At 39.6% G+C, this 72,089-nt stretch overlaps 2 protein-coding genes, 1 long non-coding RNA gene and 1 pseudogene across 6 annotated transcripts in view; all 4 read right to left on the bottom strand.

Moving 5' to 3' along the window:
- PAIP2 (poly(A) binding protein interacting protein 2) overlaps positions 1 to 11,148 on the bottom strand; it is a 17,035-nt gene extending 5,887 nt beyond the window's left edge. The window contains exon 1 of one of the 2 annotated variants that reach the window (XM_080919723.1): positions 11,018 to 11,148. The gene's annotated coding sequence lies outside the window, so the exon portion shown is untranslated. Of the gene's footprint in view, positions 1 to 10,934 lie in introns of both variants that reach the window. The other variant, XM_080919724.1, reaches the window with a different exon arrangement.
- A 5,732-nt stretch (positions 11,149 to 16,880) lies between these two features.
- On the bottom strand, positions 16,881 to 43,043 carry MATR3 (matrin 3). 2 transcript variants are annotated; one of them, XM_080919742.1, is made up of 15 exons: positions 42,909 to 43,043; positions 34,137 to 35,221; positions 29,479 to 29,540; positions 28,631 to 28,672; positions 28,215 to 28,327; positions 27,907 to 27,959; positions 26,644 to 26,769; positions 26,225 to 26,350; positions 25,872 to 26,039; positions 24,995 to 25,126; positions 24,039 to 24,082; positions 23,060 to 23,429; positions 20,482 to 20,698; positions 19,907 to 20,028; positions 16,881 to 17,339 (listed from the first exon to the last, which is right to left on the bottom strand). In XM_080919742.1, exons 2-15 carry the CDS (start codon positions 35,046 to 35,048, stop codon positions 17,289 to 17,291), a joined length of 2,538 nt encoding a protein of 845 aa, XP_080775868.1. In that variant the 5' UTR covers positions 35,049 to 35,221; positions 42,909 to 43,043; the 3' UTR covers positions 16,881 to 17,288. The 2 variants fall into 2 exon arrangements, with proteins under 2 accessions (XP_080775868.1, XP_080775869.1); XM_080919743.1 differs by lacking the exon at positions 42,909 to 43,043 and adding an exon at positions 42,661 to 42,689.
- Positions 43,044 to 46,638: 3,595 nt separating this feature from the next.
- Positions 46,639 to 50,479, bottom strand: LOC308423151. Its single transcript, XR_013975093.1, has 5 exons — positions 50,405 to 50,479; positions 49,387 to 49,419; positions 48,424 to 48,497; positions 47,696 to 47,758; positions 46,639 to 46,934 (listed from the first exon to the last, which is right to left on the bottom strand). It is a non-coding gene; the product is annotated as an uncharacterized lncRNA (long non-coding RNA).
- Positions 50,480 to 69,440: 18,961 nt separating this feature from the next.
- Positions 69,441 to 69,855, bottom strand: LOC308423664 (large ribosomal subunit protein eL27-like; annotated as a pseudogene). Its single transcript has one exon. The product of its transcript is annotated as a large ribosomal subunit protein eL27-like (transcript).
- Positions 69,856 to 72,089: the final 2,234 nt, after the last annotated feature.

Below are 72,089 nucleotides of genomic sequence, written 5' to 3'. Positions count from 1 at the left end.
CAGAGTGGGTTGTTTTCCATTTAGTTGAGAAGTATTACTGTACAACATACTTCAGGCCAAAAAAGCTCATGGAATCTTGATGACTCTTATGTTTTTCTGACTGTCCTGGCTGTCCTCTGACCTCCACTCGAACACTGTGATGTATACTGTGATACATCCTAGAAAGTAATCATTAAGTTTACTGTCAACACAATGTACTCTCTCAATTAGAGTTTGACAAATATATTAGCTGTCTGACTTTAGTTGAGACTATAGATGGTATTATGTGCACTATAATTAGTGTCAACTATAATATTTAATACCTAAGCAAGCTTACTAACATGTATTAATTATTAAGGCTTAATGTATGTTAGTAGCTCCTTTATTCCAAAGACAATAGTCATTTGCTTTTATTTAATAGTTTCTCACAATCTATTCACCAGCAAATAACTTAATGTAACATAATTGTCTATAAAAATTAGGCTTAACACTTGAAATATAAGTAAAATATATCCAGTAAAGAAAAAAAATTATGCTAGCCAGGTTGGTGGTACAAGTATTTAATTCCAGCACTCTAAATCAAGAGTCAGGAGGATTTGAATATGAGGCTGAAAATTAAAACATGTAATTTTAGATTCTTTACTATTTTACTAGTTAATTTGAAATTGCAAAAAAAGGTGCCAGATGGCGGTGGCAAATGGCATAGGCCTTTAATCCTAGCACTTGGGAGGCAGAGCTAGGTGAATTTCAGAGTTAGAGGCCAGCCTGATCTACAGAGTGTTTCAGAACAGTCAGGGATACACAGAGAAACCCTGTCTGGTGGTGGTGCTGGTTGGGGAAGACAACCCAATTTAAAAATGGGCAAAGAAACTCAGCTGATGTCTTTAATGAAAACAATTATGTTAGGGGCTTAATAATTCAAAGGGCATGGGACACAGTCTGATAATGCTGTGGGCTTTCTTGTAGGTACAGATTAGGTTTGCTGTAAGTTTACCAAATCAAGAGTTCAGCACAGTGGCACATACCTTTACTCCTAGCTCTCAGGAGATAGAGGCAGGTGGATTTCTGTGACTTGGAGGCCAGTTTGGTCTATACAGCAGCTCCAGGCTACTCAGGGAGGCACAGTAAGACTCAAGAAAAAAAAAAAAAAAAAAAAAAAACTACAAGTATTTACTTCCATATACCAAAAGATTATGTAAAGAGATGCTGGGGATCTACGGCAACCTTATGAAATATACTGTTCACTGAATAGAAAGTACAAAGACATCTACATTTGAAAAAAAATACGAGAAACATGCTTGGATTAAAAAAAAAAAGTACACATGACTGTCATAAAAATATCCCATGAATGAAAGCAAAATTAAAAAGAATCAAGATCTTGAAGCTGCAACAAAGACTTCCAAGATGAGAACATGTCACATAGACACGGTGTCACACACTTACGATCAATCCCAGCACTGGAGAATTTAGGAAGATCAAAATTTCAAAATCATTCCCAGCAACATAGGGAATTTGAGGCCTGGGCCACATGGGATGCTGTCTTAAACCCTTGTGGGCTAAGTGGGAAGACTCAATGATTGAGCACTAAGAGGGAGTAGCATTCAGGTGGTGGCACACACCTTTAATATGAGCACTTGGAAGGCAGAGCCTGGTGGATCTCTGAGCATACCATTGCTACCCTCAAACACACCAGAAGTGGGTATCAGATCCCATTACAGATGGTTGTGAGCCACCATGTGGTTGCTGGGAACTGAGCTCATCTGGAAGAGCAGCCAGTGCTCTTAACTGCTGAGCCAGCTCTCCAGCCCCAGGTATGGAATCTTATGAGAATTCTGAGTGCTTGTGAACATACTCCAAGAAAATAAGAGTCTATGATCTCAAGTTTCTTTAAAACATGGAATGTTCTTGGAAAATATTTTCATGCTCTGCCCAGGTGTAGGGTAGTAAATCTACTTGAGATTATTCATTATTGTTTATTGCTGTTATTCAATTAAATGTTTAAACTATCCTTTATACGCTTCTGGAAAAACACTTAAGCACTGTGTGGCTTGTTCTTGTGTTTGCATACAGCTAGAACTCATGAGAACTTTACTCAGGTGAGCCTTCTCAACCCTCAAAGGTTTTGAGCCTGTCTGGTGCTCCAAATAAAGTTGGTTATTGCATGAGTTTAGTTGGCCTCTATTATTGGCTCCACCCTCCCAGACCACACCACTCTAGAGTGGTGACATACATAAAGCAGGTACAGTACTGCACGCTTCAAATCCTGGAGAGAAAGAGCCCAAGTAAAGCAGCAGCTTGGGTGAGCCTGGACTACTGAGGAAGACATTTCTCAAAACTAACAAGATAATAATTTCTACACTTGGGAAAGCTTAGTCAAGGGGTTACTCTAAGTTCAAAGTCAGCCCGGGCTACATAGCAAGTGCCAGATCAACCATAGTTATACAGCAAAAATCTGACTAAAATAAACAAAATCCCAAAAGCAAACCAAAAAACTAGCCAGGTGCTTGTTATGAGAGCACAAGGACTCTCCAGTCCCAGCACCCAAATAAAAAGCTGAACGTGATGGCATATGCAGTCATGCCAGCACTGAGGTGGTGAATCCCTGGGGGCTTGTCAGCTAGTCTAGGCTAGTCAGAAAACCCCACATTCTGATAAAATCTTGTTTAAAAACAAAAACCAGGGCAGGGTTGGCCATATGGCTCAGTGGCTAAGAGCACTGGAAGAGTCTTTTTAGTTTGAGCACTCACAGGGCAACTCACAACCACAACTCCAGTCCCAAAGGTCCAGATGCCCTCTTCTGAATTCCTGGACACTGCACACATAATAGTGTCACAGGCATACTTACACAGGCAGAATACCACCTACACATAAGACATACAAACATAAAAAATTTTTAAAATACCAACAAAATATAGGGTTCTAGGGTGGCCCATACCTTTAAACCCAGCACCCAAGAGGTAGAGGCAGGCAGGCCTCTGTAAGCTCTAGCCCAGCCTGGTTTACAGAATGAGTTCCCAGGACATTGAGGACCACAAAGAAAAATCTTATCTTGAATTCCCCCAAACAAAAGAGAACGACAACAACAAAATACAAAGTAAGTTAGTTCTAGAACAGCCAGAGCTACATTAAGAAACCCTGTCTGGAAACAAAATTTAAGGGTAAAAAGAAAAGGGCATTTGAGTGTCTGGTAAGAGTAAAAAGGGTAAGAGTGACAGGTAATAGGTTTCTTTTGTGAAGTATTAAAATTGCTCTAAATTGTTTTTGCTCCTGAACCCCTAATCCTTCCTGTCCCTACTTCTTAAGGGACACACATGCCTACATAGATACTCTGTACATAGACCAGGCTGGCTTTCAGAGATCCACTGCCTCTGCCTTTCAAGTAGTGGGGATTAAAGGAGCTTGCAACCACCACCCAGTTTTTTCTTCTTTTTAAAACTTTTTGATGACTGATGTTTCCATCCTAATCAACATTTAATTTTCTTACCTTTTTAGATTCCATTAAATATTCCCCCCATGATGTTTCTCAGTTATCTTTCCTGTGGGTTAAACTATTTTCCTTTTATTTGTGTTAGAGATTACACCCAGGGAATCTGAATCCAAACCAGGTAAATTCTGTACTACTAAGCATGTACTCAGTTCTTTTGTTGTTAGGAATCAAGAAATGAGTCTCTTTATATAACCTAGATTATCCATCATCTCATGATCCTCCTGCCTCAGCCTCCAGAATAATGTTATAGGCCTTTGTTACCACAACCAGATAGCATATATTATGTTTTCTTGTATTTTCATTAGGTGTAAGTGTACGTGCAGGTACCTACAAAGAAGAGTGCACTGCACCACCTGGACCTGGAGTTCATGGGAACTGAGTCACCTGATGAATGCTGAAAACTAAATCGGGGTGGCCACAAGAGCTGTATATCCTCTTAACTGCAGTCATCTCTCCAGACCCTTAATTTTGTTTTTTTAAACTTTTTTTTCATTCTCTGTGAAATTCACATCATGCACCCCAATCTACTCATCTCCATATCCGTTCTCTGCTGTGGCAACCTCCCCCTCAAAACAACACAGAGAAAACAAATCACCTTGTAGAAGCTGTAGTGTGTCACATAGTATATATACCTGTTTGTCTACTTGCAAATGTCCACAGTAACCAGTCAGTAGTCTGGTGTGAGGCATAGTATATATACCTGTTTGTCTACTTGCAAATGTCCACAGTAACCAGTCAGTGGACTGGTGTGAGGCATAGTATATATACCTGTTTGTCTACTTGCAAATGTCCACAGTAACCAGTCAGTGGTCTGGTGTGAGGCCTCAGGCTTCTGCTACACTACCAATACTGGAATCTTCACAGGGACTACTATATCTTGTTGCTCTGTGGAAATCCTGCAGCTTTGGATTTGCAGGACTAGCCCAGCAGTTCAGATGGGGTAGATGTAATCCCCTAATTCAAAGCCCTGGATCTGGGCCTGGTTGTTAGCTGAGTTGGTCAGCCCACCAGCTCTCCAGCACTGGCCCAGATAGTTAATCCAATGGTTCAGTTGGCAAGAGGCAGGACTACCTTTCCCACCTGGCCAAGGTGGAGAAAGGTTTGGGGTGGGGTTATAGACTGCACCTCAGGGCAGACCAGTGGCAGGGCTAGTTCTCCCAAATGTCCCAGTATGTATCTTTGAAACAGACTTTTGACTACTTAACAGTTCATATCACCACCTTTATTTTACTAGGTTCAATGTTCACCATTTATTTTTCTTTATGTGTAGTACTAGGGAATGAAACTGGAAACTCATTTATTCTAGGTAAGCACTCTTCCATTGATCTACAACCCTTGCTAGCTCTTTTAGAGCCTGTGGAAGTCAGAAAAGGTTTCAGATCCCTTGGAATTGGAGACAGGATAGTTGGAAGCCATCATGTAGCTGCTGGGAACCAAACTTAGGTCCTCTGCAAGACCAATAAGTGCTCTCAACCACAAGTCATCTATTTTCAGGCCTTTAAGTCTAGGCCTGTGAACTAGAGCTCCCTCACCCCAGCTTCATAGTAACTGGTATTACAAGCTTCACCATGCTTAACATTCATCCTTGTTTCTTATATTACCTTAATTTAATACATTTGAATTTTACTATTAATTTAATTTACACGAGTTTACTGCCATTCACATCTCATAGAAAAGGAAATGGGTCACACACACACACACCTCTGATATTTGTATATGTTGTTCTATTTATATGTAGGCTCAGAGAACCACAGTAAACTACACTTGCTGCATGCCTCTTTGAAGACATAATCCTGACAGCACATATAACTTTGGAGCAAGGGAAGAGCAGCACTTTCTACAGAAGATGCCTGGATCATTACTGCCAACAGCAATCAGGATCCATTCCCAGTCCACAGGAAGCTGGACTTCAAAAAAAGATGATGCAGGGCTTCTAGAAGGTAGATTTTTAAAAATTTTCTTTTCATATGTGTGTGTGTGTATCTCTGCACCATATACATGTGTGGCACCTGCAGAAGAGGGAATTGGATCTCTTGAAACTAAAGTTATAAATAGTTGTGAGTCATGATGTGGTTCTAGGAATCACACCTGGGCACTCTGGAAGTGCAGCCAGTGCTCTTACCAGAGAGTTCTCTCTCCAGCTCCCTGTTCTAACTTAAATTTTAAGGTTTTTTTTTTTTTTTTTCTAAATTTTTAGTATTTCTTTTCCCCTAAAGATTGCCTGGACTTACACAATTCCAAGCAACTGCATGTTCAAAAATGTTGGTTGTATTCAATATTTAAGTAGGAACTTTAGTCCGAGCCAAAATTACAGATTTTTATGTTTCTAGTCAATAATATACATTGATTTATTTTGGGCTTCACTGTTACAGGAAATTAATTTTTTTCTCTTGTGAATACTGTACAGTCAGGCATAGTAAATACCTCATGTCTGTAATCTCAGCTACTCAAGAGCCTGAGGCAGGAAGATCAGATATAGCAAGAGTTCAAGGCTAGTCTGCATAAGATTAAAGAGCTATCAAGATAAATTTTGAAATTTTATTAAAAAAAAAAAAAGAAAAGAAAGAAAAAGAAAAAAGGAGGGCCACTGGGTTGGGAATACAGCACAGTGTTAGAGTGTTTATTTGCAGGACCACAAAACAAATGTAACCAACCCCTCCAAAACGGGTGGGGGCTTACTAGGGATTTAGAGAACTTATTCCCATGTTATATGAGGTAGGGGAAGAGAAGACGACTGTTTTAAAACTTAGACTTACAACTTTTTATAAAGACTTTTATTTATTTTATGTATATGAGTACACTGTCACTCTCTTGAGACAAACCAGAGGAGGGCATAGGATCCCATTACAGATGGTTGTGACCCACCATATAGTTGCTGGGAATTGAACTCAGGAGGACCTCTGGAAGAGTAGATAGTACTCTTAACCACTGAGCCATCTCTCCAGCCCCAGATTTACAAATGTTACTAGACTTTCATTATTTTTTTTTCAATTAATACTGCTTAGAAGCCAGCCAACCACTTCAATTTAGCTCATTATCACAATTACGAACTCTTTGCTCCTACCTGAAATTCCTCACACATTGTTTTCCAGCAGTGTCCTTTTATAGTACTATTAAGACTTAAAATATGATTTTAGTGTCTTTCTCCACTACTTTCATCTCTTAAGAATTGTCATTAAAATTCAAATACAATTATCTTCTGTTTCTTTCATTAATTTGCCTTGAAAGGCAATAATTTTCCTTCTGTGACTCCTTAGCCTTAGGTGCACTCTATGTTACCCCTCGGACATGCACTCTTTATTAGTCTACTAGTCTCTTCAGGTGTTAAATAAAAAATATTCTACCAGGCACAGTGATGCCTATTCCTAATTCTAGCACTCAAGGGGTTGAGGTAGAAAAACCCAGAATTTGAGGCCATCCCAGACTATATATTAAGTTCTAGGCCAGACTGGGATATGCAATAAGACCTTGTCTCAAAAATAAAACAAAATTCACAGGAGAAAAACATTTTCATTACTACTTTCCACACAGAAGTTTTGGGGATGCATTAAATTTCTGTCATAATATTTGACACAAGATAATTACAAGAGCATCCTAAGAGTCAAATATAGTGAAGCATACCTGTAACCTTAGCACTTTGGGGAGACTGAAATGGGAGAATCTGGAATTTAAAAGGTTGGGAGGTGGGGCTGGAGAGATGGCTCATAAGTTAAAAGCACCGGCTGCTTTTCCAGGTCCTGAGTTCAATTCCTAGCACCCACAACCATCTGTAATGGGCCACAATGAAGACAACATAGTCATGAGGAAGATAAAATATACATAGACATAAAATATAATCTTTAAAAGGTCATGTATACATAGTATATACTATGTATATAGCAAAGGGGGTGGAAGTAGCAAGCAAGGAGTAGGCAGACATGTTAGATGGAGCATGCCTTTGATCCTAGTGTTCAAAAGGCAGATCCAGGCTAGCCAAGGTTATATAATAAGCCTGGGTCAAAAGATTAAGACAACAAACCTGTTTCATCATTATCAGTCTGCTTTATTCTTATTAGCTGTGTAATAAGTTATTTGATCTGAGTCTCACCTTCCTCTCATGTAAAATGGGTAATAATTTAAGCACCCAGGGCTGAAGAGCTGGTTCAGCAGCTGAGAACACTTGTATAGTTTCAGTCCCTAGCATCCACATGGTAGCTTACAACTATCACCTGTGGTTCCAGGATCCTACTCTACCCTCTGATCTCCATCTTGCACGCACGTGCACACACATACACAATCTAAAGTCTTTAAAAAAAAGATTATTTGATTTTTTATGCGTGTGTGTTTTCCCTATAGGCATTTATGTACATCACATGTGCGCTCAGTGCCTGAGGAAGTTAGAAGAAGCAACACATACTTTGGAACTGAAGTTACAAATGGTTGTGAGCCACTATAATGATGCTGGGAACAGAATCTAAGCAACTTACTCTTTACAGCTGAGCCACAGCTTCAGCTCGTTCCCCCCCACCCCCCCCAACAGAATCTTGTAAGTCATGAGCAGTCTTGAACTCCTGATGCTTCTGCTTCTACCTCCCGAGTGCTGGGATTACAGCAATGCAGCACTGGTGTTCACAACTCAGACAGGTTCTCACAATGTTTCCCTGGCTCATCTGTAACTTGCTATGTTTGGTCTTAAACTCACAGAACCCACCTGCTTCTGCCTCCTGTATATTTACTTACCTTTTTTTTTTTTTTTTTTGAGATGGTTTCTAACTTGAGGTAATTCTCCTCCTCAATTTCCTAAGTGTTGGGATTATTAACCTGATCTAATCAAACTCAGTTAACCATTGAGAACAATTAAGCTTCTAAAGGAAGGTACAAGTTAAAAATCAGATCTTAGGGGGCTGGAGAGATGGCTCAGCGGTTAAGAGCACTTGACTGCTCTTCCAGAGGTCCTGAGTTCAATTCCCAGCAACCACATGGTGGCTCACAGCCATCTGTAATGGGATCTGATGCCCTCTTCTGGTGTTTCTGAGGACAGCTACAGTGGTGTACTCACATGTAAGAATAAATAAAAGTTGGTTTAAAAAAAAAATCAGATCTTATACCAATAGGAGTGAAACAATTACAGAAAAATCCTAATCAAAGGCTAGGGCACACCCTATTAAGTCCTAGCTACTCAGGAAGCAGAGAGGTAGGCAGAGAGGTAGGCAGTCTGGTCAACTTATCAAGACTTTGCCTCAAAGGGCTGGAGATGTTAGTTGTTGCACTACAACAAAACAAAATTTAAAACCTTAATGTTGCTGCAGGGATGGCTCAGCGGTTAAGAGCACTGACTGCTCTTCCAGAGGTCCTGAGTTCAATTCCCAGCAACTATATGGTGGCTCATAACCATCTATAACGACATCTGGTGCCCTCTTCCGGAGTGCCTGAAGACAGCTCAGTGTATTCATATACATAAAACAAATACATAAAACTTAAAAAAAAAAAAAACCCTAATGTTAATAACACTAATCTCTAATGTTATAAAGGCGATTTAGTAAAAGGATGGCTCACCATTCTCCATTTTAATCAAAAGATCAACTATATCAGAAATACCAATCTATGCAACCAGGTATTAAAATTCAGACTTAATTCAAACCCTTCAGGCAGCTGACCATGTAAAATAATACCAATTAAAGTAATTTTAATTATAATTTTTTTTATCCTTTAGTTGAGCCTGCCATATTTCAAGTGCCCAACACCCCCCACCCCAGGATCTCACTATGTAGCTATAGTTGGCCTTGAACTCAGATCTGCCTTTGCCTCTTTAGCATTGGAACCAAGGTGTTTGCCACATTAGACCCTATATCAGCAACAAAAGTGCTGAGTTTTACAGAATCCAGCCACCACACATAGTTTAATTAATATCTATAAAAGTACTTAGAACAATGCCTAACATTGCTAAATAACATACACTTGCCAAATAATCTGTCAAGCTGTTTTCTCAACTTTAAAATAGGTAAGAAAACACCTGTTCCAATTCACACAATGCTATGTGAAAATACTTTATAAATTACAAAAAGAAGTGAAAGTCCAAAAAGTTTTTAAATACTCCTTTTAATCTTCCACAATACCCATGAAAATTGCTAACAGTGGACAGTGTATAATTTGTCCACTAAAATGAAGGCAATACTACCTACGGTTATAAAGTGGCAAACCTGAATAAGATTTATTGTTTACTGGAGGGAAAACCTGGTATAAACTTACTCTGTCGCAAAGAGGACAGAAATTACCTACCTCAGTTTGAGTTCTCAAGGACCAATATGCACAGCCTTTAACCATTATAGTGAATCGCCATTCCCCCCATCCCCTAAAGAAACAAATAGGGTATAATGTTTTTGAAAGTTACCTATTTTTGCGACACATATTTGTGAGAATGGCTTTGTTTAAGGTCACTAACACAAAGAGACTGTTCTCAATATCACAAACCAGAGTCACAGAACAAGAACTGTATCTCATTAAAGTCCTGGCATAGACTTTTCTAGTTGAAACAACCTACCTCTGTAATTTCAGACGCTACTTAGTGAACCAAAACCTATCAACTGCTAAGAAACGTGTGAATAACGTGCTACCTTGATACAATAAACTCTCAGCCAGCACACGCAAAATGAACGTTCACTATATGAGTCAAAGGCTGTCAGCAAACTGAAAACCAAATCTTTTAGTACATACTAGAAAATTACCGCAGGCTGCGGCAACGCGTTTTTAAAAATTAACCTCACCCTACTATCCTACTCTTTTCTTTCACTGAGGTAGTAGTGGTGGTGAATATGCATATATTAACGAAAGGTAAACAAACCAGTATCCAATCGTAAAATAAAATGGGCCTTTTAAATTTATCTAGCTAATGCCTTGTGTATTCCCAGCGCCCCCAAACAACGGCCCTATCTGAAGGACGTGATAAAGCTCAAAATAAAGGGGTGGGGATGGTGAAGAAATGAAAGAGGTTGAAAAAGATACAAGCTGTTCGACCGTTACAGAGTGCTCCCCCGGGACACTGCCAGCCTGCCAGTCCTTCTCCCCCAACCCCAGCTTCGGCAGAAACGCGCAGGCGCAGCAGTAGGGTTGCGCGTGGCGACGCGCAGGCGCATAGTAGGTAGAAACAATGAGCTTTGTTGCCCAAGTGGCAAGGGGAGGCGAGGGGGGGGGGGGGAAGCGGGGCGTAGGGAAAATAGTACCCAACAGGATTTAAAAAAAAAAAAAAAAAAAAAGACTGACTGAGGAACGCAAGAAAGTGCTATCCCGACAACACTCGCGCGCCACAAAAGACCCGGATAGAGGGCTGAATGCAATCGAAATCATAACAAAATGAGAAAAATGAGCGATGGCCATTTCGGAGATAAATGTAGCCTGCCCCAGCTCATCCCTCTAACTCGGCAGAAATGGGCCAGGAACAACGGAGGTCAAACCCAGCTTGAAGGCCCACAGCCTAGGCGGCCCTTTTTACCCCCTTCGGCCTTCTCCGAGCGCTGCCTCTTGACCGCTGGGGCGCCACGCCCTCACAACAGTCCGTCTGACGGGACCCCTCACCCAGTGCACGGCAGCGGGGACGGTAGCCAACGAATCCTGTCGGCCTCCGCGGATCTCCACAGGCAGCGCCGCTCCCCCGCTCGACGTGCGCTTTGCCCGCCGCCTCCCTTCTCCAGTCCAAACAAACACCCCTGCCCGGAAGTGACTTCACTTCCGTCACCGCCGGCCCCGCCCACCCATTCTGTCTTTGCTCCCCAGCTAGGCCACTAGAGGGCGTCAGAGAGAACACGATTCCAAGTCTGTGTTGTGCTCTTCTTTAGGTGGTTTGCAAAACCTACCTCAGCTTTTCTAGTACTGTTGAACTCTCTGAGGCACGCGTGGTTCCTCATTTGTCAGCCCCATCAGACTGATGTGATTCTGTGAATATGGGGAGCTGGGAACTAAGGTATGTATGTATTTGTGGCCTCAAGTACATACACTAAAATGATCATCCAAATGACTCTACACATACACAAGAACTATGCACTGTCATTGAGATCCTGACATAAAATCCAGTCCCAGTACACCAAAGCAGGAGAAAACACAAACTTAGCCATACACACCATTGTAAACCAACCAACCCACCCAACCCCAAACCCTTTAAGCTTATAACCACCCTTTAGAATAGGAACCCATGTTCTTAAGACGTGTCTAGTAACACTAAATAAATACGTGTGGAAAACTATCTGGGTATACTTTTAAGGACATATGAACCCCATTAAATATCTTTCTTCTGATGTAAGAAATATGAACTTAGAAATAAAACTATATTGGGGACTGGAGAGATGGCTCAACAGTTAGGATCACTGACTGCTCTTCCTGAGGTCCTGAATTCAATTCTCAGCAGCTACATGGTAGCTCACTACCATCTGTCTATTAACAGACACAAAGATTTTTAAAAAAAATTTTTGGAAAAAAAAAATCACGTTTGTATTCTTGGAAACCAAAATCTTCTTTTGCTTGTGCAAAGCTAGTTGCAAAGTCTTAATACCAATGAAATGCCCTTTTGTCTTCACTGCCCTTCAGATAGCATTTTTATCCTAGGCCCATCAGGGTGTGCGTCACTCCTTCCCATTTACTTCTAGCCACTTTAAAGTCCCACAGAAATCAACGAGTCATCTAGTTCAACTAGCTCACCTATATTTACAGAACTGCATACTAAACTGTTAACCTCTCATCAAACCACTAAGCTTAAGTCCCACAACTATAGCTTGTAAGGGAAATTTGTCTGTTGCTGCTGAGCAGGCATATAGTTTTGAGAGGAATGAAACTATTATGATTTATCCAAAGGATGCTGATAGACATAGTAATGGTGTGCAACTGTAACCTTGACCCTCACGAAACATGTTCTTGGCTCATAACCACCATATAAAAATGTTTTGGTTTCTGATTCTACCTTTGACTTGTTCCTTGGACCTTGTTCCTCTCCAATACTCTGGTTTTGAGGCTTAAGCCAAGAAGCGCTTGGTAGGAAGGTAGGTGGCTTACAAGATTTCAAGTAATTGTGATCATGTCCAGATATTTGATATTGAATGCATGCATCAACATTTTCAAGTCACTCAAGTGGTGGGTTATTCTGTAGAATTTTTTTTTCCTAAGAGTTTTACATATGGATTTTTACATAGTTTGAATAACAGATTTGAATAGCATAAATAATGACTAATGATATGTGCAATATTGTAAAGATGAAACAGTTGACTTCTCCGGTTTGGCTTGGCTTTCTACAGCTCAGGTGACTGAAGATGAGTTAGAAGCCTATGAGCACCAGCAAATTAGGAGTTACATTTGATTTCATAGGCCATTACATTAGTAAGTATTTGAACTGCAATCTGTTTCACAGGTTCACATGGCATCACAATACAATTTAGGTGGCTTTTCAACAGGTTTCCTAGTACTGAGGACTCAACACACTAGGCAAGAATATTAAGGCATCCCTATACCTCCAGCCTGGAATGCATATCTAAAATAAGAGGTCAATTCATAATTTAGTATGCAGTCAAATCTAATTTAGAGTATGGGTGGTAGTGGTACAGGCTGTCAATCCCAGCACTCCAGAGGCAGAGGTAGGTAGTTCAACAGACACATTTATAGAGCAAGTTGCAGGCCAGACCTACAAAATTCCGCCTTGGGAAAAACAACAACAACAACAAAAAAACCCAACAACAACAACAAAAAACAAAAACCCAATGTTTTCTTTTCTCACTGTGATGTTGAAATGAAATTGCTTCTTCTGTGACTTGAGATATTTGAGTAGTTTGGACTACAAAGTGTCACCTCATTTCTGATTTAATCCTGGCAGAGTTGAGTGAACAAACAGGCCTTACTTTTCAACCCCTAACACAACAAAAAACCCCCCAACCCCCCTCCCCAAAAAACCCGCCTAAAACAGAAATCAATCAACTCACACAGTAGGAACCCTCTGCTTCTGGAACATCTTTAGCCTTGTAAAGAATTAGTTAAGTAGCTCAGTGGTACTGCACTTACCCAGAGTGTACAATACAAAATCCTGGGTCAGATCTCCCACACTACAGTGATTAAACTCAGCTAGACACCTTAAGAGACGTGTCCATCTATGATAGATCCTAAATGAAAGGCATGTTGTTCAAGCCAGCCACCAGCCTAGAACCCCTTATCCGCCTCCAAATGTGAAGTTTCTGTTTAGCTCTGGCTGTCCAGCACTGGACTGAAAGAATGCACCACTACATCCATCTTGTCTGTACATTTAACTTCTAAAACTTTACTGTGAAAAATGCTAAACAATTAAACACAGCTCAATTTTCTCACTTGTTTGTCACAGCACCATAAAAAGTAACGTTGAAAATATAGCTCAGTGGTTGGGCCTTTATTCAGTTCTCTCAAGCCCTTTGATTAAATCTCTAGCATTACAACTACAAAGCACTCATGGAGAGATGGCTCAGTGGTTAAGAGCACTGACTGCTCTTCCAGAGGTCCTGAGTTCAATTCCCAGCAACCACATGGTGGCTCACAACCATCTGTTATCTATCATGGGATGCAATCCCTCTTCTGGTGGGTTTGAAGGGAGTGACAGTGTGCACTCATAAACATTCAATAAATAAATCTTTAATAAAAAAAAAAAGAAAGAAAAAAATGGAAAGAAACCTCTTCCTTCAAGATAATGAATAATCTTAGAGGAAGCCTGGTAGTCATGCATGCCTTTAATCCCAGTACTTGGGAGGCAGAAAGAGGCCTCTGCATTGGAAGTCGGCCTGGTCTACAAAGTAAGTTACAGCTACATAGTGAGGAACTCCTTGGAAAAAGCAAGTAAGTAAATGAATAAAATAAATCTTAAGAGAGCCATTAATACTCACTCAGTGGTTGAATACACTTGCCATATGAGTTTGATGTGGGGAACAAACAGGAGTTCCCTGAAATAATTCCAGAAAGTTTACTTCTGATCTACACAAAGGTACATGTATCCATAGTCCCATACAAGATTAAAAAAAAAAAAAAGTGTCATTAGCATATGCTATAGCCAGAAATTCCTCTTACCCACCAAACCATCTACACTGCTTAGGATGGGTTTAAACGGAAGCTCAACTTTGTGTACTCAAGTACCAGAGTTGGCTGAACTATTTGCACAAAATTTAATTCTGGGATAAACAATTAACGAAAATGTCAATGGGAACAACACTGTGAGAACTGAATAAAAAAGGATTGTAGAATAAACTCAGGGAATATCTTAAAACCTTCACATTTGTAAAATAGTTAAGACTAAAGGCTGAAATAGCAGGAACTATGTTCAACTTTACAACAGGTATGTATAAAAACAAACAATTCTGTTATAGGTTTGCCATAAACTAGATTTGGAGGAAGCAGACACTTGACCAGGTATACAGAAGTTTAAATAGTAGCAAAACAGTGTCTGCAATCCAGAATGAACCCAAACTCCTTCTGTTGCCAGAGGATGACCTTAACTTCTCATCTTGCTTGCACTTTCTGAGTTCTGGGGCTTAGTGAGTGCTAAGACATACATTGTCAATACAAAATGAGCTGCATTTACAGGCATCTCAAATTTCAAAAAGGCATTTATAATCATCAAAAACTATCGCCAAGTTGGGTAGTGGTAGACATGCCTTTAATGCCAGCACTGGGGTGGATCTCTGAGGTCCATGCCAGTCTGGTCTAGAGCTCACCCCAGGACAGTCAAGGTTATACAGAAAAACCTGTTTCAAACAATCTAAAAAATAGTGTTACAGATTCCTTCCAAACAGCTTATTTACAAAACCAAAGTAGACATTATCAAAACCACCACCAAAACAAAGTGGACAAGATTTCTTTCTTTTTGGTTGTTTGGCTTTCCAACAAAGGATTTCTCTGTGTAAGAGCCCTGGCAGTCCTGGAACTCTGTCACATACACCCACCCACGCGCCTCTTACTCCCAAGTGAAGGGATTAAAGTCCTATACTACCATCACCAGGATAAAACCTGCTAAACTGTTCCAAGTATTTCCCCAAGCTACTAAATCCATACAATAGGCCATACAACATAAGCTATCAATGCTGAAGCATATTGACTTTCCACTTGAAGGTTCACAATGCTTTCTTTTTACCCATTTGTTTGCTTTTGCAACAAGGTTTTGTAATGTGCCTTCAGTGGCCTGGAGGACATCCAACTCAAAGGCAAACCTGCCCCTGCCTCACAAGTGCTGGGAATAAGAGTATGCCACTGAATGCCTGGCCCTACCCACAGTTTATTCTAGTTGCTGTTAGATTAAAAAAAAAAAAAAGTAAGTAATTAGTAACAGCTAAAATTAAACAGAAGATTGGCAAGGATTTTTTGTGCATGTTACTAAAATTTTATCCAACAATATATTTGAAATATAATTTTAATGCAACTAGGCTGGAGAGTTTGAAAGACAATTACTATTTGTCAATGATCTAAATTAAAACTGTTCTTGGGTTTTCAGGTTATTCAACATATCAGAAATTCCTTCCCGATTATGAATCAGTGACAGACTAATTTTTCCAATGCTATTTTCAATTCTATTGTTAAAGGCACAGATGTCTCTGATTTTCAATTTCTGCAGTTTCTCTATCCTCAGTATTTAAAACTATAAGGTTAAAAAAAAATCTCATTTAAAATTATGTAACAAGAACAAGAAATCCATCAGCACTAAACCAAAATCTTTAGTAGTTTTTAGAACACTAATATAGATGTAGGAATAATTTGTTAAAGCATGCATAAAAATTTAACAGTGAATAAAGTCACAACGGACAAGTACTTTGGTTAACATTCCAAACATGTTTAACCAATCAAACAACATGGCCTAGGTTTGTTTGTATTTTATTGGTATTCACTTCAGTAACTTGAATCCACAGATATAAGCAGTATATAACCAGAGAGTTACAAGTAAACACAGATTATACATGCAAATTTCTGCTCACAAAGGTCACATGTGCAGGTACACGAATTAGAAGCGTGCGTCTAGAATTATGGCCAAACTTTTTAAAATGCAGAAATGTAAAATTACATCTTGAAAATATAGATGGTTTACACACTTCAAAAATCAAATGTTGCTTATACCAGAGATGTTTGACAGCTACAGGATTCAAGTGACAAGCAATAGGTTCTCAAGAAATTAATACTGGTCAAAGAGAACAGGAATATTTTTACATTTCACTGAAATAACATTGACTACTAGAATACAAAACCTAGCAGGAACTCAAGAGAAAAAAAATTACAAGTCTAAAGCCAATTACTTAATATTTCTTATCATCTAAACAGCATGACATTAAAAGAAAACTGCACCTGCATTTAAATTGCCAATTTCACATGAATGAAGTTCTCTAAAAATGCAATGCAACTGAAACAGCTTTCAAAGTCAAATGAAAAGTCTGCAAGGCTCAGATTAAAATGTGGAATGTTTCAGATGAAAAGTAATAAAAAATACAATTGGTTTTGTTCTTTATTGAATGGAATCAAAAGTTGACATTTCTTTGAAGCCTCAAACTACTAAACTTCAATTTTCTGAATGGTTCTGTTCTCTTTCTCTTAGTGGTGCAAGTTGTCTTCCATAGCTTACTTACAACAGTCAATCTCTAGAAGTACTTCTGTCTGTTGTCACTCTGATGAAACAAAACTTTTTCATTAACTTAACCGTATGTGTACTTTTTGCTATAACACTTAAACACATGAACAGACATCTATTATTTTCCACTAAAACAAAAGAGTACAGTAGTTTTCTAACTATCAGTATTGTATTTAAAAAAGGTTAACATTTAAAGTCAAAGAACCATTGTTTTCTTTGAAATAATTAAGCTTCTTGTACATCTTAAGTTTCCTTCTTCTGCCTCCGTTCTTCTGCCAATTTATTCAGAAATTTCTGAGGGGGAAAAAAATTACAGGGTCTAAGTAATTTAAGAAACACCTAGTATATGTACTAATTATAAAATAAAATATTCAGTTCAAGATTAGGGACTTAATGCTAACACTCTAAAATTTTATGAACAAGATAATCCGAACATAAAAAACTAAACTGGCTCAAGACACAATAATAAAGAAAAAAATGGGCATATGTGGAAAATGGATATTTCAATGTGCAATTAACCCTAACTTTTAGAAATGAGAATTTAAAGATAAAGAAATAGCTAGATTAGATCTTTGCTGTTAACAATTTCACTGACCTAAAAGAGCCATAGACAATAGGTGAAAGACCATGGCTATGCTCTAATATGATTTTGTTTACAACAAAGGTGACTGACCACCTATAATCTCTAATGCATAATTTCTAGACACAGGTCTATTAAGACTCTAAGGGAATGCAAAAGATATTTAAAAAGGATTTGTTTCCTTATTTATGGTTAAAATATATCAATATTGGTCATTGCAGATTGCGAGGGTTAAAAGCCATTATATCCTTAAAAAGAAAATGAAAACAAACAAACAATAAAACAGAAGGAAAATACCTCACAAAACATCTAGTTAAATCAGTCAAGTATCAACCTGAGCAACATAAACTGTCTAGTGATTTTTTAAAAATGCAGCTGATTCATCACTGTCTCTAAATACAGAAGGAAATACTTAGTCATAAAGTATACCCTTTTAGGTAATACTGGTTTTGACCCCAAATATGAATGAAGCCATATCCATTCCAATGTAAATGGTTCTTAGTACTAAAAATAACCATTCTTTCCATAATGGCAGGAGACATAGATTACAAAAAGATACATTTGAAAACAACAAAAAAATGATATAACAAAGGACAAATTATTCATTAAGATACAGGACTACTATTATCCACTAGTTTTAACAGAAAACGTGCTGAGATAGTAGAGTGCTATACAGACTGAATTTCTCTTGTTTGAAACACTTGGGAGACCAGAAGTGTTAGGGAATTCAGATTTGGATGAAAACCCATGAAACCTAGTCAAAAGGTAATGATTACACCTCTTTTTCTGTTTTTCTTTTATGTTCTTCAAAGCTAGGACCTTACACATGCTACCAAAAACTCTGCCACTGAACTGTATCTTTATCTCCTATAGGTAATGTTATTTAAGGATGTGATTATCTTGAATCTTCCTTGACTGTATGCAACCTCATTCCACTAATGCAGGGTCACTCGATCAAACCCAAATCTTGCTGATAAAGCTGGTTTCACTAGCCAGCCTCCTCCATTTTCACCTTTGACAGCTAAAATTACAATCTATCCACTACCCCACCATGTATTAATTGAGTTCTGGGGAGCAGTCTTCTTGCTTTCATAGCAAGCAGTTTAACAACTGAGCCACCTCCCTTGTCCTACAAATATAGCTTCACACAATATTTTTTAAAATGTGTCAACATTCGGATGTCAATTTATTTATGCTAAGCTAGAAGTAATATTGTGTTGGAGTATTTTCTTTAAAAAAAAAAAAAAAAAAAAAAGTGTGTGAGTACACTGTCCACTCTCTATACAATCCAAAAGAGGGCACTGGATCTCACTACAAATGGTTAAAAACCACCATGTGGTGCTCTTAAACACTGAGTCATCTCTCCAGCCCCTAATCTGACTGGCAGATTAGGAATAATCAACAGGTGGCAATTATACATTATAAAAAACAAAGTATGAAAAACTTAATAGAATTTTCTTGGTTTTTGTTGGGTTTTAATCATTTATGGTATGATGCAGAGATAAACAATCTGTTGGTTATATAAGTGAGAGCACCATTAGTAAGTAACATTGGAATAGTAATCTTTAAATTGTAGCTCATAATTGTAATCCCAGTACTCTAGAAGGCTAAGACAGAAGAATCTCAAAGTCTAAGCTAATTTGACTTAGAAAGGGAGATCTAGTCTGTAAAATGAATAAATAGAACAGGGACTCTGTACTCTACAAACTGAAATTTTTTTAGCTGCTCTATTTATTTCTTTTTTTGAGACAAGGTTTCTGTGTTAATTCTGGCTGTCTTGGAATTCAATCTATAGATCAGGAGGCTGGTCTTGAATTCAAAGAGATTGGCCTGAGTGATGGAATTAAGGGCATGCACTACAATCACCAGGCCTAATTGTTCTACTTCATGTTCAGACTTTTAGGATCTTTGAAATTTGAGGAAAACTTGGATAAACTATAATCCAAAAAAAAAAAAAAAAAAAAAAAAAAAAAAGTTAGAAACTATTCTTTCTTCCCAATTTGCCATATAGCTAAAAGATGGCTATGATCTCCTCACTATCATCTCCCAAGTCTAAGAATTATGGGTGTATAACACTAAATCTTACTTAATCATTTGAGTGAAAAGAGGCTCAAGTTTGTAGACCCCATTAAACTCCTTAAAGCCCAGGCAATTATGGAAAAATGACTTTGAGATAAAGCATTATGCTGGGTTTAGAGACATACACACATTATATCTCACTTATTTCTATAACGTATATCATTTGTTATTTTCACAAGTCTCCTCTTATATTCAGCCTTACCTTTAATTTCTGATAATGAGGAAGGCTGCTGCAATGAGTATTCTTTGCAACTTCTTCATTTGTATAAAAGAGTGAACACAGCTTACAGTAAAACCCTGTTTTAGGTATCACATAGTCTATACCTAGAAACACAAACATACATTCTTACAAATTAAGTAAACTTAAATTTTAGTCTCAAATCTTTTTTTCCTATCAATATAATTTGAATCAGAAAACATATGTGAAGCCCAGTATGGCCTAAGCTAAAAACACCAACACATCACTTTTTACTTAACTGATGATCAAGAAAGATCCCACCTAACTATAGTTTTAAAATGAAAGACAACAAACACAAAACAAAAAGCAATGTGTAATTTTAGAAATCATCATGAGGAGAAAACACAGTGGGAATGGTAACATAATACAAAATTAGGAGACACAAGATAGAGAAATATAGAGCAGTATTAGAGTAAATTAATCCACCAGGGAGTATAACTTTATACACTATCAGAGCTTATATAAGATCAATTTTTAAGCCTTATTTTAATAAATTTGTTGAAAAAAGAGAAGGGGAAGAAGAAATCTTTAAAACTCACCAACAGGAACATTAGGCTGATATGGTCCAATTCTATACTCATCTGGAATTGTATAGTCCTCCTTGTTCTCATCATTTTGGCCATCTGCATTTTCACTTGTGTCTTTGTCATCAGCATTCTCAGCAGATTCAGCACCCGGTTCTGTACTTTCCTCATTTTTAATCCCATTTTCCAGTGCAGCTTCATTTTCTTGATCAAGTTCCTCGATCTTGTCCACCTTAATTTCAAACAAACCATCATCGTTTGTATCATAAGATTTAAATGTCACGCCCGCACACAAAATTTCTAAAGTTGGGAATCTTCCTCATCACCGACCTCACCTATAATGACAAACCTTCCACACTCCCTGGGAAATGCTATTGTTAAGATAAATTTACTCTGCCACAAAAATCCCTTCAATTTGTTTTATTTGAAGGGTAAAGGATAGTATCTTTCTTCCTCAAGACAGGCTTGAATGCAGATTACAGATGGTGCACTTACCTAGAATGTATAAAACTTCAGCACCATAAATCTTTAATAATTATTTAAGGAGATAATTTTTCTGCTAGATTCACTAAATGTCTTAAAAAAAAAAAAACTGAGGTTTTTTTTTTTTTTTTTAAAGGAAGGAAACAGGTTCACTGAGCATACTTTAAGGAACAGCAAGATGGCCAGTTATAAAAGTACCAATTATGGCCAATTTTGCTTGTTATAAAATTAAAGAAAAAGGTTTACCGTTGTTGCTCAGTGATCAAGTGTTTCTTTTAACGAACTGCTTTTAGAGAACCCTCTAGAGAAACAAATACAACCAAGCTTCATCAACACCCATACTTCAAATAAAAAGACTGACTTGTCTAAGAAAACAAACAAACATAAAAGAATACTTATACCTGGGCAGGAGATGGTTCAGTGGTTAAATGCTAACTGCTCCTCCAGAGAACCTAGGTTAAATTCCCATGACCCACATCATAACATCAAAACTGTAACTCTAGTTTCCAGAGTATCTGACACACTCACACAAATATGCATGCAGTCAAAACATAAATGCACAAAAATTAAAAATAAATCATTAAAAAATTAACAAAAATGTTAAAATTTCATTTCACAGAGGGTATGGCAAAACCTGCTCAAGAATTGTCATGCTCAAGGTTCTATACACACAGCACCATTAAATAAATTCTCATTAAAAAAAGAAGAGGGCTGGAGAGATGGCTCAGTGGTTAAGAGCACTGACTGCTCTACCAGAGGTCCTGAGTTCAAATCCCAGCAACCACATGATGGCTCACAACCATCTGTAATGAGACCTAATGCCCTCTTCTTGTGTGTCTGAAGACAGCTACAGTGTACTTATATATACTAAATAAAAAATTAAAAAAAAAAAAAAAAAAGAAGAAACTACACTGTTTCCAAACATGGCTTCTCTGTAAAACTGAGACCTGGCCCTCCTGAGATCCAACTGCCTCCTGCTGCCATGTACTGGAATTAAAGACTACATTTTAATAAGTTGATGTGTGCAATAATATTAAAGTTAGACAACAATCTTGGTTGACATTCATTAGATACCAGCTACCTTTTATTTTTGGGAGAAATAGGTTTCACGTATCCTGTGGTGACCTCAAGTTCCCTAGATAATTTAAGATGACCTTGAATTTGTGATTCTGCTTCTCTGTCCCTGAGTGATGAGACTTATAGGTGTGAGCCACTATGTACAGTTTTATATGAATACAAAGCAAACCCTCTGCCACTAATATAATTACATTTTCTAATGTAATTTCCTTAAGTCATTAAAATATCTAACCTTGCAAGGTAAGTAAGTAGTGGTGCACACTTTTAATCCCAGAGCTCTGGAGGCAAAGGCAGGTGATCACAGCAAGTTCAAGGTCAGCAGGGCTATACAAAAACACACACACACACACACACACACACACACACAATCTTAAAAGAACAACAATAACAATAAAAACCACAAAATGACATAAAACCTTTTCAGGGAAAAAATATTGAAGAAAACCTTAGTAATACATTTGGTTTTGTTTTTCAGTGTTTTCCACCACCACTATACTGCTTGCAGAGTCATCTCTCCACCCATTAAAAACATTTTTTTCATTTAAAATATTATTGATCTGTTTTTCTGGCTGTCTTGGATTCAGAGATCTGGTTGCTTCTGTGTACCTCCAGGAAATTCATGTACTACCACATCTGGTGCTCAAAAACTTGAATTATCTTTGTAGTTGTCTGGGTCTTACTACACTGAACTTCAAACTTCTGAGTGTATACCTCCACAAGTTCTGAGGCTACATGGTCATGCCAGTATGGCTAACATCTTCTCGAAAACAAACATCAGAATTTAATACATATACTACAATATAAAATAAAAGCTTATGTAGTTCAAAATCTTTCTTGTACTTTAACAAGCTACACGTTTTCTTTATAAGCTGACATTTTTTTGCATCTACAAAGCAGTTTCCTCTTTATTTAAATGCTTGTATCTTGAACTGTACCTAATATATATAACCCTACTTGTAAAAAAAAAAAAACTTACATAAAAAATTGATCTTAGAATTTAAATTGAAATATTTAAATTTAAATACAACTTTACCTTTTTAAGTTTTTTCTTGGATGTTGCTGAAGCACTTGCATCTTTTTTCACAGCTTTATCTGAAAGCTCCTTTTTCCCATCAGAAGATACATCTCCTAAATTGGCAAGATCGGTCTCATCGCCCACTGAACTACCACTTTCTAGCAGTGCTGCAGCTTCTTCCTCATCAACAAGCAGTTCATCTTCAGATTCAAGAAGCATACCGGGCTCCTGTTCTGCCTGGTCATCCTTAGTGTCTTTCTCACCGTCCTCACCTGACTTCTCTTCTTGTTCTTTACCCTCAGCTGAACTCTCAGTCTTCTGAGCACCATCTGTTTTGGACTTCTTATCACTTGGGGATTCTTTCCCATCTGGAGAATAAGATCTTTTCCTGTAAAGAGACATTTTGACTGCAGATTTGAAAAATTAAAGCCCAATATACCAACATGCATGGTTAATATTCATTCCAATTTGATAATATCTATCTAAGACCAGGGCAGCTGATGTGGTAATACCCACCCTGAATGTGAGTGGTACCATTTTACAGACTGCCTGAGGTTCCTGACTGAATAAAAGTAAGCTAAATGGAAGTATTCATCTGATTTCTTTCCTGACTACAGATGTGATAAGACAAGTTTTCTCAAGTTCTCACTGTCATTACTTTCTATCTATGTTGACCACTATCTTTTTTTAAAGATCTATTTATATATTTCATGTATGTAGGCACACTGTCGCTCTCTTCAGACACATTGAAAGAGGGCATCAGATTCCCATTACAGATGGTTGTGAGCCACCATGTGGTTGCTGGGAACTGAACTCAGGACCTCTGGAAGAGTAGATAGTACTCTTAATTACTGAGCCATCTCTTTAACTCCCAACCCCCTAAGCTTGGATCAAAAACAAACTATTCTTTCCTTAAGTTGTTTTGGTCAGATAGTTCATCATAGCAACAAATTAGTAACTACTACATAATATACAGAAACAAGCAATACCAAATTACCGGGATTTATCTTTTTTCAGTAAGTCAATGCCTCTGTTAGGAATCTAAAAGATAAAAATTTTGTACAAGTTAAATACATTAATATTCACTCATTTGTAGAATATATCAAATCAAATAACAATCTGCAACTCTACTTTATATAATCAGTTTGTAAAACCATATCCAACAAAATTTGCCTGGATTTAAAAATTTCATCTCACTATAGAAGCAAGAAATATATAGAAGCAAGAAATATAACTGTTCCAATACATTTTAAATAAGTTGAAATGGAAGATGTTTTCAAGTAACAATCTCTATACTGGAAAAAAAATACTTCTTTTTAAGATTAAGAAAAATACAAAAACATCTTTTTCTTTTCTGAGACAATCTCCTTATGTAGCTCAAGAAAGCTACCTCTACCTACCTCTGCCTTTCAAGTGTACCACTGTGCCCAGCTCAGTTTTGTCTGAATGTTTTTAATGTACCACATACATGCCAGATGCACACAGAGATTAAAAAAGAAGGCCAGTGTCAAGTTTTGGTCTGTTGCTATGTAATGTAATGTTAAAATTCTGTATCCCAAGGTCTAGCTGCCCCAAGATGACTGAATTATTAGGTATAGCAGCTTTTGTTGTACAAACAACAAAACTATTTAATTACTTGGTTGGGCGAGAGGGACGGGTCACAGGACAGAGTTCATTTTAAATTGGTTAAACTATAGGTCAGATGCTGAAACAGGAGTCACAGGTGGTTCTGAGTCATGTGGGTGATGGGAACTGAACACATGTTCATTAAGGCCTTAAGATTAAGCCTGTAAGATTTACTTTTATCTGTGTCTACCTGTTTGTATTGAGTGTATAATGAAAGTCCAGGAGTCCTCAGAGACCAGGAAAAGGTGAATTCACCAGCTTGGGCAGACTAGGTAACATAGTTAGACCTTGTCATTTAAGATACTAAAACTATTAAGCAATACATACCCGCAGCACCAGTTTTTTATATTTCTCAGACAAGTCAACTTTAACACATCTTCCCTGAAACCAAAGTGCCTTCTTTAGACAGTGGTCAACCATTGCCATGGCATCCTCTCTGGTTTCCATCTCAATAAAAGCCTGGAAGACAGGAGGGGGAAGAAATCCACAATGATTTATAAATATTTAAATAATTTTATTCTATATCATGAAATCATCAAAAAACCAATACTCTCCTGACTGATTCTGGGGATTGCAGCTCAAGACTTGTTTCAGCCCCTGTCCTCTGAATTATCATAAAAATTTCAAATGTGAGTAAAGTGAATTCAGCTGCTAAGTGTGGATTCTAAGAAGCTGGCTACAATGTCGTGTTTTTAAGTCTGACACTTAACAATACAAAACATACAACCAGTACCCAAATCCTCAAAGCTGGCTATCTACATATGTATATGATCATTAGAAAGAAAATTATTTTTAAAAATTTTATCTATTTATTCATTAGAAGTACAGTATAGCTGTCTTCAAACACTAGAAGAGGGCATCAGATCTCATTAAAGATGACTGTGAGCCACCATGTACTCAGGACCTCTAGAAAGGCAGTCAGTACTCTTAATCACTGAGCAATCTCTCCAGCCCAGGTAGAAAATTCTTAAAAACACTTGTCTATTACAAGAGAAAAACCAAAACACTTTACTTCCCACTTTGTAATTTTCAAAACTTTAATGCTTAATTATAGGCATCTAATTATATAACTGTAACAAATATGTATATGTTTAGGATTAACACACAAACTAAATGAATTTCTATTACTGACATCTATTCCCAGCAAACCAAGTTATCTTAAAGCACACTGAGAATTACTCTGAAACCTGTTCATTTGTATTACCTGACTTTTCATCCTCATCAATATATAATTCTTTATTTTCCCATAAGGCTCAGCAAGCTTGAGGACAGCACTGTCAGAATAGCCAGAATGAGGTAAATTGCTGAGATGTATCACACGTCCAAGTTCTTGCTTTTGATCAAATTTCTGATCTGGTTTTCCTTCAGGTTTCTTTAAAAACAAAATACAAAAACAAAATGAGGGATGAAATTAAAAGGTAAGTTAAAAGTTGATAGTTATGCCACAACTACTAACAGCCTAACTTTTAACCAACCAAGCTAACAAATACAGAAATGATGTATTAAGCTAACAATATACATAAAACCTAGAGGCAAGGACAAATGAAAGGTTACTACCTTTATTCTCTTATACTTCTGGGATAAATGAACTCTCACTGGCTTGCCAAATACTAATGCTGGTGTAGTTGTATAATAATCCACAGCAGCCTGAGCATCTTCTGTGGTCGCCATTTCAATAAATGCCTAAAATTACACAAAAAGAAAAATTTAAAACTGTTGTCCCAATTTTTACAGATTTTACATTATTGTATTTAATCATTTAATAGAGAGCACCTTCAATAACCCAAATGCAGAGACCACTGTTGTCAAGCTGGTATTTTAGTTAGGAATCACAAACCTTTTATTTATTAAAAATCTACTTAGCTTTAGGATTTTACCTTTTCCTGTTATTTAAAAATGACAATTAAAAATGACACCAAATCTATTAAATTTCATCAATATACAAATGCTATAAATTACTGATGTCTAATTCATACCTCATTAATTTTATTTAGAATCAGATGATTTGAAATGACTCCAAATGGTTCTACTAGTTGTAACAGCTGGTACCTCAAGTTTTTTCCTCGCTGAAAATCCATAATGTGAACAACACGGCTGGTTTCCTACACATTAGAGGGATACACACCCCAGGGGGGGAAAATCAATTAAAAGTTCTTTTAAAAGCATGTTGAAAAGTTTAAGTATCTATTTCCCAGAATATAATACATAATACTTAACATGTAGTAAGTATAAAAGCCCCAGGTTAAACTAATTTATACACATAACTTTCACATATTTTATGAGTGTTAACAAGTACTTGGCCCAGCATAGCCAAAACCCTAGGTTTGATTCACAATACCATCAAAAATGCTGGCAAAAATAACCTCACCTTATACACAAAAAATTTTATCTTATAATCAACCTAAAAATGCTATTACTTAACTTTTAGCATTTTAGAGAATTTAAAGTACAGAGCATATTAAATGTTATGGGAATAAATTCATGTTTTTTTTTTTTTTTTTTTTTTTTTTTGAGACTGGATATCATGTGCATCCTTTGGCTATCTTAAACCTCACTATGTAAACCAGCCTGCCTCTGATTCCTAAGTACTATGTTCCTCCATGCCTGAATTGGAATAAATTCTTCCTATCAGAACAAAACAAAAATCAAATGGTGGTTATTGTCAAGTTTCAAAAATAGTCTCTCTTATGATCCTTATTACATCATTCCTCCTTTGTGGTTTTTTTTTTCAAGACTGGGTTTGTCTGTATACCCCTGGTACCAGAGATCTGCCACCTGGCCCTTACTACAATCTTTTAAAATTATATGTGAGGGCATTCATATGCTATGGTGTTAGTGTGTGTGGAAGTCTTGGAACAACTTGTGGGAGCTGGTTCTTTCCTTCTACCATGTGGGTCCCGAGAATCAAACTCAGTTGTTGCTGCTGAGCCATCTTTCCAAGCTACTTCTGTTTATGAAAACTATACACCCAACTAGACAGATACAAAGTTCCTAAGATTCTAAATCAAGATAAAGTCTTTTATCTACTACTACCAGTCATGTCAAAGTGTAATAGCTTAAAAACATTTTATTCAGTCATGTCTCTGAATTTGAGGCCAGCCTAATCTACAACAGCCTGCGCAAAAAAAGCCTGTCTTGAAATCCCCTCAACCACCACAAAAGATTCAATTAATAAACATTTAAATGGAGTCACATTCCCAACAGCAATTATGGATAGAAACAATAGCTGTATCACAGACCACTCTGCCTTTTTGCATGTGTCTTGGTCCCTGTAGGTTCCCATTACCAGCACCTGTGCAGAGGGAATAAAAAACTTTTAAATGATTCACAATAAATATATTTCCTTACAAAGTAAGGTAGTTTTATTTTAAAACTGAGTATCGTTCAAATGCAAATGAAATGAAGACATTTATAAATGACTGTCTTTTCATGCTATGTTACTTTAAAAGAACTTTTACTCAATAAATATTCTTACACCACCATTTACACTAAAGGCAGTTATACTAATAAATTGCTAGAAAAGGCACTATGAATTTCATATAATCACCCAGATTTCCTCTTGGTCCAACTGCTGGTCCTCCAAGATGAAATGAAGGAGGTGGCGGTCCCAAAATTCCTGGTGCTGGGTTTGTAGACTGCTGCAGCATGAATGGATCACCCCTAGTAACAAGAACAAAATAAGTAAAGTACAATAAAAAGATTTATCAGAAATAAAGTACCTCTTAAATAACTATGACTATGTTAAGCTTTAGAAATATTTGTACATAAAGTAATAAAGAATGTGTAACAGTGAAAAAAAATCACTACATTATTTTCTGAAAATTTGTTACACTGGTACTTTAAAACAATTATTCAGTTATTATTTGGTGAAAAAATAAAAAAAAAAGGAAACAAAGTTAAACTTGGATTCCTTACATTGATCTCCTTTATAAACAATAAATAGCCTAAAATTTTTTAACTTACATTGTGTGTCCAGTATCATTGTCAGGATTCCATTCTGGGTAGCTTTAAAAAGATCAGAAAATTAATTTTAAAATAAAATGGTTCTACTCACAAAATAGCTTTGTTAAGCCTCTAAAACAGAGATGATTATTAGTTAAGTTATATGAGAATCTACATTGCCAAAAGCATTTAATAGATATTTCAAAAAGAACTTGAGACACCAAATGATTTGGAATAAATCTGGTGTAAATATAAATGATACGTGCTGAAATGGTCCTTTATTTTATTAAATTGTAAGCAAGGAAAATACTGCATAAGGAATTAGAAAGTAGGTTATATAAAGAAAAAAGAAAAACCAGTCTCCTTGTCCAATATAGGTATCAGAGTGCCAGAAAGAAAGAACAGCACCAAAAGAATTAAGTATGCATAGATAATATGTCCTATAATAGGCTGTTCCTTTGAATTCCATTTAAATGTAGCAGTGAAAATTCAGAACTGAAGCCATGTATCTCAAAAGCTTTCCACAGGGAACCTCACTTGGTTTCTGGTAATTTTCCATTATTCCTCCGTATTTCTTTTTTATTCTACAGCACATATTAACTATTATTAAAGTGTTATCTTTTCATTAATTCTAACTCTTTAACAGGGCAATGTATATTTATTCTAGAAATTAAAAAGCAAGTAACAAAGCATTATCACATCTATCATTCATCAAGATATACTTATATATCTGTAATTAAATATTATCAGACATCATCAATTATGGCAGTAACACCATATGCATGAGTAAATGATGACACCCCCCCAAACCAACAATGGCTGTTTCTGATTCACGATAAGGATGCTTTGTATGTATGTCAAATTCCTACATTTCAAGAAGAAGCTGGCATCGACGGCTGTGACTTGCTCCATTGATATGTTGACTCCACTCCTGCAGCAAAGTAAATTAGTAGAATTAAAAAAAATTAATAGCTAATATAACTTTGTATGAACCATTAAATTAATGTTTATGCAGTATTAGGTTGTACAAACACTTCCTGATGCATTAAATCTCATTGGTTTATGTTAAAACAATCCCTGAGCCCTTAAAGCTTGATCCTGCCCTCAAATACTCTATGCACATTCTTGGAAAAACTGGATTAACATGGTCAGCATAACTGAGAACTGACAATGGAAAGATGTAGATAGGAAAGATCAAGAAGAATAATGGAACTTGAGGTCAGCTGAGCACAGTAACTACTGTGGACTAAGCTCAAGTATCCACTTATTATTGGAACTGATATTTAATAATATTCTGCATGTTCAAATAGCCACATATCTAGGTTTCTAGAAAATATGTGTAAATAATTAGTTTGACCTAGCCTTTAAGACAAATTCCAAGTATACTATACTTTCCACTATAGCAAAAACAAAACAGAACGCCCCCAAACCAAAAATTAACAACAAAAAACCTCAACAACAACAATAACAATATCAAAAAGGCCAACATGACTTAACAGAAATAGCTTATCTAAAAATGTTTCCTGTTCATCAAAATTTTAAATTTCTATATTTCCCTAATAGAATCTTTTTTAAGGTGAGTCTAATTTCGGGGAAACAATGTATTATATCAATATTTTTCTTCTTTGAGATTTATTTTAAAATATAAACATTAACTAAATTTATTTGATTCAAATTAATTACCCTATCTCTAAAAAAGTGAAATTCAGTTTAGCTTTTTATCCAATGGCCTTGCCACCAAAATGCCTCAGCTTATTTCCTAAATTACAATGTAACTAGCTATATCGCCTAAATTTAAATTATTTAAATTCACTACAGTGAATTAAAGTCTTCTACAGTGGTGAAAAATGAAACTATCAGAACCCTCCCAAATATAAGGCTATCTATACTGCACTGTTTTAAAAATCCACATTGCTTTACAAGTAGTTCTGATTTTTCAAATTCCCACAAATCAATTTCTAAAATATCCACTGTTCTTGAAAGTTCTAAATAGAATATAAACATGGGCAGGCAATGTAATTTTCTCAAATGGGGATTAGAGAACTTCAGCTAAAGGAAAAATACAGCATCAATTCACACAATTTGCCTTTTATGAAGGCTCAATATGGAGTTTTATAAATTGGCTGCTAACTTCTAAAGTTGATTTGTTACAGTCTTCATATATTTTATGCTCTAAGAAAGTTAATTAAAACCCTGGAAGAACTAAAATTGAACACAGCGAAACAAAATAATGCTTAGAATGTGAGGTACTATCAACTACTTATTATTCTTAATAGTAACTTTGAAAACTATATTCTTTCAAAGTTACAGCTAATAGGAACTTGAGAGATGTTATACAATAGTTTCTACTTGCAACACAATAGACCAATACTGGAAGCCATTTTAAAAATGGCTATAAGCTAGAGGCGCCATAGGTAAATTCACAAAATTCAGCAAAGGGACTAAACAAATCCATCAACCTAAAGAATTTCAGAACAATTTCAGATACAAGTATTCATCCTTAAGAAGCAGTGTTTTAGGAAAAGAATAAATGTTATATTAAGCATGCTTCTGAATTTATAGGGAATAGAAAGGACACAGAGCTGAAAAGAAATTATATCCAATCCCCCATGTCCTTAAAGTTTCAAGTTTATGGTAAAAAAATGTGGCTGGTCTTTCGGAAGGCCAAGATCAGAAATTTAGTTACATACCTCCCACCCATCCATCATTAATCAGCTTGACTGTACCTAATCTTTTACTGTCTAGTTTAAAATGAGGACTAAGAATCCAAAACAAAAACAACCAAAACCAACCAACCAAAACAAAACCCAAATCTTCTTGATTATGCTAGTTTTAAAGTAACCATTCTAGAAGCATTTCCAAAGTGGCAGAATAGAATGAAATTTAAAGACCTAACTAATTTAAAGGAAAAAAACAAGAAACTCAAGTCTTAAGACAAAAATGCTGCAGTGGGCATTTTCTATAAACTGAAAGAAGTTTGAGATTGTATGTTATTTGATGTTCTAAAATGACCTTGAAAAGACCTCAAAGGAAGACTATTACTTTAAAAAAATCACCTAAAAATATAAAATTAGGGCACTCCATTATGACAAGTTACATCATGCTTTTCATGTGAACTTTGTATTATGTAGGCTATTTAACATAACCCTTAAGTGAAAAAAACAGATTTTCCAAGTTATGCAGTGATACCAGAGAGCAGGATACTTAATTTTTTTCATTGTCTATGTCCACCACAAAATTTAAGAAATAAAATAAAATAAAATAAAACTCTTATGTCTGTATCTGTTCAGTTTGTTGTTGAGGTAAATAATTGCCTTCTCAATGAAGCAGATACACAGAAAACATCAGCTTCGTTGGGCTGTAAAACTAAAACACTTAGAAAATCCACATACTTAAAATTTGTTCCAATTAGTCTAACCTACAAATACAAATTTTATATACCCAATGGTTAAAGTTTTCTAACTAGAAACCAAGCATTTCTGTAGGCCAAAAACACTCCTCAATCCAAAGTGTCAGCAAGTATTCCAAACTGCATTTTTGTTAATTTAGATTCATTTAAATTATTAGCCTACTTTAGAAACTAGGAAGTAGTAAAATTTGGAAGAAAAAAAGTCTTATAAAAACAGAAACTTTTATTTGACAAAGCCTCTGATATTCTTTTCTTCCAATAGCAAAGACTCACAGTTCTTTAAGACCACTTTTCATTTGATCAATGTAACTATTTCCCTTAAAATTTAAAGATCGTCTCTTGAGAATACCAGTCAATAATTTCTACTTAGTAAAGAGGTTAAGAGGCAACATAGAACTCAATCAAATTTAATGGACCTTTTTAAAATTGTTTTAATCTACAAGAGACTAAATCTTAAAAGTTTAGCACAGAGTAAAACCATGGCATATTTGGTGTACCTAGAAAATTGTTAAAAAAAAAATAAAAATGTCTAACATTTGCTGACTATTAGAGTTCCAGGTTCTACTTCTTTGTTGAGACAGGGTCTCATATAGCCCTGGCTGGCCCTGAGATCCACCTGTCTATGCCTCTCCAGTGCTGGGATTATAGGCATGAGCCACCAGCTCAAGGCTCCACTTCTTTAAAAAAAAAAAAAAAAAAAAAAAAAAAAAAAAAAATTTACATTTTGTATTTTGTATTTATGGTTAACATATTCAATATAGGATCTAATCACAGAAGAGAATAAAACATTAAAAAAAAAAGTTGACAGGGTTTGGTGGATTAAAAAAAAGCCAAACACTAAAAAATGAAGTTAAAAGAAAGTGATATGAAAGGAAAATGTCCCAGATGTTGCCATAAAGAAAAACCCTGTAACTGTAACCATAAAAATCAACCTCATGGCAGCACTTATTCTAGTTAAGTAGGTTACTACAAAGCACATTGGGGAAAAATGGATGGTCACAGATTATAGAACAAGCTAGTGGGATGCTGCAGCACCATTGACTTTAAGTCAACTGCAATATATACTGAAAAATAGATTTTAAAACCCCATGAGAATGAGTAACACTGAAAAGGTTGAAAGAGAAGGACAACATATTTAAAAGGGCATTTTGAAATGGTTTCCATTTTGCCAGATGTGATAATTATAGGAGAATTAGGTTTCCTTTTTCCCACACGAATGACTATACCAGAAGTACAATAAGTCTAAGTCAGAAAAAGATTTTTCTTTTCAAAACAAGAAACACACAGTAGGATAATGTAGCCAATGATTTATCAGAGTCTCTAAAGGGACAGATGCAATAAATATGGGATAATAAAAAGTGAGCTTTGAAGTATGTTTAAGGAAGCTGTGGAAACAGAGGAAAAAAATGATGAAAACTTTCAGTCATAGCATGAGAGTTTGTGTAAAGGGAAATTAAAAACGGAAGAATGAACTAATCTAAAATATGAAACATACTGAAACACACACCAGGGCTCTACATTAACTCTTTCCCTGTAGCCACAGATAAGGAAAAAAGAGAATTGTATAAGAATATATATTTGACTATATAAATCAGCAATCAAGACAGATGGAAAGCTGAAATCTAGCATCCTAAATGGAAAGCACATTGACTTCAGGGAGGAAAAAAAATGCTTAAAACAATTCAACAAAGCAGACTGGGGTAGAAAAAAGCCTGCTTAAATATGATTAAGAAGAACATACTGATGCCAAAAAAACAAAACAAAACACAAAAAGCAAACAAACAAAAAACCCCACCACCAAAAAACCAAACCAAACCAAACCAAACCAACCAACCAAACAAACAAACAAAAAAACCCAAAAACAAAACACCAAGATAATTCCAGTGGATGACAGCTTTGTGGCAAGAAGCATTCTAGGTAGATTGTATTATTAATGTAAAGCCCTGGTTTATATTGCTCAAAACCAATTACCTTCCAAATAAAGTGGTCTCAAAAGTATAACAATTCTTGATCAACTCAATCTCATCAGACTACAGAATTAGAGTAAAAGATATAGATAAATACAGAATAGGCACTACAATGTAAAAGAAATTAGAAGCATCTGTTGCTTTAACTCACCTTATTAGAATGAACTGGCAAATCACATATAGAGCACAGATGGGGATAACCCTTCGGTAAGAGTCCATGGAAGTCTTCAATATTGCTACTTGGAGGAGCGCCCCTCTTTTTCTCAAAGAGAGATCTCTCTTGTAAGGGGCCAGGACCACGTCCCATTCTCTCATACTCACTGTCAAATTTATGATAGTTATGCGAGGTCTCACCAAAAAATGAATCATCCCTACACCTTTCTCCATCTCTTAATCTGTCATCTTCATAATCCATTCTGTCATAATAACCAGATTCTTGAGAACGACTTCCATGGTCATAATCAAGCACTGGGTTGAGACTAGGACCACGATCATCAAAACTATCTCTTCTAAAGTGCCTTTTTTCTTCCCAATCATCCCTAGGTACTCTGTATGGTGGTTCCCGTGTAGCAGATCTGCCATCTCTACCATAACTCAATGTAGGGCCTTCTTCAGTTCTCCTCCTTTTAAGCTGTAGAAGAATTTGGGGCAAGTTCTCAGGAGTAATCTTGTCCTCTGGATAACGACTCAGTTCATCTAAGTCTCTAGCAGACAGACCAAAGCTGGCCAAAATATTACTGGCCTGGTCTGTATCTCCACGGTGTTGAGAAGACAAAGGGAGTGGACCTCTACTTCCAATGTTAAATATAGACTGCAAATTATGGGAAGAAGTACTAGCAGAAGACAGTGCACTATGAGCTCCTTGTTGATTCAATGAAGAACTCATTCCAAGATTCATTAAACTAGCAAGGCGTGCAGTACCCTGGTTCATCCTTCCAAGAGATGCTGGCATACTTAAAGACTGGGTAGCAGCAGCAAGAAGGCCTATTCCTGCTGCAGACAGGTCACGCCCATGACCCTGTGAATCCCTACCGAGAGATGACTGCTGGAATGACTTGGACATTGTAGAACTATCTCTTGTCTACTTTATAGATCAAAAAAAAGTTTTAAAAGACGGCCAAAAAGAAAGCTCAAACTAGAAAGCTACGTTAACTTTGCTTCAAAAATGGTAACGCCAAGAAAAAGGATCAATAAGGACTGTAGAATCTTCTTCAAGCTGAGAACCAGCAGACAACTCTGTAGAAAAATAAGCAGTTTTAGTCATAAATCCCTTTAAGTAGATGCCGTTTTTTTTTAAAAGAAAAAAAAGTTTACGCATCATGTTGATTTTAAAAAACCACTTAAGATCTCAAACTTACAAGGAATTCATTACATATCTTAAACAGATTCTGGGTATATGCAGAGCCTGCATATAGATATTTAAAAAGTAGCTTTTCATGCTGAAATTTAACAAAGGGAACTTCAAATTGGGCTTAAAAACATTTAAATCCAAGGGCGAGATGTTTGGGTGCATCAAAATTGCAGTGAAAACATTGATGGGCTTCTTCTTTTAGAAGAATTAAAAATATACTCTATTGTACGATGCTGAAGTTCTAGAAGACTAAAAAAAAAAAATCAAAATAAAAAAAAAATTAAGGTCAGCAAGTCAAAGATGAACCAGTCGTATTCTGCTTTAGAAAATGAGACCTATTACCACTCTCAGAAAGAACCAAGTAAAATCACAAGTAAATGAAGCTTAGGGGTCAAGCATCTGATGTAAGATCTAAGATCAAGTAACAGCTGAGACCTTCATGCAGCAAAAATAACTTGAGGTGAAGACAGATGTGAATAAGAAAAATAAGTAATTTCCTACAAATTCAAAGATTTCTGCCCAAATTTAAGCCACACAACTAACTGCCTTCTTACTGACCATCCTATACCAGGCAGTGCTTATTTGATACCTACTCTTTTATAAAGTAAGGAGAACAATTTTGGTCAGTATAGAAACAGACCTACGAAGAAAAAAACCCAGATATAGGAAATACAGGTGACTTAAAGAAGGGAAACATCCCAAGTTAGCACCTATTATTCATTTAGTGTTCAAGGCTATAACATCTCTAGAGTTCAAAGCTTATAAATGAAATCTAAGACTCTGTTAACAGATTTCTGCAAACATAAGAACAGCCCAGTAGCTTGAAACCTTTTAACTGTGATTATGATCCTTCAAGATGCGTTTCTGGATGAAACTTTAGTAAATCTGTTACACTGTATCTCAAAACTGTTATAAGGATATGCAAAGTATTAAATGTGATTCCCATAAAGCATTAGTTAAAAGATAAAATACAACCAGTGTTTTCTATAGGAAAATTTTATAATCACAATCACATACAAGATAAATCTGATCAATTTGCCACAGACTTCTATGATGCATTGCCTTTTCAGTTTTATGTTTGATTAGCCATATACCTAAGCATTGGTAGTTTAATAAAGTTTATTATACTAAAACCCAGAAAACACCCATAGTTTAAAGTCAACTATAGATCAATTCCATCAATGATAGATTAAAGGAAGGATATATACTGGACGAACACAGAGGCAGAGGAAGAATTAAAAAAAAGTTACAGGCAAGAAAGATTTGGACTAGATTAAAAAAAATAGATGTAATAAAGTAAGACACGAATGCTATCAGTGGTAGCTGGAATTACAGATGTTTTTGTACACCAAGAAAGATGAAACTGAGAAAAGACACCAAGGAAACTAGTTCTACACAAGATCCACTTATGTATTCTACTTAATGCTTTGAGTTAAGATTAATGAAGAGAAGAGTTAGTGAACAATGGATGAACATTTTAATAGTATCTTTAAAATGCCACACAGGACAGCAGGCTGAAATACTATATACATTAGTATTAATGTCTACATTTTATATACACATTTTTAAAAGAGCCATTTTCAAAATAAAAGTTTTAATACATTAGGGTTAATATTATCACAGCTTTGACTTTCATGTTACAGTCAAAGCCTTTTATTGTTCAAAAGCCTGTCTTTTGAAAAAATTACTATAATAGTATTTTGTACATAAAAGACCATATTTTAAGGAAATAATCTTTAAGTTAGAGATATTTATCAATTCATGCTTGTACTTTACATGAGAACAGTGGATCTGGAAAACCAAGTTAGGGTAAAAGACAAAACAGAAAATGGATGTTAAAAAAAGTAAGAAAAGGGAGGACAAACAATATAAATCCTATGACAAGTGCAATTCCACAAGAACCACTTTTTTTATTACTTTTAACATACTTAATTTCAAAACACAGCCAAGAACACAATAAGGTATTATTATTCAAAAATTCTAAGTTGAATTTTTAACTGACACAAACCAAATACATTGTCACACCCCACACTCCCACCCTGGGCCAGTAATAGATATAAATATAAACTCAGGGTTTAAGCTGAGGAGTGCAGTGAGATAGTTTGAGGCTATACAGTTCCACACACACATTCTAAGACTTCTTGGAGCGTGTGTTATAAAACAAATAAAGAGAAATCAGCTATGAAAAGCACTGCTCAGAAAATATTAAAATAGTGCCACTGGTAATTTTAGTCAATGAACCTATGAAATACAAGCCATTTTTAAGGGCTCAGTTCCATGGTACTTGCTTCATTAATAAAATTACCATAATACTGAAATATTTGGGATCATTTAGAGAGCTCAATGGTTAAAGGCCTAGAAAGACTAGTTATACAAATTTGATCACTGGAACAGACAGAAAGGTTTGGGAGCGACCCTACAGAATTGTCTTGTGGCACTTGCTGTTCCACATCCTTGTTGCTGCATGTTCTTATCCCCAGTTACAAGTAAACAAAATTCTTTTTTTTTTTAAATTAGGGAGCTGAAAGCTTGAGATGTTATTCAATGAATAGAGTGCTTTTAAAACCTTGGGATTAACCTACAGCACTGATAGGTCACTCAGTTGTGATCCTAGCATAATGAAGCTTGGCTTCAAACTCAAAATGCTCTTGCCTCCACTTCCAGGGCATGACAATAGGGGCATGACAATACAGACAGGAAGATCCCAAGCAAAGGTCACTTTCAGCTACAAAGAGAGTTTGAGGGTGCCTGGGCTCCCTTCAGAGAACTAACCCACAAATGTAATGTCAAAATACAATTTACCTATAAATTCTAATGTCCATCCGTAAGTACACAATTTTCCATTCTCCAAACACAAAGCATCCCTACCCTCTAAAGTGAGGAAAACAAAACTCACCAAAACGACCTATAATTTCACTTAAGGTTGGATGGGGAATAATAATAGTTCAGTGGACCACTTGCTTACCTAGCATATTTGAGAAGTACACATGGAGGCAAAAACACTACTGTACATAAAATTAGAAGAGTCTACTGCCACCTTGTAAACTCCAGGATCAAATTTAGGCCACACTAGTACCTCTACCCATTGTGCCATCTCATTGACACCTAAATGTTTCACACTAAATATGCTTTTTTTAAGGATTTTATGTATTTATTTATTGTTCATAAAGTTTACATGTACACTTGCACACCAGAAGAAGGCATCAGATCCCATTACAGATGGTTGTGAGCCACCATATGGTTGCTGGGAATTGAACTCAGGACCTTTGGAAGAGCAGCCGCTGGGCCATCTTAACTGCTGAGCCATCTCTCCAGACCAACATACTAAATATGTTTAAATAATCATAAGTATGTCATACTGGCAGATGGCATGAAGATAGTTCAATATTAATATCATTTATAAAAGCTGCAGAAGCTTTAGATTACAGTTATGAGCTACCATATTTATTTATAAGATTAGGACTTTCAATTTTTTTTCGCTAGGCTCCTGAGTTTCAAACCCAGGGTGTTACACATGATAAGCAGATTACTACAAAATTATACACTCCAAGCCCAAGGGGGGAGATGTTTAGACCAGAGTAAGATTCATGTTCAAGGACAAGGTTGACAACTATTCTTTAAAAGTTTCATTTGGTGGGATTGGAGATTCAACTTAGCCATGAAAACACACAGGTTATTCTTTTAGAGGATATATCCAGCAGCCACAGGGTGGTTCACAACCATCAGTGACTTCAGTTTCAAGAAATGCCCTCTGTGGGCCTCAGGTACATATGCAGTGTACAAACACACACACACACACACACACACACACACACACACACAAAGTTCTTTAAAAACATTTCATTTGGAGGGTGGGATGTAGTGGAGCACTTAATGTTTAAGGTCTTAGGATCAATCCTTAGAATTATAAAAATAGTATTTTAAAAAAATCTGTCCCTCATTAAAACCTTGCAAAAGGCTTTAATAAAAGTTAGCAGCACATGGCTAGAGATGACTTAGTAAGTAAAACTGCTATGCAAACACGAGGACAAGTCAATTGCATAGGATGAATATCTATAATCACAGGAGATGGTAGTCAGAGAGGAGATCCCAAAAGTTGGAAGGCCAGATAGCTTGAAGTATAAAACAGAGTGGGACGGAGTGTAATTCTATCTCAAACAAGACAGAGGGTCCATACATGTGAGCCTGCATTTGTTCCTGCACAAACACAAGTTACACAGCAAGACCCTGTTTCAAAAACAAACAAAAAAACCCAACAACAAAACCAGAAACACCGTTTTTTCTAATATGTGCTCCTGATTGACTTAAGCTGATCTTAACTGGATTTGAAGGATTGGGAGGGGGATGTCATGCTATGTATTTTATTCCAGATAATTTTCTCCATTGTGGTTTCTTTCTGTTCCACTTTTAGTTATAGTTTTCCACATAGAGTTTCTTATTATTTCAGAACAGCTGGGTGTGGTGTTGCCTGTCTTTAATCCCAGTGTTGGGGAGGCAGTGGCAGCAGCAGTCAATCTCTAAGACTTGAGGCCAGCCTGAATGAAACCCAGTTTCAAAAATTAAAAAAAAAACAAAAAAAAAACTTTAGAACAAAGAGAACATACTCTGTTCAGATATACTAAGGACACCTAACAAACCATTATCTGAAACCTGATCTATTAAGTACTCTAGAGTTCTGTCATTTCTGAACATTCCACTTTCCTGAGTTTGTTAGAAGCTAGTCTATTTCTATCTTAATTCTTAAAAACGTATGAGTTACTAAAAACCATGAGTCTGATCCGATAAGGGTTTCTATCATGTATATTACATACTCATTTTTCCACATTACAAAGACAAATAGCACATACCTGCTATCTTAGCACCTGGGAGACAGAAGCAGAAAAAGCTTGATGCCAGCTTGGATTATAGTGCCAAGACCACAACAACACACAACAAAACCCAAGAAATAGTAAATGTAACTTTCAAATTTCAAAAAATTACCAGGCAAGAAATCAACACAAGCATTATCAATATTCAGAGACAAGATTTTTGAGAGCATTTTTTACACATTTCTCTAATAAATCAAAGTCAACATCAGTAATAGTAACTTTTCTTTCCATGTAATGGTGTAAGCATATCACCCTCCTTTTAAAATGATATTTAAAAATAGCTGTACTGATTTCCATTTCCAAATAAAACAGATTCAAGTTTTCAAAGTCAAATTTTATGTGCCTACCAACCAGCCCTGAACCTTTGTTCATAACTGAATAGTAAAAGAACTCCAATCTATCAACTAAAATATCATGCTTTAAAACCATTATTAATGTTTACCAAACACAATCTTTTAGGACAAATTCCTTTAAGTGCAACCTTTCCATTTATTAAGGACCATACTGGTAGCATTGCCATTATAAAATTAAGACTTAAATTCTGAGGCCGGGCACAGTGAACATCCTTAACTTCAGTGCTCAGGAGGCAGCAGCAGGTCAATCTCTTTTGAGTTTGAAGCCAGCCTGGTCTACACATCAAGTTCTAGAGAAAACCTATCTCCAAAAAAAAAAAAAAAAAAAAAAACAAAAAACTTAATACTCTCTTCTGACACAGCATTTATGTGAACCAAGATACTTCTACAATTATGTAAGATACATCATTACATTCCTGCTTTTATTGTCATCTAGCACTATTTCTTAGTTTAAAAGCATCAGGTAAAAGTTAATAGTTTGAAATCAGTTCATGTTTATAATAGATAAAAGTAATGGAAGGCTATCTCTAGGAAGTATGAATTTGTGAAGTGCCTAGAAATGTAAACTTAAAGCCTCAATGCAAAACTTGTTGGGGAAAAGCTATCTTTTTAAAGGATTATGTAACAAACCAAATTAATCTTCTTGTAGTACCTTGAGTTTGTAAAAACATTTAAGTGTAAAGGCAACTTTGGGTTTTTTGCAGTGAAACACTTTTCTCCCTTCTAGATTCCTAAAATACTAATGTTCAAAAGTTATGAAGATAACTGGGCTGGGTGTGGTGGCACAAGCCCGTAGGTAATTCACTCTAGGGAAGTTCAGACAGGAGGCACAACCTCCAGCTGTCTCAAAAAATCTACATAATTCATAGTGACTTAACTGCTAGTACAATGTTTTGAGACAATCTCGATGGCACCCAGCCTGGCCCCGAAGTCAGGGCACTTCTGCCTTGTTCTCTTGAGTGAGGTATGCGTCACTAAGCCCAACAATTAGGAGCTTTTAAGGAGCTTTTCAACACCTATGGAAAGCCGTCTAAGATATAATTTCTGCCTGCATAGTCAAATCTAAATTTACCTGGGTGGAACATGTTGGACCCTCTGACAAGTTAACTCATTTAAATATGCAGCACGCAGTATCAACAAAAATCTTATAAACATTTCCTATAAAATCAGCGACAAGAAATTTCAGAGCTCCAGAAGACTAGAAATGTCAGAACCACATCTAGACGTTCTAGAAACGTCTAGATGAAACGTAACCTATCCAATATAGAAATATTTCACAGAAGGGGCTATTCCACAAGACACAGTCACAGCACAGGAAAGTGCCTAAAGGACAAACGCCTACGGTAAAAGAAAAACACAAAAGCATGGCACAGCACTAGCAGTGAAAAGAAAGATTGAAGGTCTACATACACCATGGACCTCCAAACCCTTTGTCTGAAAACCGGAAGGTCCCACAACACACGATCCTGTCTAGAGGAACCTGGACTATTTTGATAGAGAAAACAAAATGTGTGGGAACTGATTAAATAAACAAATAGCCTAGTATGCAAAAAGCTTTACCAAAGACGCAATTCAAAACCCTAGCGTTAACGTTTCATTTTCGGCCATTTTTACGCAACTGCGGGGGGTGGGGGTGGGGAGGAATTGTTCCAGATGTCTGGCTAAAATCGCGCGCGGGCGAGGGACGCGGGAGTCTTGGGAATGGGGCAATACGAGGGGGTGGGTAAGGAATGGCGAGGTTTTTGACGCCGGAGAAAGAAACTGGTCAAAATACGCAAGTTTTTCACATCCTATTAAGTCCTCCATTTTGGATACCTTTCCAGAGGAAAAACGGCAAACGCACTATACGGGACCTGCGCTCCAACGGACTTTTACATCGCTTTAACTATCCTCCTCAAATGGCAGGCAGGCCCCAGTGGACCGTGGGTCGGTCCCTCAGGCTTCGAACGCTCCTCCCTCCTCCTCAGCGCCACGGCCCGCGTGTAACGGGCTCGTCCCGCCCCCGCCCACTGCGAGTCTAGGGCGCAGGACGCTCGGCAAACGAGCACACCTCCGGATCCCCGACCCTCCTGCAGTATCCCGGGTCGTTGCCTGGCTGCGTACCTTCCGCCACAACCGCTCACCTCCGCCGCCCGAGGAGGCAGGCTGCGCCGCCACTGCACTCCTAACATGGCGGCCGCCGCTCGGGTGGCTCACATACGCAGCGCCGGAGGAGGCAGAACGCGCGAGCCGGAGCGAGCGGCAGCGGGGTGTCAGCTCCCCACAGCCTGAGCCACGGCGGCCATCCCGCTCTGAGCAGACGCAGAGAGCCCCCAGCCACCCGCCCGGACTCTTACCCTCTTCACGCCTACCTTAGGGGAAGGGAGAGGGAAAAGGAGAGATACCTCTCTCAGCGAGCGGGACGCGGAGGCTCCCACAATCCCCCGCAGCAACGGCGCTGGCAGGAGGTGGCGACCGAACGAGAGCTGAATCTCGCGAGAACGCCGGTTCCCACCCCCGCCCCACTTCTAGTTCAGCACGCGCTAAGCCCCGCCTCCTGAGCGCGGTGGGCACCTGACACACACGTGGGCTGCGTTGTTCTCCAAGGCCTAGGAAGGCTCCCTCTTCCCGCGAAGGTGGGAAAATGGCACCAGATACTCTACAGGTTCGAGCACCTCTCTAAAAAAAAATGCTTTGCATCTCAAAATCTACATAATGGTGCAAATAGCAACGCTGAGCTGAATTCTACACTCCAGTGTATCCGATGAGAACACGTGCCAGAATGAACTAAAGTTTTAGTTGTTTAACCAGGGTTTCTGCTCTGAACAGGTAAGGGCCTGGGAGCTTAGATGCTGGTCCCAGACTTTATGAAGTCCACGATTCTATCATTTTGAGATAAAATAAAGCAAACCTCCAAGAACTTACAATTTGGAAGGTAGAGAATCTTCTTCCTACATAGATTAGCTATGGACAGCTTTCTGTGGGTTGGCAATGCTACTTACACATAACCATTTCATTTTGACAAGCAGGTGAAGAGATGCAAGGCGCAGCCTCACCACTAGCACTTTACCACAATTTATTATTTCATCAGTGACCCAGAGAAAAAGTCAATTGTTACAGATCTTTGTCCTCATGGAACTTAAACTACACACAGGTTATTGAAACAGAAATGTATATAAATTTAGCTAGATGAATAATCTGAAGAATGAGAAAGCGGTGGAAGATCGGGGTAAAAGCTAGTGGTTTTATAGGTAGAAGTCACAAAATCGCATTAGAGACTGAAGAGTCATTCTCCCTGAGGTTGCAAATGCAATGAAAATTGGTAAATCAAGGGACACCCTAGATGAATTACAGTGATTAACATAAAAATATTTACATGCTTGAAAAGTTCTGCTTCCACTGCAAATAGAGCAGATACATTTTATAAGAGAACTCTTGGACAATGTTGTTAAGGAACAATATAAGAAATAATGACATATGCCTGAAATTTGACTGAAGGAGTAGCTAGGAAGCAAGTTGTTGCTGCACAGCATAGTACTCCCCAAAAATAGTGGGCAAAAGTGAAGGCATACTTGGAAAATCGCAATGCTTATTAAGAGCAAGACTAAACTAAAAATAAAATTTAGCAACTTGATTGTAATAGATGCTGAATATATTAAAGGGAAACAGGACTCGTCCAATGAGGAATGTGTAGCAACAGAAATCAGGAGCCGTAGCTGGAAAAAGGAAACCTATAATAGAAGCTACTAATAGAAGTCTAACAGCATCATTATAATAGAGCTGAAATTGAGTTTGTTGGAGGACAAGTGTCAAATGACTTTAGTTTTTCTGACTGGAGTGAGTTAAACTGTGTTGGACGACAGGAATAAAGAAAGCTTTAATCAAGATCACTGGGTTTCAAGTGATAACAAGATTCAATGGTCATTGAAATATCAAGATCTCCCTGTCAAATTTCAAGGCACAATACATTTTACCAAATGTTTGCGGAAATAGTGGCATCTTGTGATTTTAAAGTCAAACATTTAAAATTATTTATTGAAGATCTTCAGTGAAGTGGAAGACAAATTACAGGTCCCAGGAGACATCACAAAGATTTGAAAGACTGTATTCATAAAGTGCATTATAGTAGCTTGGGGATACAAAGTTGGGAAGACCATCCTCTGATGAGGCAGACATTTGGCCTTAAGGCGGGCCAGGCTATGAGCAGGAACAAATCAGGAACTCTTTATTTGGGATTTTGTGGTGGGGCCTCCACCAGGAATGGGAAGAGTGAAGCCCTCAAAGCAGGAAAAACTAACTTTTAAATGTCTAGGTGACCAGCCTGGTACATATATGATGCGATTTTTTTCAATGCCAATTAAAAAAAAAGTGGAAGGCTCAGAACCTGACCTGGTTATAAGGCTTTCCAACCAGGGAAAAGAATGCATCTATGCAGGACAGGCTCATATCTGCAACCCAACCCCAACTGAGGCAAGCAGTCTGACCCACCACCATATCTGATATAGGAAGCACATTATCAATGTATTTTTGGGTACTGCAGATTAAACACAGGTATTTATGTGTTGCAAGGAAGAATAGGATATTTCATTTCCCTGGTACAAGGGATTGAACACTGCACTCATATAACAAGCACCCTATGACTGAATCAAGTCTCCAATAACTACTGTCAGATTTGACAAGAGTTGGGGGTGTAGAACAGCTGGTAGGCTCCGGGGAAAATGTGTAGTCAAGCAGCTTAAACTGGATGCAGAGGCTCACCACGCAGTGCTTTGTTACATGGCAAGAGCCTCTTACTCAAAAACACAAAGCAGCAGCTTAGGTGGTGGGAGAGATGGTTTGGCAATTAAGTGTGGGGCTTTTGTAAGGGATCAGAGTTTCCAGACACCTTGGAGAGGTGGTTCACAAAGGTTCCAGGAACACTTTCCACAGTTCTGCATTCACATGCCCACAGGAAATTGTGATTATAGAGAAGGTACACTTCTGTAGCAAGTACATGGTCCCATATTCAATCTCCAGGTGGCTATAGCACCCTTAACACACAAGAATGTCTAGCAGACTCTTCACCTCCAAAAGCTGGGAAAACTGAGCCAGAAACCTTCTAATGAGGTTTCACTATGTATACCCTTAGATGCTAATGGAGAGATCCTAGCCCAGAAACCCATCCCTGAGAAAGCTGGGAGTGCTGATGTTACTTCTATACAATGGATTGTTAATGTTTGCTCAATTTCCTTTTCAGGTTAACTTGAAAGTAGGGTGGCACCTTAGTTGAAAAACATGAATTAGCAAATTGACTTACTGTAGGCATTCCTTCAGTAGTTAGGGCAAGAATGCTGCTGGATAAAAATCTCAAGGATTAGTTCATTAGCTCAGTAAAATTGTTCTCTTAAGAGTTATCTACAGCTCCATTTATGGGAGCTATTCAAGTCTCCAGAGTCATTTCCACTCTTCTCAAGTCCCTAATTAGTTGCTCTTACCTGTCCTTTCCCTCTGTGTAAATTCCTAGGGGTTAGAGAGGCTTTTTTTTTTTGTGTGTCCCACTGGGATCTCTAGAATTTATCCCACTGGGTTTTGTTTTTCTAGTTGTAATTTGAGACCTGGCCCAACATTTCAAGAAAAATGTCAGTTGTTTAAATGTCAAAGTAATGAATGGCCATTATTAATGGCCGTATTAGTCACCTACTTATTCTTCACTTGTTCCTTTTAACTTATTTAGATGTGGAACTAACACTTGTTCAGAGCAATGTGCCAACAACACATTGTTGCCTTTGTTCAGTTCTGAGCATTCACAGTGGCTCACATCCCATTCATTTTCAGTTCTAGGGCATCTCTTAACCTCTCAGGCACCAGGAACCAAGAGGACAGATACATGCAAGCAAAAGCTCATGCTAATATAACTATAAATTATAAAGCCTTTTGTTCTCATGTGAATGGGTTCTATGTAAACACAGAAGCCATCAGATCCTCTGGGTCTGAAGTTAAAGATGGTTGTGAACAACCCTGTGGGTGTTTGGTATTGAACTCTAGGTTCTCTGAAGAGCAGCCAGGCCTTTTAACTGATGAACAGTCTACCCCCACACACACAAAATAAATAAAAATAAAACATTGTAAGTTGTTTTAAATGCTTTAATGATTCAACTTGAATTTACCAGGACCTAAAGGACAACTAGAATAAGTAGTGACTAACAACTTATCAATTAGTAAATCCCAATTTACTAATTGATTACAATTACTAATTGGTTACACAAGACTGTCTCCAAAACTTTGATCAACCAGATGTAGCATCTGTAATCCTATGACTCAGGAGACTGGCTGCAGGATCTGCCAGACGTGATGGCCAAGTTTAAATTTCGCTGTAGGCTCACTACAGAGGGAACCACCATGATGGAAGCCATACAAACCTAGGGATAAGAAATAAGGATGATCTGTTCCTTATTCTTTTGCAATAAGGAACACCAATCAATAAAAGCTTGGGGGAACGGTTCATGACTCTAGTACTTAGAAGGCTGACCCAGGAGAACCATATGTAAAGTGTGAGGATACACTTTGATACTGTGACTAATGCTGTTCAAGCCTCAAGACATAGATTTCAAAAATCAGAGATGTTATTAATCCTATTCTGGTATCTCTTCATCAATGTCCCTTGAGAAAATTTTAAGCTTTCAAGCATTTGGGAATGTTGACTCTGAAATTGCCAATGAAATTCCAATGTCCATGTTCACCAGTTGTTTTATTAGAATATAACCATGTTCACTTGCTGATACATTGCTTTCACACACAGAAGCAACATAGTTGCAAAACCGAAGACAGTATTAATACCTACTATCTGGCCATTATAGGAACTTTATAAACTTTTGCTTTTAAAAAGCAATAACTTTCTGGAACATTCTTAGCTGTCCTAAGATGCCTACCATCCAAAAAGATATCTGAAAAACCACTTTTTAATTAGCAAGTAGCCAGCTCTATGTAGTACACAGACATCATCTAGTCCCTCTAAAAATTATAGCTGGAGATGTAACTCAGAGGCAATGGGTGAGCTCCTTCACTGTCTCATCTGCCGAAGTGTAACTGGACTTCACTAGCATTCTCTGGAATTACATCAGTTCTGTAATCCTCTAAAGCATCTGAACTGAAGAACCTCTACATTACAGAGACCACATACATTACTCAAAACACGGTGTTGTCAGAAACCTGAAGTCCTGATGGAGGGAGATCTCCTTCAGATCTAGAATTTAAGGAGGAAAAAGTAACATGCTGTCAGTAAGGTATAGGGCTTAGTACATGTGAGGCAAGTGTCCTACACACACAGCTATGTCCTAGTCCCCTTTTAACATGAATATTGTTTGCACCTAGACCAGGAACAACTCCACAAGGAATCATTCCACTCTCAGGGATGCAATACACTGCCTAAAGGTACTCAGCACTGGACACCAAAACGGTGCTCAGAGCCAAGCCTTAATAAAACAGCATTTACTCTTCCAACAGTGTAACACAATCACAGGCACCACACAGCCTGGATAGCTGACAACTGCTGGACTGCTTCTTCCCTTTCCCATCTCATGTATCCCAGAACCACCCCAGGGAGCAGACATGAATACAGAAAGCACAGAAGTACTTTCTAGGCCATCAGCTTTAATCTCAGTCTGCCATTTGGCAGGGAATAAGCTTAACCTCTTAGCAGTTAACAGAAACAAGACACATTTTGTCTTCTAAGACAAATAATATTCCTATAAATCATTCCTTAGTTGGGATGGCAGAAATGCTACTTTCAAACAAAAATACCAGAATTCTACATACAGTAGCTGCCATGAGTTAACTTGTTTCCTGTGTTTTCTGTGCACTAAGTAGTCCACAGGCCTGGCAGAGGAAGCAGTACAATACACATCTTACCTGAGAACCTTGCTCCCTTTTGTGGATCATCACTTCTTCTAGCCTGGCGAAGACTGCTCTACCTTCAAATCATCCTAAAAACCACACACAAGCAAGCTTTAGCAACTTATAGCACCTCAATAATGCACTACATTCTTGCTCAGTCCTTCCCTGGGTCTCACACATTTGAAAGAGAAATGGTGACTCTTACAGGTTGTCCCTAACTCCCTTCCACACACAGAATCCATATCCTACTAAATGTTGCCTTCAAGCTACCACCCTCTGATCCCCACTACTCTGAAAACCATTTACATAAACCTACTTATGTAACCATCTAACACTTTATAACACTTAAAATCTCCCAAATCCTACAGAAGGCATTCAAGGCTCAGTCCTTCAAGAGGTGAATTAATAGGAGCTTCTTTCTGATGACTTCCTGCCCACATCTTCCCTGAGACCAAATTTATTGATAAGAGAGCAAAATACTAGTAACGTTTGAGATTGGGCATCTAGGTTGCTTGGACTATCTGAACGGACCCCCGCACACAACACCAGACTCAATAGTCCCAGCAGGGAGCTCACCAAAGGGGATCACAGTTTAGCTATTATTGTGGAAGAGCAATAAGTTTTTAATTCAAGTGCAGTCCAATAACTCCTCTCAGGCCCATTCACTTCACAGGAACTAAACCTTGTCTTTTTTTCTATTTATAATCCCTCACTGGCTTTTACTCAGTTCCATCTCCAGCTTGTGATTCATGTAGGATTTTTGGTTTCTTCCTGACGACCTTACTTCTTTCTTCCCAGGTAAGCAACTATGCTGACATCCTGGTATAGTTAACAACAGAGTTGGCATGAACCAGGCCCAGAATGCCAACCAGCTATTGGCTGCTGTTCTCCCAGCAGTGTAACACTTGCCTAGGTACAAGGAAACCTAGGTAGCTGCCTACAGCTGGGGCAAAAGGTAATTAGCTTAAGTGTACTTACCAGGGCAGGCATCTCCTCAATGGCAGCTGGGCACTATGAAAGCAAAACATCCCATATTAGAGTCAACACCTGTGCAATTAAAAAAAAAAAATCTATGGCCCTTAAACTCCCTTCACATTATTGAGCTGAGTCAAAGAAATCATAGGAGAGAAACAGCTAAGCTTTGGGAGCTCTACTCCCAAATAACCATTCCATTAACCAAGTCCACTACCTGGAGCTCTCATTTGTAGAAAAGCCATCAACAGTACCCCCATACATAAGGTAGACTGGACCACAGTGCACTGACCTGGTGACTGATCCCTACATGTAGGAAGCTAAGGCATTAAGACTGCCTCCAAGGCTGGAGAGATGGCACAGCGGTTAAGAGCAATGACTGCTCCTTTAGAAGTCCTAAGTTCAAGTCCCAGCCCCCACATGGTGGCTCACAACCATCTGTAATGAGATCTGATGCCTTCTTCTGGTGTGTCTGAAGACAGTTACAGTGTACTTTTTATGTATTATAAATCTTAAAAAAAAAAAAGAGAGAGAGAGAAGAGTGCCTCCAAAACTAGCCATTCTACACTTCTCGAGTCCTACATCTCAAAAAGCCAAACTTAAGAAATCTAAGGACATGTTAACCAAGCCCAAACCGCACATGTAACCAATTTCAACCAATTAAAGTAACTGGTAAACGAAGCGAGGCCTCGTTGCTTAGGTCTAAAAGTCCCTTGAGGTTGTGGGCTGAAACAGATCAGGTTCTCCGCCGAAACCTGTTCCTCCTCACAAACCTTTCTCGGTTCCTGTCCGGGGCTCCAGAAATGCTAAACTGAGCCGAGCCAGATTCCAGGAAACCCCTGTCCCGATAGAGACGCACCTCACTGGCTGCGACTCTTGGGCTAGTCCGTTCAAGATGACCTCCAACGCCGGGGGTTATAGAAAACAAACCCGTTTATTTCTCTGCCCAGGCAGAAACCTCACCCCGCTTCTCGCCTGGGCAAGTAAAACCTCCAGATCCCTTGGTCCTTGGGACCTCACTCACCTGCACGTGCTCGGAGCTCCGGAGGACACAGCCGCCTCGGCAGAGGCTGCGGTGGAAAGGGCAGACGGGAGCCGGCGGGAGCCCCGCCCTGGGGCGGTTGCAGGGCGGGGCGATGAGTCCCGCCCAAGAAAGGCGGGGCTAGGAACACAGGAGGCATGGAGGCAGGACTGGGAGATCCCCATTTGAACTGACTTGGATTTGAGAATTGGTTAGTCTCAAAGGCTGTTCCCTGAGCTTCCCTCCGGTTCCTTAAATATATGAGCCCTGGGTTTGCAGCTACTATTCAAAGGCCCTTGTGTCCTAACGGGAGCCAGACCGACTGCCTGACTAGTGCTAGCGGTAACGGTTTCTGCAGGTCTAGCCCATGCTTTATATGCCTTCTAGTGCAGATCTCTCTGGCTTTCATCATCTGCGTTGTTAGTTGGTTAATGGGACTCCCACACATGCAAGTAGCTTGGTCATGTGCTCTGGATCTTTCCTAGATGTTCATTAGATTAGGCTGGTCAGTGCTGTAGTCTAACCCTGCTGACCACATCCTTGATGTCCTTCATTGAAATCCTTAACTGAGTGGCAGCAGCTAAAATTGGCTTTCTCTGCCAGATTTGGGCTGCTCCAGTGGCACTGTCAGCTAAAGAAGGCCATATCCTTCGTCTGAATACACATCTCGCTGTTACCAGGATTTCTTTTGAACATTAACGTTGCCTTTACCCTGTTGTGATTATGCTTCTATCCTGGTGAAAAATTGGTGATGTTGGCCAGGGCCCAGAGGAGCGAGGCCCACCGATAGTAATTCCTGAATCTACATAGTAACTCCTTCAAATTTTGCTTTTTGGCTCCCAACCTATCGTCCTTTCCTAGCGAGAAGCTGATGTTGATTATTACACCTGTCAATAATGGTCAGGCAAGCCTCCTGGAATCAGCCACTGTCCTTGGCATCTGCCAACACCGTTTATTATCTATTTCCTCAGTTCTTTCAAAGTGAAGGGGAGGGGGTGTCCTGTTCATCACAGCCCTAGCATACCCTTTAGAAATCACACGGTGCTCCAAATTGATTCTGACGAGACCCTAGGCTATGGAGCCAAAAAACTACTGGAGAAATAGCAATCCCCAGTCCTCCTCCCCAGGTCTGATTGACTTGTCTAGGGAAAGGCTTACGTAAATGCAGTAATTTAAAAGGTTACATGGCCTGGAGGGCAGGGGCTCTGTCATAATCAATGCAGCATCCAGCAATCACAGTGCATTCGTAAAAGGAGGATTATGAGACCTGTTAAACCTGACAGATTGGCTGGGTAATTGTCCTGCAGAGTTCTGCTAAAAGAGGAAGTGCGTAATATATTTTGCTATCTTCCTTCCAAACCCACGAAGTAGAGAAGGCAGGACTACCTGCAGAGTTCATAAGAAAAAGGGAGAGTAGAGTGTGTGTGCACAGGTGTATGAGTGACTTCAAGAGGAGGCGGGAAGTAATTGAACATAGCAGAGATGTGAGGGTCTCTGGGGAGAAAGAGACCAATCACCTGGTGTTCATTGTATTCACAACATAGTCTAGGTAGAAGCAGAAGGCAAGAATTGTGTAAAAGAAAGAACAGCTATTAGAACAGTCCTGTTCTAATGTCATAGTAGAAAGGTAGTCAACTTCGTTTTAGGGATGGGCCATTTAGGGTCCTACAGAGGAAAATCTGGATTATGATTTATTTTCATAGTAAAAAAAAATTCCTCATAGTCTGCCTTTTAAAAAGCATACCCAGCCAACTGGTGGTGGTGCACTTCTTTAATCCCAGCACGCAGGAGTGGATAGATCTGAGTTCAAGCAGCCTGGTCTGCAGTTCCAGGACAGACAGGGCCACACAGAAAATCCCTGACTCAACAAAATAAAATCAATCAAACAAGATACATCTTTTTAAGTCTGAAAATGGTTGATTTATGTATATGTAGGGTTTTTTTATTATATGTATTACCAATATTTTTCTTTAATTTTTGTCTCTTCTATCTTCAAAGACAAGACTGTAGGAATAATAATAAAATAAAGAAGAAACATTTCTCTTTTTCACAGTGCTGAGAATTAAATGCCAGATCTTTGAGACCTTGCTATGTAGCTCAGCTGGGCCATGAACTCAATTCTGTAGCCCAAGAAGGAACATATCCAGACCAACAATGTGGGTGGAAGCGAAGGATGACGGCCCATAGAACGGAAGTCCAGCCTAGAGAGACCTGGGCTTCTTGCTTCTTCCTCATCTCCCACTCTCTTCTCTCTACCCACTCATCCTTACTTCTTCCTTGGCCCCCTTTGTCATCCAGACTACTCTTTTTCTCTTCTACCTAAAGAGGGACCATCAGTAGAAAAGTTTAAAAAATAATTTATTCAGTTAACCATTCAACAGATGCAGATAAAGTCAGAGAGATAGAGATTCCTGTTTGCCCAATGCCGACAGTCTAGTAGAGAATATTATCTATTACACTTACAGGTTTTAGCAGCTGGCATTCAGGGAGATGGCTGATTCTCTCTTACTCACCCTAAATGTTTGCAGGAGACTCTTTTTTCATCTCTGTATTACACTAGCTAGTAAATAAAAAAAAAGCTACTCGAGTTAAATAGAGGTTCTGTGTTACTCTCATTATTTCTCAAATGCAGAGTTAGATTGTCAAAAATGCAGAGAAATTAAAACCCTCCTGAGCTTCTGGTAGCTATGGAAAATGGTATGGCTGCTTTGGAGAGCAGGTGTGTTTGCAACATTCATCTTGATGTGATAAAGATCGACTGGTCTCTTTCTCCTGAGTGCTTTGATTAAAGGGTGCTTGGACTAGAACTCAGGTCCTCTAGAAGGGCAGGAAGAGTTACTAACTGTTCAGCATTTCTCCAGCCCTCTTCCTTCCTTCTTTCCTTCCTTCCTTCCTTCTTTCCTTTCTTCCTTCTTTCCTTCCTTCTTTCCTTCCTTCCTTCCTTCCTTCCTTCCTTCCTTCCTTTGTTTTTGTTTCTCAAGACAAGCTTTCTTTGTGTAGCCCTGGCTGTCCTGTAATTCCCTATGTAGACCAGGCTGGTCTTGAACCCATAGATCTGGTTACATTCTCAGCACCCACATGGCAGCTCAGCTACAGTCTAAGGGGAACCACTGCTCTCTTCTGGCCTTTGAGGTCACAAGACGTGTGAGTGATACACAGACACAAAGTCAAAAAGCCCATACGTGTAAAAGTAAAGTTGAAAAAAGAAAGACTACTTGGGAACTGGAGAAACCTGCACTCCTGCTAATGTGTTTTGTTTTGTTTTGTTTCCAATATTAAGGACTAAAAAGGACGTTTTCCTGTGTGTCCTGCTGCTTTTCAGCGTTTCTTCCTCAGTCTCTGGGGAAACACAAAGCATGTGGTCCAACAGCGTAACAGACTGGAAGAGTTCCATTTGATCCCATTCTTCCACTCCCTAACTCAACTTCTTAGGATGGCTCCATTCAACATGTTTGATGTACCTACTACGTACAAACCATGATTTAAAAAGCCAGTATCTCTTTACTCTCTCCAACGTTTAAAATTAAATTATTATGGCAATGAACTCTATATAAACAAATATAGCTCTTTAAATAAAAAGACAGTTGGGTGCTAATAATAGTCACAAGGCAGCTTTGATCCCAGGCAGAAGCAGGCAGATCTCTGTGAATTCAAGGCCAGCCTGGTCTACGAAGTCCAGGACAGCCAACCAACACTTGTTACACAGAGAAATCACGTCTTAAAGAACAAATAAAATAAGACAAAATGCAAAATGTCACAAGGCAGCCTAGGACTTTGGGCTCTTTCTGTTGCATGTAAGAGAACACAATTAAGCAAGCTGCGGGACTTGGCTCCCCCTTCACATGCCTCCCATCACCCCTTCATTTGCTTGCTAGACTTAATTTGTTAGGCTATTTTCATACCCCTCATTTTCTCGACACCCCACCCCCACACTGTCCAAATTGGCCCTCTAGTCCTGAAACCATTTGCCGGAAATTCATTAAGCTGAACACATGGGAAATTACAGAGGCGATCTCGCTTGTCACTTAGGTTCCAATATAGAAAGTAATTTTAAGAGGACAGTGCTGGGAAGCTATTTTCATCTTGGATGTTTGTGCTGAGTTCTCTTATCTTGCACCCTCTCATTCCATTCCTGACTATCTCCCCTTTGCTTTGCTTTTTCCTCAAACTAAATGCTGCCCTTTTGGAATATTTATCCCAGCTTCACTCTTGAGCTCATTACAGATTGTTTCCGTCGGTTTCTGACTTCATTATTCATTTGACATGCATCAGGCCCTGTGCTAGGCACCGGGAGGGGTGAGTGGAAAAATGGTGTCCTTGCTGTTGTAGAGTTACAGCCTGAAGGTGGACCTCAGGGATAGTAGATTTAGATTTGGTCACTGGGAAGCTGGCAGGGATATATTTGTTCCTTTCTGATTCTGATATATTACCACACAGTAAACAGGGATTCAAAAATGGCCAGAGGCCTGGTATGTTTATTAGGAAACAGGTAAGAAAATATAAGGCCTTGTGTGACATAGCCTAGTCCCCTGGTCTGGAGGCAGATACAGGTTTGATTCTGACTACTCACAGATTAGTAGTTTGACTCTGAGATAAGTGACCTCTGGGCCTCAGTTCCCTCACCTATAAATTAGAAATAGTATCTGAGCATGGCAGCATGTACAGTTCCAGGCATGAGCCAGGGGGATTGCTTGAGCCCAGATTTGGAGCTATCCTACACAATGTACCAGGATGCACAATCTCTTAAGGAAACAGCAAAACAAAACCTCCTTTTTAAAAATAGTCTAATTGAAACAGGGATGAGGGTGGGGTTAGTCACTCTGAAGCGCAGGTGTTCCAGGAATTCATTGTGTAGCTCAGGCTGGACCCAGACTCACAGCCATCTTTTTGTCTCAGCCTACAGAGTACTAGTGGCCTCTTATGTACAACTTAATTTTCTTTTTAATTTAAAAAATATGAATCTGAGCAAGGTGTGGTATCACACACCTTTAATTCCACCATTCAGGAGGCAGAGACAGGCAGATCTCTGTGAGTTTGGGGTCAGCTTGGTCTACAGAGTAAGTTCCAGGACAGCCAGGGCTACACAGAGAAAACTTGTCTTGAAAAACCAATAAAATTAAGAGTCTGGGTGGGGAAGGCAGATCAGGCAGTAAAGTAAATCCTGTGGGACAATGGAGATGCCACCAGCCAGTTGTGGCAAGCTCTTATAATCCCAGAAGAGATGGTTTTCAGACCAGCCACTTTAGACTAATCATCAGGTCTCAGGCCAGTGAGAGACTTTGTCTCAAACAAAAAAGTGGACAGCTCCTGAGGAAGAACAATACCCAAAGCTGTCCTTTGATTTCTTCTCACACGTATGCACCTGCACATATGAGCAAACACACGTTAAAATCCATGTGCTCACGCAGAGGAGCAGTAACCTCATTTAGTGTTGATAAATGGATCAAATGCCCGTTTGTCAGTTCTTTTCTCTATCTTACCATTGGATTTCACAATTAAAAGCTATATGAGACTGCGTGGTGGGTAAAAGTGCTTGCCTGATGACCAGAGTTTGATCTGTCATACGATAGAAACAGACTTTCACATGTTTTAAATGGTACATGTGTGCCCATGCATGTGTAAATACATGCTCATTCTCATACAGGACAGAACAAATTAATGATATTTGTAAAAGTGAGTAAATATGGGCTGGGGATGTAGTGCTGCTGACAGAGTGGGGCAGAACGTACTAAGTAAGATGAGCCACACACTGGAGCTGACCTCATGGTGCCTGCCTTTAATTCTAGTACTTGGGAGATGGAAGCAAAAACATTAGGTTCAAGGTCATCCTTAGCTATATAGTTTGAGGCCAACTGGAACTAAATGAGACCCTATCCCAAAACAAATACAAACAAACAAACAAACAAACAAACAAATAAATAAATAAATACAAGGTTGTTCTGTTGGAAAATACCTATAACACCAATTACTCCAGAGGCTGAGGCAGGAGAATCAGGAGTTCAAAGCTTGCCTGGCTTATACATTAAATTCCAGACTAGCCTAGGCAACTTAGTGAGACATTGACTCTAAATTTGAAAAAAAAAAAAAGTAAAGTATGTGTGTAAATGTGTGTGTGTGTGTTTGTGTGTGTGCATGTGTATTGTAATTGCTCTCACATTAACCTAACAGGTTCCTGTGTGATCATCAGTTCAAAATGGATCAACGACTTAACAGGAAACCTGGTACTTTGGCGCTGTCTGAAGAAAACAGGCCAAATGTTTCAAGACACAGATATGCATAGGAGGGCTTCTAAAGAAGATTTCAGCAATACAAAATTTCCAGGACTAACAAATAGGATGAAATTAAAAAGCCATTGCACAATGAAGGCGACAACTGTCAGCAAAGACACAGCTTGATGAATGGGAGGGAATATTTGCTAACTATATATCTAATTAATATCTAGAATCTATTAAGAATAGTAAAAAACAATCACCAAAACCTCAAATCATACAGTCAACAAATGGGCCGATGAATCAAAATGACATTTAAAAAATATATATTTATTTACACTGTTGCTGTCTTCAGAAACCAGAAGAGGGCATCGGATCCCATTACAGATGGTTGTGAGCCAGCATGATGTGGCTGCTGGGAATTGAACTCAGGGCCTCTGGAAGAGCAGATAATGCTTGTTGCCTGTGCCCTGGGCTACTTGCTGCTGGACCCTACTTGTCTTTAGGTGTTGGGAATGAGGTAGCGCAGAGTCGATGACACAGACTCTGGGAGCAGGTGAGAAAAGCTGCAATAAGCTTGTCTGAGCACTGCTGCAGCTCCTTTAATACTCTCCACCCATGCTCCATTGGTCCCAAGAAGGCATCTTTTCTAAACAGCAGAACCTGATTCGTTGGCATGGTCTGCACCAGCAATCCTTGCTCTCTCAGACAGTCCTCAATTACATCCTCCTGTAGGAGATACTTTGGGCTTCAAGGCCCCCAGCACTTACATAGACGTGGCCCCCCGCTGTTCCTGCTACAAATGCTCTTAACTGCTGAGGCAACTCTTCAGCCACCACCCCCCATGGCAACTCTTAAAAGAGGAAATGTAAATGGCCAATAAATATTTGAGAAAATATTTAACAACCTTAGTTATCAGGAAAATGCAAATTAAAATGGTTTTGAGACAGAAAGCAAGAAAAAGTACAACAAATGTTGGTGGATTGTGATTCAGCACTGTGGAATCTAGTATGGAAGGTTCCCCAAAAATGTAAAAATAGATCTACTACATGAGCCTGCTGTATCACTCCTGGAACATAAGCCTGAGGAATTCTATAGTAAATCAGCAAATCATAGAGAGCCTTATGAGTCCATGCTTATTGCTGCACTGTTCTCAATAGCTAGTAAATGGAATTAGCCATAAACTAATGGGTAAGGAAAATGCAGTACACATTCTTAGACTCTTTTCTTTATAGAGCTTAGCCTAGACCTGGGCTTTTGTAACACATTTCAGAAATGTGTTTATCATGTGTATTATTTTTCTTGTTGCTATGGTAAGGAAGAGTTTAGTTTGGTTTAGTTTAGTTTGGCTTACAGTTTAAGGGTTCAGTCTATCATGGTGTAGAAATCATAAGGCAACTGGTTACACTTCAACTGTACTGAAAACCAAGAGAGATGAATGCTTTAGTCTGGGACCCTAGCCCACAGATTGACCATAGCTCACATTAGGGTGGAGTTTTCCTTTTTAGTTAAGCCTTTCTGGAAACATTTTCATTTAGGTGTGTTTCCATGGGGATTCTAAGTACTCTCAAGTTGACAATCAAGATGATTTTGTTTCTGTTCTCTTTTGTGAGTATGTGTTTGCTGGTGCAAGCAAGTTTTTGTCACTCTCTGGAGGCAGCATCTACCTTTAAACTTTGTTTTTGTATATCTACCTATCTAGCTCTCTTTAGTGTGTGTGTGTGTGTGTGTGTGTGTGTGTGTGTGTGTGTGTGTGTGTGTGTGGTGTGCGCGCACGTGCGCCATGGTGTTTGTATGGTCAGAAGACAATTTGTAGGAATTAGCTCTCTTCTACCATATGGATCCCAGGAATTAAAATCAATTCTTTAGGCTTGGTGACAAATTTCTTAATGCACTGGGGGTATATTTCCAGCCACATCCACTTTTCTTTTTCTTTCTTCTCTCACTGGTCAGTAAGTAGGCTACACTGGCTTTCAGATTCACCTTACTCTGTGTTTTTATGTGAATTTTGAGGATCAAGCACAGGTTCTTATCCTTTCAAGACAAGCATGTCAGTGACTGAACTATCTCCCTACCCCCTACTTTTCCCTCTCTTTCTCAAACAAACAAACGAAGGAAGCAAACGAAAAGCCCCAAAACAGATTTTATCATGTGGTTAGACTGGCCTTAAGTTTGTGTTTCTCACACTTGTGCCTTGTTCTAGGATTACAGGATTGTTCCATTACACCTGGTTAGGTTTTTCCTTGTGTATTATTTTTATTTTATGTGCATGGTTAGTTGCCTGTGTGTATGTTTGTGTTCCACGTGCATGTAGTGCCCCTGGAAGCCAGAAGAGAGCGGTAGATCCTCTGGAACTAGAGTAACGGATGATCGTGAGTCTCCATATGGGCAGCAGGAACCAAATCAAGTCAATTAGCAGTCAATGCTTTTAACCACAAAGCCATCTCTTTAGCCCCTCCTTTATTAATTAATTAATTAATTATGGGAGGCAAAGTCTCTAACTCAGTCTGACCATGAATGAACTCACTACATAATTGAGGATGACCTCAAACTTCTGCTCCTTCTGCCTTTGCCTTCTGAGTGTGTGTGTGTGCATGTGTGCTGGGATCACAGTTGTGCACCACAATATTTAGTTTTGTGTATTACTGGTGATCAAACTGAGTACTCCATTCATGCTAAGGTGTCGTAGTTAGGGTTTTACTGCTGTGAACAGACACCATGACCAAAGCAAAATTTATAAAGGACAACATTTAATTGGAGCTGGCTTACAGGTTCAGAGGCTCAGCCCAGTATCATCAAGGTAAGAACATGGCAGCATCCAGGTAAGCATGGTACAGGAGAAGCTGAGAGTTCTATATCTTCATCTGAAGGTTGCTAGTGAAAGACTGATTTCCAGGGGGTTAGGATAGGGTCTTAAAACCCACACTTACATGACACACCTACTCCAACAAGGCCACACCTCTAAATAATACCACTCCCTTGGCCAAGCATATACAAACCATAACACTAGATTAAATACTCCACATTCCCAGGCCTAGATTTTTCTTAAATGCTGCCACACTTATTTGTTCACTACAAGTACCCTACAATAGGAGAATTTGTATTAGTCTCATTTTATGGGTGAGTAATGCTGAGGAAGTTTACATACCAATAGACAATAGACCATAATTAGCCTACAAGCAGTAAAGGCAGGTCTTTGTGTGTGTGTGTGTGTGTGTGTGTGTGTGTGTGTTTTGAGATAGCGTCTTACTGTGTCTCTGGGAGGCCTCAAACTCATGAGCTATTTGCTTCAGCTACTGCCTGCATCACCATAATGCCAAAGTTAGTGAGTCTTAGTCTGTCTGAATTGCCTCGAAATGAATTTAAAGATATTGTAACCATGCCCTATCATAATATGAGATATGATATATTATATGAGAACTAGAAAACATACTATAAACACTATTCCATATACTAGGAAGAGATCAATGATAAACATCAGTGAAAATACAAATTCTTGCCTTTGCGAAGCTTTCATTCTAGTTAGTGTATGTGTGCGAACAAAAATAACATACACATAAAACACATTTCTTATCTCTTTATATTTTATGTTATGTAATTATAAGAGCTAAGAATAAAAAGTAAACTAAAGAATAGGACAAGAAGACATGAATGTTGCAATTTAAGAGGGGAATTGGGGTGAGGGGCTGGAGAGATGGCTCAGTGGTTAAGAGCACTAACTGCTCTTCCAGAGGTCCTGAGTTCAATTTCCAGCAACTACATGGTGGTTCACAACCATCTATAATGGGATCTAGTGCCCCTTTCTGGCCTGCAGGCAAACATGCAGACAGAACTCTGTACATAATACATACATACATACATACATACATACATACATACATAAATATTAAAAAGTAAAGATGGAGAAAGAGCCAGTGAGATGGGCACAATGGGTAAAGGGCTCACACACCGTTGACAGAGAAAACTAACCTCCATAGTTGTCCTTTGACTCCACAAGTGCACTTTGCCATTCCTATGCCTACATGCACACACCAGACTACCTAAAATGTAGTTTTAAAGGACAGGAAAGGATCAAGAACAGCTACTCTAGGGCCAGAGAGATGGTTCAGTGCCTGAGATTATTCATTGCTCTTGCAGAGGTCTCTACTTCAGTTCCCAGCACCGCATGATTATCTGACAAGCAGTTTCAAGGGTCCTGTACCATCTTCTGACCTTTGAGGTCAACAGGCACACACATAATGTCCAGACAGAAGACCTATCATAAAATAAAAAGTAAATATATTTTAAAATAAAACAAGAAAAGGCTGTCCTGGGAAAGTAGCATTTGAGAAAAGACCTAAAGGAGCTGGGGCTGGGGCTGGGACTGGGACTGGGTTTGGGGCTGGGCTGGGGCTGCGGCTGGGGCTGGGGCTGGGGCTGGGGCTGGGCTGGGGCTGCGGCTGGGGCTGGGGCTGGGGCTGGGGCTGGGCTGGGGCTGCGGCTGGGACTGGGACTGGGTTTGGGGCTGGGCTGGGGCTGCGGCTGGGGCTGGGGCTCCCCCAGCACAGGGCCTGCCTGGCTTATGTAAGAGTTTCACTCTCCACACTGCATAAAGCGTATATACCTTATACCTGTGATTCCAGCATATGGGAGGGAGAGGCAAGAGAATCAAGAGTTCAGGGTCATTCCTGACTTCAGTAGAAGTTCAAAGCCAGCCTGACTTATCCCCTGTCTCAAAAAGGAAAGACAAACTAATTCAAAGGGCCAGAGTTAGAGCCGAGCCAAGGGTGAGAGTGAGCTAGAGAAGCAGCTGTGTATCAGGAGATGAGGCCAGAGAGACTGTGGGAGAGACTCACTCCAGCCAGATTTATAAGGTATCACAGATTTATAAGGTATCAAGACGATGTAATAAGATGATATAATAAGGATGCCATATGGCAGGTCTGTTATGTTTCTGCAAAACAAATTATCCCAACAAGAGCTTAAAATAACAAATGCAAGTGTTTGTCTCAGAAGTTTCTGAGAGGTGGGAGATGAGGTGGCTTAAGGTCATCCGTTAGGCCAGCAGCCAGTCACTGGACAGTAAGTAATCTTGCCTTTTCCCCCTGCTGGAGCCGAGGACCAAATCCAAGACTTTGTGCTTGCTAGGAAATTGCTCTACCATTGAGTTAAACCTCAACTCCAGATCTGATGTAATCTTGTCCAGGGCTGGGGGTCTGTTTCTAATGTTGTGCACATGGCTGCTGACGCGAACTTCTTCATAAGGCTGATTACTACATAGCAACCAGCTTCTCCAGTTCCAGTGATCAACTAGATCAAGAGAAGTGACCAATAAGAAACCGAGAGTCTTTTATAACCTAATCCTGGTAATTAAACAGGATTTACTCCTGCCATGTGCCATTGGCCATAAAGATAAATCCTGGCACCAGGTGGAAGGGACTACAGATGCCTGAGAATCAGAAAAAGGGGATCACTAGAGGTTGTTGTAGAGGCTGGTCTGTAGGTCCTTCTTCAAGGGCAGGCATTGGTGGGTAAAACCTCTTCAGGGTAGAATGGTAAAGGTGATTTCTGGAACCTACAACCCTTGGTGGAAGAGAAGAACTGATTCCCAAAAGTTGTCCTCTTATCACCGAATATTTTAACACGGCATGTTATCATCACCATTATTATTTCATCAATAATAGTAATAATAATGATAATGATAATGATAATAATAATAATAATAATAATAATAATAATAAACCTTTAACTAACCAGCTCTTCAACTGTGTGGCCCTCAGAGCACTGGAGCTCACAACTCTCCCTGGAGAGAGGCTGGAACAGAAAGCACACAGACAAGAGCTTAAGAAAGCTGCTGAGAATATGTGTCAATTCAGCAAGCGCAAACTCGTTATCCCCCCCCCCCCCCCCAAAGTCTGATTCTTCTAGACTTGCCTTCATCATCTTACCCATCCAATTAACTCAACTTGCAATAATCCTAAACCCTCACAGAAACAAGGGTCACTTTGAGTAAATCTACAGGATTTTAAAGGCAGGCTGGTACTCCTCTGGGTAAATTAATCTTGAGAGGACACTGGAGTTTTATGAAAACCAGCAGATCCAGATATTCTTCCAGAACCTCCAAGCTTCTTTTTGTAGGAGAGAGGCATCCTGCCTTGCCTAAGACGAATGACTGACGACAATTAAAACCTTTGCCTTGTTCTTGAGGGCCAGTACTGGATTTGCCCAGAACAAAGATGTCATTCTCTTGAGGCCCAGAGCCAGCCAGCCTCCTAGCCAGCCTCCCCTCCTCCCAGGCTCCCAGGCCTTTGTAGTCGCAGCCTGTTTCCTCAGATGAGCAGCAGATGGTGCTGTAGCCTCAGAAGCGAGCAGCTGAAGCTGCCGGCAATGCAGGGCCTGTAAAGTACTTGAGGTAGATGTTTCTGTTCCGTGATTGCAAATGAAGATGCTGTCAGGCGGGGATCTTAAAGAGCAAGGTCTAAGTTCTCAGTCAGGAAACTGGTGGTGGACAGAGAGCCTTTTAAAAAAGTATTTTGGGCTGCAGAGATGGCTCAGTGGTGAAGAGCACTGACAGCTCTTCCAGAGGTTCCGAGTTCCAATCTCAGCAACCACATGGTGGCTCACAACCATCTCTAATGAGATCTGATGCCCTCTTCTGGTGTGTCTGAAGACAGCTAAAAAGTACCTTTTCTAATACAGATAAAAACCGATGGCTGCAGGGACTTTTTTTTCCCCTTTAACTGGCTTTGAGCAGTTTGCAGGAAGTTATGTCCCAGGTTCAGGGGATGACCAGTACCGGAAGAACTCCTGGGATGGTCAGATGCAGCCAGAGTGACTGGAGGTGGTACCACCAGGTACTGAAAGACATCTAGGGAATTTCCGGGGCTCAGAAACACTGACTCCTCCCTGCTCCCTTACTCAGTGCCTACTGCTGCCTGCAGGTCGGACTGGGACCCAACCTGCAGACCCCAGCGTTTCCTGCAGATCTCCCCTGCGCCTGTCTCCTTCCCTCCCTGTCGTTCCTTGCATTTCTCTCCTCCTCCCCCATTCTCTGTCATCCATCACTTTATGCTTTCTTCTCTAGAGACCAATTTCTCTCCTGTTCTCCGGTGCAAGGAAAAAAATAAGAAAAACTTGTTACCAAACAAGTGAAAAGGCTTGACACTGAGTTGCAGACACCCCAAAACACCACCTGTCTTCAGGGATTCAGGCCCTTTCCAGGGGGCTCTGCCCACTCCCTTCTGCTGCTTGACCGCTAGTTCCGCTGGATCCAGAAGTTATCGAAGAATTTATTTTCTTTCTCCAGCACCTCTGCTCCCTGCTTCTTCTCTCCAGAGATGAAAGGGAATTTCTCAGTAGGACTGAGAGGTTCACTGGACACCCATGTCAGCGACATGTCAGAAGATAGGCCCTGCCTTTTGTTCCCTACTGTATCTATATAATAGAGGTTCAATAAACATTATTTAAAAACACAACAGAATAAGGCTGTTAAGAGCATTTGCTGCCCTTGCAGAAGACCTGGGTTTAGCTCCCAGCCTCCTCATGGGGAGGCTCACAGCTGTCTTTACTCCAGTTCTGGGCAATCAAATGCCCTCTTTGAGGAAACCTGTATGCATGTAGTACACACACACACACACACACACAGAGAGAGAGAGAGAGAGAGAGAGAGAGAGAGAGAGAGAGAGAGAGAAACACAAGCAGATAAATGTGAAAACAACGAGATTGTTGTGGTTCTGGTAAAATACCTGTCAGGTAAGCATGAGAACTTAGCCAGAGTCCCTAACATCTACATAGAACAAAAACAGGCAGCTGTGGGTACACATGTCTGTAAGCTCAACATTAGAAGGGTCAAAATGGGCAGAGTCCTAGAGGTTTTTATCCAGCCTAGGCAGGTCTAATGAGAGGCCCTGTCTCAAAAGAAGAGATGAAGATGCCCGGGGTCTGGCCTTCCCATGCACTATGTGTATGTGCTCCAGCATACCCATGTACACGAACACACATGCACACAGAGTGACAGAAACATGATTTCTGAGCTCTGTATAAGGCAACTAGGATAAAAACATAAAAATGCAATCCCAGTACACAGAGAAGAAAAAAACACAATCATCTGTAACTACACTAGAGGATGGGGCTGTAAGTAAAAGCTACGTGGCACCTGCATCTGTATCCTGAAGATGAAGAAACAATCACGTACCCATTCAGCAGTGACCTGCTAGACTCTTGGCAACAGCCCAGATGCAGGGCTGTAGTTAAAAACACACTAGTTGAGAGCCTGATGTGGTGGCACACGTCTTAACTCCAGCACTCTGGAAGCAGAGGCAGGCAGATTTCTGTGAGACTGAGGTCAGTTTGGGCTACATAAAGTTCAGGACAGACAAGACCATATAGAGAGACTCTGTCTCACAAAACCAAAAACCAAGGGGCTAGAGAAATGGCTCAGTGGTTGAAAGCACTGTTTGCTCTTCCAGAGGTCCCAGGTTCAATTCTCAGCACATGCATAGCAACTCACAACTGTCTCTAACTTCAGTTCCAGAGGATCTGACACCCCATCCCCAAAAGACATAAATGCAGGCAAAACATAGATGCACATGCAATAAAAATGAGTAAATCAATTGTGCGTAACTGGGATACATATGTGTGCTTTTATTTAAATTTTATATATATGTAAAATTCACTAGTTCAGTGGTTCTCAACCTTCCAAATGCTATGACCCTTTAATATAGTCCCTCAGGTGGTTGTGCTGACCCTCAACCATGAAACCATTCTATTGCTACTTCACAGCTGTAATTTTGCTGTTGTTATGAGTTGTCATGTAACTATGTAATATGCAGGATATCTGATATATGACACTCCCCCAATGGGTTGCAACCCACGGGTTGAGAACCGCTGAACCACTTGGATGTGGGAGACAGAGGAGCAATAAGCAGGCAACAGCGAATAGGATCAACACTGTACTGGGAGTGAGCCTTTGTCATAGCAGGAAACGGGGTGGCTTGCCTAATCTAAGAGTTCCGGGACACTTTTTAACGAAGGGAGTTTGTCTTAGTTAGGGCTGCTATTGCTGTACTGAAGGACCATGACCAAAAGCAAGTTGGGAAGGAAAGGATTTATTCAGCTTAGACTTCCACAGCACTGTTCATCATCAAAGGAAATCATCAGGACAGAAACTCAAGCAAGGCAGGAAACCTGGAGACAGGAGCTGATGCTGAGACCTTGGAGGGGTGCAGCTTACTGGATTGCTCCCCATGGCTTGCACAGCCTGCTTTCTTATAGAACCCAGGACCACTGACCTAGGGATGACACCACCCACAATGAGCTAGGTCCTCCTCCCTCCCCTATCAATCACTAACTAAGAAAATGCCCTATAGGCTTGTCTATAGCCAGTTCTTATGGAAACATTTACTTAATTGAGGCTCTTTCCTCCCAGATGACAACCTGTGTCAATTTGACATAAAACTATCCAGCACGGAGTTTAAGTTGAAAACCACCATAAAGATTTAGTAGAATTTGGCTGGAGAAAATAGAAAAGGATTCTAGATCAAATAAGTATCATGTGGGGTCAAGAGAGAAAGTAAGTTTCAAAGAGCTGAGCAAAGGTGTTAGGAGTTGTGGCTGGAATAACAGCAGTAAGTGTGGTTAGAAGGCAAGGAGCAGAAGTGGGTAGGCGTGGGTAGAATAGCTTGAAACTGTGCTGTTCTGGAGTGAGGAAAACTTTGAAAAGTTTTAAGGGAAGTGAAGATTAACTGCATTTTAGATTACACTATCTCGCCCCCCCCCCCCAACCCTCGCCTTTCTCTCTTCCTTGGTAGGTTCTTACTGTGTAACCCTGGCTGAGTTTGGACTCACTGTGTAGCTCCGACTATTCTTGAACTCATGGAGACCTGCTTGCCTCGGCCTCCCGAGCGCTGTTATAAAGGCGAGTGCCACCAGGCATCACAATCTCTGGGTGCTTTCTATAAGACAGAGAAGGTAAGATCGGAGGGAGTTATCCTGGGGCTCATCCAGGGAGTGCAGAGGATGTCAGTGGCAGAAAGGTCATTTCTGAGTTGACGATGCCTAGAGATATTTCTGGTTTCAAGAGCTGAGCATCTTCTAAGAGGTTCATGTGGCTGTATATCCTTGGATAGTGAGGGGACACAGAAGTGGGTGGTAGGAAAAGGGGCCAGAGGAGCTAACCTTTGAGAGTTTTGCTGGCTAATGATGAGACCAAACTTCTTTTGTCTGTTCTTTGTTCTTTAGCTAAGAAAAGAGAGGGGGAATACTCATTCTCTGCAAGGAGGGAACAAATAAAGTACACAAACCCAAAAGGATGTACAAACAGTGCCCATGGAAGTAAATGAAGGCATGAGAGCTAAAGAGAGCAGGCAGGCCAGGCAAAGGGATAGGGAGAGCAGAAAGAGATGGTCTGCTTGGCAGATAAGCAAGCAAAGTTGGGCTAAATGTATTCTGTAAGAATCTGAGGGCTGGAGAGACGGCTCATCAGTTAAGAGCACTGACTGCTCTTACAGAGGTCCTGAGTTCAATTCCCAGCAACCACATGGTGGCTCACGGCCATCTGTAATGGAATCTGATGCCTTCTTCTGGTGTGTCTGAAGATAGCTACAGTGTACTTATACATAATAAATAAATAAATCTTTAAAAAAAAAGAATCTGAAAATCTCTCTGGGGGTTTAGCTCCTTGGTAAAATGCTTGCTTACTGTGTACAAGGCTCTGGATTTAACCCCTGGCACTGTGAAAAATAAACAACAACAACAACAAAAAATCGGAATGTCCCCATCCTAAAATGGGTCACTTGGTGCCCCAGATGTCTCAGCAATGAAAAGCATTTGCTAACAAGCCTGATGGCCTGAGTTTAATCTCAGGGACGTGCACAGTGGAGAGAACTGACTCCTGCTGGTTGTCCTTTGATTTCCATACACCAGTGTGCAGACACATGTACACACACACACACACACACACACACACACACACACACACATACACACACACACTAATGTAATTTTAAAAAATAAAACAAGTTTCTGACTTATTCTCTCTTCTGCCTACAGATCTAAAGGCATCCTACAGATATTTCTATTTTTTCCCCTAAAGAAAAGATTTAGAAAACGGTAGAGAGTGTGAGTCACTTAACATAATGGTTAAAAGACTGGGTTCTGCCTCTTCCTTGTTTTGTAACTCAGAGCAAATAATTTAATGGAGCCACTTTTCTCACCTGTTGGTGCTGAAAGCCTGAAATGAGCTTAATGTGAACAGAAAAAAAATCCCTAATGAAGCTTCACTATACGTTGTTGGTGTTCTTGGGAGTTTGGTGTCAGCCAAATGGAGCTGAGCATGCAGGGCAGAAAGAGACCAGAATGCAACAGAAGAGGGCTGAGGGGGAGGGGAGTGGGATCCGTCCAATACGCTCTGAAGTCTTCTACAGCTTCCATAACCCACACTGCAGAATCCTCCACTGCTACGGCTCCAGCGTCATCCCAAAGTTCATGCACTGGAAACAACCCCCAGTGTAAGACCACCGGGAGGTGGAACTCAGTGAGAGGCGACTAGGTCTCAGGTTGCTTGGGTTGGATTTCAGTACCCCCAGAGGGGACTGGTTAGAAGAGTGAGTTTAACTCCCTCTTGCCCCCTTCCTTCTCTATGCTTCTTTGTTCTTGTGTATAAGCGCACATGGGTGTGTATGCGGATCCATACACACATGCTTGCCCCTGTGTGTCGAGGCCAGAGGTCAAGCTTGGGTATCATTCCTCAGGAGCTGTCCAGCCTGCTTTTTGAGACTGAATCTCTCTCTCACTTGGGCCTGGAGCTTGATCATTAGACTAGACTGGCCAGTGAGCCCCAGGGGTCTGCCTATCTCTGGGTCTCTGCTCCCCAGTGCTAGAATTACTATTTCACACGCTCACACCTGGCTTTTTGGTTGAAGACTAAACTCAGATCCTCATTTCATGCTTGGAAGGCAAGTGCTTTACTGAGTTACTTCCCAGGACCCCTCTTCCCATCCTTGTTTTTGAGACAAGGTTTATTATGTAGCCCTGGCTGGTCTGGAACTTGCTATATTAGACCTAGCTGACCTCAAACTCCCCTCTGCCTCCTGAGTGCTGGGGTCAGAGGTGTGTGCCATCACCGTGCCCAGCCCATTCTGTTCTCATTTTGTTCCCAGCACCCAAACAAGGCCTCACAACCATCTGAAACTCCAGTTCCAGGGAATCTAATGCCCTCTTCTGTCTCTGCAGGCAGTACTTGTGCATAGTACACATAAATGCAGACAAAACGCCCATACACAAAAGAAAAATAATTAAATATAAAAAAATAAAAAGATAGGATTTCATGTAGCTCAGGTCATCTTTGGACTCACTGCGTTGCCAAGGACGACATTGAGTCTCAGGTCCTCTTTCCTTTACCCTCCAAGCACTGGGATAAACATGTAGAACTATAGTGTGTGCCAGCACACCTGCTTGGGATTAAACTACAGCTTTGTACCCACCAGGCAAATATTATACCAACTGAGCTACATCTACAGCCCCCCTCCCCGTGCCTTCTTACCATTTGCAGTCTGCCATGGCATGCTCTAGCAAGAAGACTTTCATCAGACATTAGCCATTAATCTTGCTCTAAGACTGTAAGAAATGACTCCCTGTTCTTTATAAGTTATCCACTCTTAGGTCTTGTGTTATAGTAGCAGAACACAGACTAACATACCAATCAAAGACAGTTTCCTGGCTCCTCTCCCATTCCTTACAACATCATTTTCTAGATTAAACATGACAATGCCACTCAAAAAAATGTGTCAGGCCATTCAGGTTATTTTAAAAATTTAATTAAAAATTTTTTAATGATGATAACAAAAATATATCTAAAAGTGAAGCTTCTGGAAAAACCATTTGTTCTTCCCTGTCTTGTATTGCTCCTCAAACTTGATCTTTGCCTCCCACCTGGCCTTGCGTTTCAAAGCTGGTTCTCTGAACACATCCTTGTTGACAACAGTTTTGTCCACGGGGATATCCACTGAGTACCTTCTGGGCATGAGGTAGTTGTAGTTATAAACTTTCACAAAGGACTTGATTGATCTTGGATCGCTTGGCGATTTTCTTCTTACCCATGGCAGCTGTCACTTTTTGGTCATAGCAGTCAATTCCAGTCACGAGGGCATGGCTATAAGGGTGGTCTGAGATGTCATCATCAATGTTCTTCACGATGACGGCATTGTGTCCGGAGTAGCATCCAGCCAGGACCAGCACCACTTTCCCGGGTTTCATGAACTTGCCCATTTCGACAATAACCAGCAGAAAGGAAAGAAGGACCGCCCTTCAAGTTCTTGTATGAGCTGTTCTTTTGAAAACAAAATGGTCTTTCACCACTGTCTTCATATCAACCCTGAGGGAGCCGTGAGAGAGCTGGAGCAGGTGTTGGGAGAAGACCATGGGACTAAGACTGGAGAAGAAGCTTGGAGAAGAAATGGAAAGGGCTTAGCAACCTCAACACTGTACTGAACCTTTATACCCTCCATGTTTTTCCCCTCCTACCTTCCGCCAGGGTCCAGGTAAAAATGCATATTTCCTGGGGGTTCATTTGTTCCATTCATGAGCCTCAACCTAGGCCCCCAGATACAGAATACAATTACGTGGAGACATAGAAAGGCATATACATAGGGATGGAGATGTGGACTGGTGCTTAAGAGTTTAAGAGTTTCCTTCTCTGGACCTACAGAATGGCTCACAGCCACGCCTGTGCTCCATGTGGGTGCCTGGTGCCTGCAGAGACCAGAAGAGAGCGCCAGATGCCCTGGAGAAGAGACAGACAGCCGCGAGCCACCATGTGGGTGCTGAAAGTAGGACTCAAGAACTCTGGAAGAGCAGTCAGTGCTTTTAGTGTTTGGGCTACTCTTCTCCACTTAACTTTCTGAAATAGGTTTTCACATTAAACCTGGAACTCAGTGATGGGGCTAGCTTGGCTGGCCAGCAAGTCCCAGGACCCTGTCCCTGCCTCCTGTCCCTTCCTCTCTCCTTCTCTTTCCTTCTTTTACTATTCAGCTTTTGTCTTGATAAGCTGGAGGTGCTCACTGTTTTGGCTCTGCCTCCAGAATGCTTGGATTAAAGGTGAGCATCACAATGCCTGGGCCTCTACCTTAGTTTCTGAGAATGGGTTTCTCACCGAACTGGGGTCTTGACATTTCAGCCAGGCAAGCCGGTATTTATCTGTCTCTGCTCCCTAAGCACCAGGGTTGCATGTATGGCTGCCATCCCTGGTTCTAGGGATCCACTCAGGTCCTTATGTTTGCATGGTATTGTGGTTTAAATGTGAAACATCCCCCATAAGCTCTCCCATTGGGAGTTGGTCTCCACTTGGTGGCGCTGTTTGGGAAAGCTGAGAACTTGTAGGAGGTAGAGTCACACTGGAGGAAGTAGGCCAGAAAGGGTGGGCCTTGCGGTATTATAACCTGGCCTACTTCCTGTTCACTTCCAAGTGGGTCCAAGGCAAATAGCCCTTTGTTTCTGCCACCATCTCTTCCCTGCCTGTTACTAGTTATTCTCTACTGTGATGACCCTGTCCCAACACTGAAGCCAAAATAAACCCTCTCTGCCTCCATTGCTCCTGTCAGTCCAGGCTGAGCACCCTTTAAAGCAAAGGACTTGTTTTCTTTTGCATAATCAGCCCTATAGCACAATGTATAGGATACACTCTGTAAATATCGATCATATAAATAAATAGGTTCCCATTTGATCCATAGAGAAGCCATGGTTGCTGAGAATGGGGGTGTATGTGTGTGAGTCCAGAGCTGGAGAGGCTGAGGCAGGAGGATTCTAAGTTTGAAGGCAGCCTGAAAACTTCAGAGAGACTAGACAGAGGACTAAAATGGTTACAGGATGAAATATATTCAGTTAAGTTTGTATTTGGAGATTCTTTGAGCTCAGTTCTGATGCCCAAGGGCACACTTATTCTCTGAATAAAGGCTTGTGGGGAGAGGGAGGGTTATGGGGAATCATGGGATACAAGCCTTAGAAGACTTTGATACCTCATCAAAAGTGAGCTCAAAAGGAACCTTGTGGCTCTCCTTATTCTCCTACCCTCTCCTAACTAAGGACAAAAACGAGAGCCCAGCACAGCCTCTACAGACCTGGAAATGCAGCCGAGCACGGTGGCGCATACCCATAACCACTTCAGCCACGGAGACGGGGTTTGAGTTCATCTCAGCCATATAAGGAATCCCAGTCTGGCCTGCCATATGTGAGGCTCTGTCTCAAAAAACAAACAACACGAAAATGACCTGGAATCTTTTTCACTCTCCGGCAGCTAGCCTGGCTTGTGCATACCCACCTCATGCCGCTGCTGAACCTCGGCTGAGGAGACAGTGGGCGGCCTTCTAGCTACTGCTTCTGTCTGTGTTGCCTAAAGCCTTTTCCTCAGCGGCTTCCCCTCTATTCATTAGTCTGGTTCTGGCTCTCTCATCATTGCCCCTCCCCTTCTCCTCCTCCTTCTCTCCCTTCATAACGCAAGAGCCTTG

Source organism: Micromys minutus, assembly GCF_963924665.1.
Source record: "Micromys minutus genome assembly, chromosome: 8".
NCBI classification, from domain to species: Eukaryota; Metazoa; Chordata; class Mammalia; order Rodentia; family Muridae; genus Micromys; species Micromys minutus.
This window is presented reverse-complemented; position numbering and strand designations above follow the sequence as displayed.

What these genes read in the sequence shown, in the direction of transcription:
- MATR3 (XM_080919742.1), bottom strand. Translation starts at nt 35,048, where the DNA reads ATGTCCAAGTCATTCCAGCAGTCATCTCTCGGTAGGGATTCACAGGGT. An exon ending in TGCCAGTTCATTCTAATAAG is followed by an intron (nt 29,541 to 34,136) that starts GTGAGTTAAAGC and finishes ACTTTGCTGCAG; the next exon opens with GAGTGGAGTCAACATATCAA. An exon ending in CCAAGAAAAAACTTAAAAAG is followed by an intron (nt 20,699 to 23,059) that starts GTAAAGTTGTAT and finishes TTTGAAATTAAG; the next exon opens with GTGGACAAGATCGAGGAACT.